General features: G+C 37.1%; 1 protein-coding gene across 5 annotated transcripts; it reads right to left on the minus strand.

The window, feature by feature from the left end:
- Positions 1 to 16421: 16421 nt before the first annotated feature.
- MACIR (macrophage immunometabolism regulator) lies at positions 16422 to 35936 on the minus strand. Of its 5 annotated transcripts, none has more exons than XM_008014080.3 (3): positions 35766 to 35936; positions 28803 to 28892; positions 16422 to 18902 (listed from the first exon to the last, which is right to left on the minus strand). In XM_008014080.3, the coding sequence occupies exon 3, from the start codon at positions 18877 to 18879 to the stop codon at positions 18259 to 18261; it is 621 nt and encodes a 206-aa protein (XP_008012271.3). In that variant the 5' UTR covers positions 18880 to 18902; positions 28803 to 28892; positions 35766 to 35936; the 3' UTR covers positions 16422 to 18258. The 5 variants fall into 5 exon arrangements, with proteins under 5 accessions (XP_008012271.3, XP_008012272.3, XP_008012275.3 ...); XM_008014081.3 differs by lacking the exon at positions 35766 to 35936 and adding an exon at positions 35473 to 35630; XM_008014084.3 differs by lacking the exon at positions 35766 to 35936 and adding an exon at positions 35478 to 35611.
- Between the last annotated feature and the right edge of the window lie 36153 nt (positions 35937 to 72089).

Consider the following 72089-nt stretch of genomic DNA (forward strand, 5'->3'; position numbering starts at 1 on the left):
TAATTTAGCTCATGCCTTATCTTACCAGTGTTGTAACAGGAATTTTTTTATGGCCAATATACAGATGAGAAAATTAAGACTTTGATAGCAGTTCAGGAATTTGGCCCCAAATCTACAGCTAATTAATTAGCAGAAGGATTTCATGGGAAGTCTCTGCTTACACAGTATTTGCTCTTCACTGTTTTCTACTTCTCTAAGAAGTCGGGGGACTAATTCAAGATCGCATTGCCAGGAAGCAGAGTCCAGATTCCGTCGCAACGTTGAGTGCTCACAAGCTCTGGTTACCTTTTCTGCTGTCTCTTCCCTGGTAGTCCCATGCCAGACACAAGTCCCCAGGGTGCAATGCACTTGAAAACTGTTCCCTCAAATTCTTTCTTGAACTCACAACCCCTATCCTTTTTTTGCTCCTTTCTGGAACGCAGCGTACACAGTGTACATATCCCTGGTTCCCCTAGAGTGAAAACAACACCAGGCTAAGGTAATCAGACAACGTTTAATAATCACTGTTTCTCTTGCTCTAATAAGACAAGAATATTAGAGTGTGAATAACACAGCACTTAATTAAAAAAAAAAAAATATATAGAGCATCTGAAAAAGAGTGCAAGTACATTAAATGTAGTTTCTATTCACTTTGCCATTTGTTCCTCATGTGAAAAAAATATATATAGACACTGCTTTCAAATACAGACAAATCCAAAAACAAGTAAATAATAGAAACTGTTTCGGGCTAGGTAGTGCCTACACCAGCACTGCCACTGACGAGTATATTCCACATTCCAGGCAGTGTCCTAAGCACTTTGTATGTGTTTTTTCATTTCATTCTCACAACAACTCAACTTTTCAGATGTGGACACTGAGATGCAAAAATACTAAGGAATATGCCTAAAGTGACACAGTTCATAAGTGACACAGCCAGCATTCAAGCCCAGGCATGTGCTCCCAACAAGGCAGTAACAGCCTCTAGAAATTGGCAAGGGACAGAAAGCATTGTCTAATTTGACCAAGGACATCATGTGTAGGATTTGAAGATTTTGGTTTTTTTTTTCAGTTCTTTCCCTTTCTTCAAAAGCACATGATACTGTACTCTTAGTGTTTAAACTATTCCAGTAGAATCTCTTTAATATGTATTAATTCTTACAAATCAGTAGGGCCTATTGAATACAGTGAACTGTTTGATAGATTATCAAACAGATACTGAAAATCATAGACTCTTTGGACATTAGGGTGCTTGGAATTGCATATTTAACAAAGTAAGTGTTAACAAACCAAGATATGTACTTATATGAGGCACAGGCACACAGTATGTGCTTAATAAATGTCTGTTGAATGAATAAATGCTGGGTCTTTTAAAATTCAATTTATTAATTCAACAAATATTTATTATTCAGTGCCAACTATGTGCCTGACACTGTTCTAGGTCAACACCACCATGAGCAGAACAAACATTCCTGCTCTCATGGAGTTTACATTCTGATAAAAGAAACAGGAAATAAACACAGTAAGCAAGATATTTAATACATTAGATAGTCACAGAAACTAAGAGAGAAAACAAAGAAAGTTTATAGGAAAGTTGGGGGTGGTATGCAGTGTTAGATAAGGTGGTAAAATAGGACATCCTTGACATTCTTTTAAAACGGTGACTTTGGCAAACATGTTTAAACATCACTATTAAACATTCAAAATTTTAGTTCTTCTATGTGTACACAAATATATACTCAGTATTTTTAATACCCAACAATGTGTGATTTTTCTGAACTCTACCAGAATAAATTGTAGAAAATCACAATGCATGATAGAAAAATAGGATACAGCTCACAAATCACTAAAGATAGCTCTTGATCACTATTGTTTTGCTTTTCTGTATCAATATCTGACAAATGGGCTACCATTTCAAAACTGGATATATCTTCAAATGAAATCTAAATAAGTAAGTGAAATTCTATCTGGAGCCTCCTTAAAAATAATATACTCTTGCAGATTACTGTTGTCCTTGCTTGACCCCTATGCAGCCTGAGTAGCATTTGAGGTGGAGACTGCATGACAGGGTCTGTCACTCACACACAACTGTCCTCAGGGTCAGCAAAGCAAATCATGATGCAAAGCACTATGGCCACCAAGAAGATAAATTAGTTTTGATTTTTTTTCTCTCTAAAATGTGAAGACTCACTAATGAAACCATAATAACTTCACCCTATGAAGGCCTTGAAAGTAGATACTATGGAATTGAGGTTAAAATTCAGTTTATCACTAAAGACACAACTATCTATGGCTTATACTATATAAATGATGAGAAAAAAACCCTAATCACCTTCCCAAGGCTCACCAACCCTACCAGTGCTAAGTAGTATGAAATTGCACACTGAGCTCAGCAAAAATGTTTAAAGGTTCTTTTTCTCATTTTTGTTGTTTTATTTCTCCACAAACTTTTATCAAGCTTTCAGTCCATGACTTTGTCTTCATTTGTTCATTGCTTCCTACAACGTGCATCCATTTTAAAAATAAATAAATATTTGGAATCATTTTGCTTATTTAAAATCTGCTAAGCATGGTCCAATGTTTCCCCCCTTTGTGAAGTAATTCACATATTTCAATTATTTATCTGAAAGACACAATAAATTCATTTTTACACACAATATATAGCTGCATTCTGATAACTGACAATGACCAACTTACACATTTAAAGATATATCCCAAACTTACTTATCTGACCATTAAGCCCTCTAAATCCATTTAAATAAAGATAAAAAATTTACTGCTTAGGAAATCTATAAAGTTCTTAATTATAATCAGGCAGAAATGCATTACAAGTGAAACCACTCAAGTATTCGGCCCTCACTCCTTCAGTGCTATCCAAGATGCTTCACGCCAGCCTAATAGCTAAATGTCACAGTTCCACGCCAAATACATCAAGGACTTTCCTGGCCCCAGTGTGGCTTTTTCAGAATGAGCAATATTTCAGCATCATCAGAGTTAACCATCCACTAAATTCAATTTAATAAGGCTGCATCTTCCTCAGTGTTTCACCTTCATGCACAATTTATTATAATTTCATATGAAAAACTACACGCTCAGAGTATGTATTCTCTATCATACTCTTCAAAAGAAAGCCCTTCTCTGGAGTAGTTTTAGACTCTGGATAGTAATTGTAGTTGAGTGTCTTCTCAGAGCATCTGACAGAGTTCACATTGAGGAAGAGACTAAAAACAAAACGTTAGGGTTTACCAGTTGTGAGAAATCTCCAAATTCTCCTTCAGGCCTTCAGCGATGAGATGAGAAGCCTCAAATAAAGACTCCCAGGGCCTTTCTGAATGCAGTCACTGTCCCTGGTTCTCCAGAGCTCCCCACACAAACTGACGGAGCCAGGGAAGACAACCACTTCCTTGTGTAATTTCAAGGTTGGACTGGAAATGCACCTAGCCTGCATGTGTATGTATCTTTTCTTCACTTTTTTTTTTTTTATAACTTTCTTCTGGTTTACAAGAAAAAAAAGAATAGATATTACAGTTGTATCTGCTTTTTTCACATAAAAAGTGAACAAGAAAGAAGTAAACTGTAAGTGGAAACTCTCAGGTAAAACCTAATACAGATATTAGATATAGTAACAAGGATGTTAGGCTGCTCCTCTACATCATTTGCTTGGCCTATGATTAAAATAGTGCATCTCAGGTTATTTTAAAATCAGGATAAAAGCCTGCCTGAGACTTCATAGGCTGGTCTTAGATGGAGATGGTACAGATACAAAACTCCCACGTTTAAAAAACACAAGAGCATTAGGGATGGAGGTGGGGAACTGAATCATCTCCATGCTGGTCTAATTCATTAGGTCCATCACTTGTCACAAACTAAATATGCTGGCTGTGTGCTCATCTTATAAAAAGGCTTATGTGTTTCACTGGAAAAGCAGAAATCAACTACAGGAGTGTTACCTTTCAACAGTAAGTGTGCAAATAGATACATACAGTGGGCCAAGGCAGTGCCCCCATCCAGCCAGGTTCCCAGAAGTGTTGCTGTGATGTTATGGTCCCCTCCCTAGTCTCACACATTGAACAATAACTCGAATACATCACAAGATCACTTGTCAATCCTCCTTGGTTAAATGGGTCTTTATTTTTAGAGAACAATGGGGATTATAGGAAACTGGAGGCCTTCCATCACAAAACTATAAATAGTTGCTGTTAAATGCAGCTCTATGTGTTTGGTTTTCTATTTTAAAATGAAGTGGATATTTGAGAGGGGTTATTCATTTGTTGGACAGTTTATGATGCCCCGGTGATGTCATCTTATCTAGGTGATTAAGGACTTACTTAGTTTTCCAATCAGACAAATCGCTAGCTCTCAACAGGAATTTTAATCAGAAGGATTGCTAGCTGTGCTGAGATTGTCCCCAGTGAACAGAATATGACTGACCTTTCCTCCACAGGAAATTTAAATTTGTATCATTTGGCTGGTTAGGAGTTCTGCCATTTCCCTGTCGATCAAGATTAGAGATGAACTTTCAGGTTCAGTCATACATTAAAAACACAAACACATAAGCTGTGAAAAGCCAGAAGCAGAATGATGTCTTTCCCCTGATGCAAAGGTCACTGCTGTTTTCTCTCATTCATTCCAGCCAACCATAGGTTCCTATGCTTACTGCCCCCATTTACCAAGCTGAAATTGGAAAATAGTCACGCTTTTGGGTCCTCAGCATGGTCACTGCATTAATATTATCTACTATATTTAACTTTTCTCTCTCATTTGTATGTCAAAGGAAAAATGATTTCCCTTGTGACAGAATAGACCTTCAGTGACTTTTTTTTTAAATGTGTAAATGAGGTTATATTTATCAGAATAGTTCTGGTTTAATCTAGAAAGTTCCTGGCTTGTCTCACGAATAAAAAGGAAATAAAAGTCCTCAGTATATATTTCTTAGAGAAACCTGATGTTCGAAAAGTACGCAATTTCAGGGCACAAACTCATACAATTCCAGTATCAGGTATTAATTAAGTAGATTAGGGAATCACACAGAAAACAGATCCCTTAACCCAATACAATCAATTAAAAGAAAAAAAAAACTTAGAAAAGAACAGGAAAGTTAGTTATCATGATCTTTAATTTTAAATTCACAATTGCTCTTATATTTCCAAAACTGGACTAATAAATTGATGTAATTAAGAAACACAGCATCTCTTTAACGACCCACACCACATCCATTTAATGACTTGGGACTAAGAGGGGAGAAGAGGGAAGGTCTTAGCCTAGAATTATACCAAACATGAAGCAGATTTAAAAACTAAAAGACTCAAAATTAAAGCTTTATTATATCTTATTTAAAAGGTAATGCCTGAAACCAAGGTAAGGCTACATTTTCACCTCAACATGTAACTGCTCACTTGCTTTTCAATCTAATTTATTAAGCTAAACTACATCTGATTCCAAAGAGGATATGCACTTAATTATCGCTACATACCAGGAAACATTACAAATACTGTAAAGGTCTAACTGGTTGTAACTAACCTATACGTTTAGACCTGGAAGCAATTTAGAAACGCTTTTTAACATTTATGTATATAAATTATGCAATTTTATTAATTTCACAATCTGAGTAAAGGATGCTTTGTAGTTTAGTCATGGAAGGACAGGGTGTTTTTGTTTGTTTGTTATCAAAGAAATTCAAATTGGTAGGCTAAAGGTTGTTCTACCTTGATAGGCAGGTTTGATTATGCATTATTTTTATAAATTGCCTTAACCATTAAAATGAAGTATAAATATAAAAAAGAGAAAATTTACCTCAAAATTCAGCCAGAGGCCAACACACAATGAATAGGCACTGTTCTTGGAAACCCAATTTAGATTTGACATCAGCCACATCACTTATATTGCACAATATTAAATATAAAAGATATCCTGAAATAACTTGTTCTTTAAAGCAGCAAAGAAATGCCCCAAATTGTTTATAAACTGAGTTTTCATGGTCAATGACATGCCATGGAATTTTTTTAACGATAAAAAAATGAAAATTCAGTTAAAATGCATGATGCAAATATCCTTTATTCCTTGTCAAAGGTGAATGGATGTCTGTTCCTTTATCCTAAGTAAGTTGGGGAAAAAAAAAAAAGTATTCCACCAGACACTGTGCTAAGCAGTTAATGTAAACTTAGCCCACATTCTTAATGATTTAAAAAAACAAAAACAAACAAACAAAAAACTGGGTCTCAAAGACAGTAGCTCAAGGTGATACAGCTAAAAATGTCAGCACCAGGGTTCAAGTCCAGAATTCAAACCCAGGTTTGTTCTGATTTCAAGGCACATGTTCTTTCAGTTGCATATTCTGCTTGGTTTCAGATTGTCCTGGCTCCTTCTAGTCATGGAGCTTCAATGTGATAACCAATCTTTGCAGTGCTGAATAGCAGAAATGCATGCAGAACAAAGATAACTGCTTCCCTAAATTCACATTGCTCTTTCTTGGGTGGTTTTCTTCCATAGCCTTACTCTGGGAATTCTGAGAAGGACTCTCCAGTTTCTCTCGGAGTAATTACAAGACGTGCCCAAGCTAAATGTGCATGCAAAGAGATTTTAAAGTCATTCAGCATAATTGTCCTAATCAACAAAATCCAACTACAACACAATCAAATTTTTGAAAAGAAAAGATTGTGTGGGAGATAAACAAATTAAAGCACAAGGTCAGGCTTTTATAAGGTGCTCCAGATCCTATCACCTTGCTCTAATATCTCGCATATTTCAGCAGTCACTTTTTTGTGTGACTTCACAGAAATAACAAGACATTTAAAAAACCCCGAGATGGTTACAAAAGCACTGTTAACACACACTGTGCATCCACATAGAGCCCACAGTGCGAGAACATTGAGATAAACTTGGAAGTCTGCAATTGAAAAGCTATTTTTAAATCTAAACCAGGTGATAATTTTCGTTAAAAAAAAAAAAAGGAGGAGGTGAGTGTTACTGAACCAACTCATATTTCTTTCTCAGTTTCCATATTGTTCGCACTGCTCCTTTCATTTCTGATGCTACCAGTTTCGTAAGGGTTTGAATAAATCTAGAACAATTATCTCCAAACCCTCATACATAGGTTAATTGTGCTGAGATCTTTTGTCCACATACTTTAAAAATATTAAGTGAAATTATTTATTTGTAAAGATTCTTTATCTCTTTTTAGAACAATAATTTCAGTTTCTTCCTTGAATCATACATTAATAATAGTACATAACTAGTATCAAATTGTCAAACTGATGATAAATCTATCGTGACAACCCAACTCCATAATACCTTTGGTTATATTTACACAAAATAAAAAGCATACAATATTTAACTCAAGGAAAACTCATATGTTTCTGACCATTTACTGTCATCTTTAAGAACCATCTACTACCCAATATGGTTTGGTGCCAAAAGCGTTCTATGCATACCGTAGGTTCTTAATACATCATTTGAATAAAACTAAGTACATTTAATGTAGGAAATGGTCAAAGGAAAAATACATATACTCTATAACAGTATCTGATTTCAAAACAAAGCACTGATGGAATCAGTATGATGCATGGCACCTATTATCAGCAGGCCTTAAGAGGGAAAAAACAAGACTTTCCAGGTATACTAATACAAAGGCTGTGAATGGGCAGTTATTTATTATACAGCCCACATAAAGAAACTTGTTAGTACAAGTTTTTGATGGAGCCACCAACTGCATCCAATTATAAACTGTGATTGTATAGCTAAATTGTATGAATGGAATGCTGCTTTGAAAAGCCTTTAGGTACAAAATGTTTTGTGAAAATTTCTGTAATTCCAAAAAGATCCAGTCACACGCTCGCAAAGCCCTCCTCTGCCCCAATTTTCCATTGCCGCCACCATTTTTATTAAAACTAACAGCAACAGAGGTGTAGTGAATGCAGATTTAAGAGACAGGCTATTTGGCTTTTTTTATTTGCAACCAAATAAATATTGATTTTGTGTGTATTGTGTGTGATTTCTCCATCTTTTAGATACATCATGACACTTTAAAGGGAAGAATTAATCTCATTTTGAGGCTTTGCCACAAAATGAGGAATTCTACAGTTGTGCATAAAAAAGACAAATTTGTTTTTACTTCAGAAGCTATGAAAAAGTAAGCAGCACCAGTCACAAGAGATTTTTGGAAAAAAATATCAAAAGATAGTTAATATATTTCTTTATGAAAAACGAAGACAAGCTGAATTCCCAGCAGTCTTTGTCAAAGTCAGTTTACACAGTGGCTAGACAACAAACAGGGGCATTGTTGACAACTCAGGAAAACTCCAGCAGAAATAATTGAAAAATTCCCCCCTGGGTTCTCTATTTACCCTGGGCAAAAACAAAAAAAATACACACTAGAAACCAGATCAGGCATTCAGATGACAGCAAAACAAGTCTAATGGGGAAATGTAAATACATAGGTTATGATACGTAGACTAAAAGAAAAAAAAAAAAAGAAAAGAAGGAAGTATTTTCTTCTTTATAAGGAGAGTAAGGAAATAATGAAAATGGATCCCTTTTCATATTATGTAAAAGTAATGTGTAATTGTGCCTTGTAGCAAATTGGCTATAGTTAACTATAGCAAAGTTAACTATAGCAAATAATTATTTCTGGGGTACTACCTAGTTTGATAAGAGCCAGATGGTCCTAAAGGTGAGGACCACAATGTATGGGTTACTGGAAAAAAGCTCCCCGGACTACATCTAACCCAGTGCCTTAATGCTGTGATCCAGCAGGCTGGGCCGAGAGGGTTGGGTCAACTTTGTCTCTTACAAGTTGTGGCAGCAGCCATCAGGAAACAGGAGGAGTGTTTAAAAAAAAAAGGGCGAGGGAGAAGGGAAGGAGGAAGCCACTTTCTAGACATACTTTCTTTTGTCATTTATGTTATTTATGCTTTGGTTGCCAAAATTTCTGACAACAAAGTGTATCAGAACACAGAGCCTTTGGTTTTACTGCCCCCTCCTCCTAGTATAGTACGCATAGCACAGTATATAGTACAGTATAGTATGTATAGAAACTATATGAACCTTTTACCTGTCAGTGCAAGAGAATCAGCCTCTGGAGACATATTACGTATGGGTGTCATGGGCCAAAGAATAAGATTAGGAATTCTGCTAATCCTCTAAAAAAAAGTGTTTAAATAATCAAAGAAACGTGGATAAGTAGAAAGTTCTCCTGAGTAAAGAGGTATCACACTCTTAAAAGACATGACTAAAAATCATTGCCAGGAACACAACCTAGCTCCACACAAATAAAGGATTCTGCAAATGGGATATTCAGTAAATGTTTCACTGCATGATTCAAGAAGTCCTCAACCAGAAATATAATGAGTGCTCAGGAAAAGGTTCACAGATGCAAACCTCAGACACCTACTGAGACAGGTGGGTTCTGTTCTAGTATCTTTTATTTCCCAATATACCAAGTCCTCAGATTTGGAACCAAAAAGCAAATCCAAACAATTAAAGAACCACTGCACAGGATAGAAAATTACTAGCAAAGATATGTAGAATAAGAATCAAAATAAAACTGTCCATAAATATCTAAAAATGGTCACTTTAAAAATCTTGCTAAATCTCAAACCTATGTTCAAACATTACATAAGATAAAATTGCAAGAAGGTAAATTGGACTCAATGAGAAGGACTTGCATGTTATAATGGATTATTGCCAAGGCAGGAGATCTCTTGAGCCTAAGAGTTTGAGGTTACAGGGAGCTACGATTGCACCATTGCACTCCAGCCTAGGTGACAGAGTAAGACCCTGTCTCTAATTTAAAAATAAATTATAACTTAAAATGAATTGTCATAAGTGTTATGTTTATGTTATAAACTGCCATTTAGACCAGTGGTTGTGACTCTCTTACGAGATTTTTTTTTTAGTTTAAAACATTGAGTTAATATCTCCAATATTGTTATTTATGTATTTTTATGTATTTATTACTATACTAACGAACTACATAATGCATACATCAAATAAAAATTTTAAAAGAATAATTTTATAAGCACATCTAATATTTTCTTCCCACACCCAATTGGATCATCTCTACAACCCCTGGGATGTCAACAGCACACTCAGAACACACAATTTTAGTTCATTAATTGGTATGAGGGACAACATATATTCACACATCATACACAAATACACATTTCATCTTTAAAATGCTTAAATTTAAAATGCTGTAAATTTATTTTACTACCTAGAATTTTTAAAAAGCAGTTATGAGAATAAAAATATTGCAAATTAAGGGTTTCAGATCCTGTTTTTATTACTACAAACGGTTGCTCTTTATTCAGTAACTATTACGTCACAGATATTTTATATTACATATATTATACCTAATTCTCATAAGAACTGGGAAGTAGAAATCATTTTTCCCATTTTATGAACAAATAAAATTAAGGCTCATGTTGATTAGCCATATCTTGCAAAAAAAAAAAAAAGTGGTGGAGCCAGAGTGGATGAGACTTTATCTTTAAAAGCACAAAATCTAAGCCAGGCATGGTGACATGTGCCAATAGTCCCAGCTATTTGGGAGGCTGAGGTGGGAGGATCTCTTGAGCCCAGGAGTTCAAGGCCAGCCGAGGCAACACAGCGAGATCCTATCTCTAAATAAATAAATAAAACCACAATCAAAATGGTCACAACTATGGGACATTTTATATGAAGATTCTAGCATTTTAATATTTATAAGTACCTTTACTTACAGCTGGCCCCTTAAAGAGAAAAACTGAGCTGCTGGCTTCTAAAAATTACTTTTAGATTAAAAAAATAAAAACAGCCCCCAGGTATATCCACCTGCTGCTTCCTTTCCCCTACCCCCACGGAAAATTATATTTTTACATCTTCCAAAGAGGCCTGCAGAGAATTCTGGAGGTAATGACAGTGGTTAGACACACTCAGCCCAAGGTACGAGAAACCTTAGAGGCTCAAGAGCACTGTTTTGCAGAACAAAATCCTCTAATCTTAAAAGAGAACTTGTGGAGTTTGGGAGCTTGCAGAGCAGAGCATTCTACTCCGCACTGGGAAAGAACAAAGGCGTGGAGTGAAAGAAAACCGGATTCCCTCCCGTCTTTTCACCAGGCTAATGTTGCAGTGGAGCACCTCCGACTTTCTCTCAGGGCCTAGAGTTTCCAGCTATGTCCCCAAATAGGGACCCAAACTGGCTACCTGGTCCAAAAGCTTATTTGTCTTCCAAAGACAGAAAAAAACGATTATCTGTGCAAATTCTGGACCACCAGAGACCCACAAAAGATGAGAGGCTCTTTGAGGCTGGGGAAGTCACTTGAAGGTGAAAAGATTGCTGGATTAAGAGAAATGTTGATTGCAAAATTTTATTTGGCAGTTTGAATACCATGATTGGAAATTTCACCACTGCTAAGTTCTTCAGATAACATGGGTCAAGCTGTATTTTCCTTTTTTGGAGATTTTTAGAAATTTAAGTGACAGACTTCTGTCCAGGTTGTTGGGATAGTAGGCAAAGTAGAATGGAGTTGTATATTCCAATATAGGCATTCTTTTCTGCCTGCTAGGCCCCCACCCCTCCTACCCACCTTGCAAACTCCTCTTCGTTCTCCAGGCTCAAGCATAGTTCCCTGGTGAAGCCTTACCCACACATAAGGTGAAATTGGGAACTGTCTTCTCTCCTCAAAAGTCGTAAAGTTGTAAATCTATGTTTATTGAGATGCACTTATTTAAAAATAATAACTATTTACTCTTGACTATGGGTTTTGGATCTTACTCCCGCACTATTCCCACGACTTATCCCTGAGGCTGGCACATAAAAATATATCACAATAAATATTTGGTGGATGAGTAAATAGAGGTTGAATCCATGGATTTTAAGGAGCATCAGTCCCCACAAACAAACTGCTGTAGTTTAGTCTTGGTGGTTCTTGAAAACAAGGACTTTTTTATACATTTTTATATAAAATTCATCATTGCCCTCTGAACATTCCATTTATAACTGTCTAATATCACTTCATCAAGTTGTCAATAAACAAAGAAACCTTATTTCATTACTGATTGGATTGTATACCTAGCATAACACAAATGAGGTATCTGTTACATTTTTTTCTATGCACAAATTAGGAACCATTGTAATTTGTAGCATTTCCTACAGTCTCTGCCGAAAGTCATGTTTCAATGTTTATTTTCTGGTATCTATCCTAGTCAAAAGTTTCCTTTAAAAAAGTCCAGGGAAGATTTAAAGAAAATCTGAAGAAAAAAAATACAATCCCCATCTCCTTCACTCTGAGAGCCTGTCCCAGAAAACATTTAAGAAATGAATTTCTAGGAAGTGGGGGGAAGGTGACCAGGCAATATTATACCAAGTGCAGTATAATAGGTCATTTTCTCCTAATAAAAAATGTCAATTCATACTAGTTAATGAATGTCTTTTTGAACTGACTAGATTATCTCATATTGCTTACCCCTAAACAGTATTTCAATCCTATAAATATCCTGATCCCTTAAAAATGTTTCCACGTAACTGCATTAAAATCTTAGATGAACATGACACTAAAAATACATGTAAAAATTAAGAAAAGAAAAACAATGCCCAAATTGTATTTTTTAAAATGCCCAACTGAAAATAAAATACATAAATCCACCAGCTAATTCAGATTCTATTTGATCATTTCAAAAGATAATCTACATTAGGAAACTTTTTGAGCAAAATACTTCCCATATAACTTCCTTATACAAATTATATCAAAAATATACATTTTTAAATGTGCTTCTGACCCTAAATAATTAAGTAAACCTCTCTCTGTCACTCTCACCCCACCTTGCCCCAGAAAAAAGGGAAGGCTAACGCAAAGGGAGAAAATATCATTGAAGTATCCATTTATTTATTTATTCTCTCACAGCTCTCACTTCCCCTGCCTGCCAGCTCCAAGGCTTCAGTTCTTTAACACTACCTCTCCACCTTAACTCTTCTCTTCTAGTTCTCTTCAGTTCATCTCAGCAGCCTACTGAGGAGACAGGGAGATAACCCCTGAACATCACTGTCATTCCCTGATGCTTCTCAGATTCAATTATTTTGTTAAGATGCTGACTTTCCTGTATTTGTCATTTCCCCAGGCTTTCCAATGAAGGTACTTTCAAGAAATATATCTTTACATTTCAACTTTTATACCGATCAGCAATGTAAGTGAACACATCCAATCAGCCAGCCAAGCACAGAGAAAAATAAACAAGATTGTTCTTTCTTAGACTTCAGCTCCAAGGGATTTAAGTTCCCCTCTCTTATATTGCTACTTAGTCTACAAAATATGTGCTTGGGATGCCTGTTATGCTATCTTTCGGCTTTCCCAGTAATAAGCATGTCCTTGAAGGTAAAAACTGTCCTAAGCCCTTCTGTCCCCAGAGTTCCAGCGTGTGCTCAGTAGATGCCTTATGGGTCATGGTGTGGGACCATTCTCATCTGTTCTCTGGTTAGAGGACAGGATCCAGAATGGTCTACAGATTGGTCTACTCCAAAAGTTTCAGACTGTTTTTTAAATTTACCTTGTAACCCACTGCAAGGGTGTGGGGATATGCTAGGCAAAACTCTTATGTAATGCTGATCAGTTCAGTAGCAGCTGCCTAAAGTGCTAAGTCAAGAAAGATAATGCATCCACATCTGGACTCTAGGGGGGCTGTGCTCTGATAGATTAGTGATGTCTGCCACATGCATAGGCGAGGAGCACAGTGGTCGACATGCTCAGTATTTGCCATCCCAGCTCCAACCCCTTAGCCAAAATCTGAATTTCTTTAAGTTCAAAAACTTCTTACTGCGTAAGTTCCTTTCCCTAACTGAGGCATTAGGCCAGGGACAAAAGATGATTCAAAGTCTTCCAAATATATATTTCATGTGTAATCCTTTTACATAAAAGTTTGGTGAAGAATAGTTTTCCTGGCCAATCAGGCTAAAGGTCACTATCACAAACCCAGTGTTCCCTCCTCTTTCCACCGGATCACCGTAAGAATCCTTTCTTGAGAACATTCAGAAGGAACTTTGAAAGTGCGGGTGGCTTTTTCACAAAAGCATGAGCATCAAAGCTCTTCTCTCCAGAAGTGACCCCAGCCAGGATCACTTGAGGATTCCACCAACTGCAGCTACTCTCTTCCAATCTAATAGATGCTGAGTTCCCGAGTTCCCTTTTCTCCTGTGCTCTCCCATACATCTGTACATCAAGCACAACCCCACAATCAGGGGTGACAACATTCAGATTTGGTTTCAGACTTTCTCTCTGAAACCATTTAATAAAACGTTGCACAGCAGGGCATGGTGGCTCATGCCTGTAATCCCAACACTTTAGGAGGCTGAGGCAGGCAGATCACTTGAGGTAAGGAGTTTCAGACCAGCTTGGTCAACATGGCAAAACCCCGTTTCTACTGAAAATACAAAAATGAGCCAGGTGTGGTAGTGGGCGCCTGTAATCCCAGCTACTTGGGAGGCTGAGGGAGGAGAATCACTTGAACCCAGGAGGTGGAGGCTGCAGTGAGCCAAGATCGTGCCACCCTGTGCTCCAGCCTGGGCGACAAAGCAAGACTTTGTCTCAAAAAATAAAATCAAAAATAAATAAAAATAAAAATAAAAAATAAAAAATAAAAGGAAGAAGAAGAAGAAAAAGAAAATCTTGCATAATGTCATTTCACAATGGCAAGAATACAAATTCAACATCTCTCCAGGATAAAGAAAGAAGTGTCCTTGGGGGTTCAGCAAACTCGAAATAATAAATCAAGCTCATTCTTTTCATTTGTTTCCAGTCTTCTCAGCCAGAAAAATCCTTAACTTTTTTCCAATGTAAAATATCAAAGAAGTCCATTTCATAATTCTTCTCTAAAGACGTATATTACAAAGTGAAGTGCATTATTAAGTGCTGACAGCCTCCACTTCTAGCTTTATAATCACATTTATTATATTTCCAAGGCAATCTTCCTCATCAATTTCCATTTCTCTAATCAAATACATTGTTTAAAAAGGCAATTTTACTTAATACTTGCTGTCCTCTCTGCATTACAGCAATGTACATCTTTGCTCTCTTTCAACCCCAACTCTTCTAGAGCATTTATGCCATTTCTAAAGTGTGACAGTCTCGCCTCCTCTGTTCTCTGAATGATAACACTTAGACCAGGGTCACTTAAAAGTTCCTTTAAAAAAGTTCAATGATTATAATAGAATAAAAGCTTTTCTGAGACAAAAATATGCCAGAATAAAAAACTGAGTAAAAATAGGTTGCTTAAGATTTGAAGAAATATTTTCTTTAGTGAAATACTTATCTGCCTCTAAAACTTAACTCAGAATCTTCAGAAAGCTTCTTGAACCTCAAATATTGAAATCACTTAAATAAAGTATCCCAGGGAACGAAAAAGACACAGGGATCACAGATGGGCATTACAGGGCGTAAGAAGCAATGGACAGGACATGATGGTTCTGGAACAGTAGCCCAGCTGGGCTGCAGTCCAGATCTGAGGGTTCTGAACTGGTTTTTACATGTTAAGTCCATCCCCATAGAGCCGCTTCTTCCATGACTACTGACTTTGGGAGCCCTGCATCCAGAGGTGTAAAATGCAACCAAATGCAAGTCAGAAGAGCAAAAGAAGCTCACCTTAGATTGAGGCAAGGAATGAAATTTTATTGCAACTTTATGCATCATCTGAGCTTCAAACAAATGGTACTTTTGCAAAAGAAGAAAAAAAGTAAAGTTATGTAGTGCTGCAATGTTTAAGGGCAAGAGCAGTAAGATAATATCATCAGGTATATTCTGGCCAAGTGCGCCCTATTTAGTATGGAATATTAAATTGAATAAAGAATGAGAAAGTTAAAAAATAGAAACCATGTCAAAAGGGATTGTTTTTCAACTAAAAGACATCCAGCCTATCCTTTTTTTTTTTAATTGGTTCCTACCTACCATAGGCTACCATTCCATGAGGTACAAAGTAAGACTGAACTAATAAAGGGGTTCCGCAAACACATTGTGAAAACTACTGACCTAGAGTTTCGAAACTTTCTTTCTAGAAAACCAAATTTAAAATTATATAGCTTTACTAATCAGAAAAGAGTAAGTATGCCATATCTCATACTATTAACCCCTTTATTTTTGCCACAGAGTTTCATCTGTCTTTCAGTAAAAAACAAAACAAAACAAAAAAGCTACACATTTTTATTTAGCTGTTATTAAGAAACTTAGGCACATGGGCAGAACAGGTCTCACAGGTAATCAGTTGTGTTTCCTAATAGGCTGAATACATATCATTGCCATGAATACATCTTTTATCGTAAAATGCCAATGAGCATCATAAGTAAATAGTTCTGTTGTTGTCACTGTTTTGTTTAACAAAAGTAGGGCCTTAAAATAAGATATTTTAAGTGGAATTCAGTGGAATTCTTGAACAGTAAGTAGCCTGTTGATGGTGGACCTAGTTTAAAGCACCACACAACAATGTGTGTTTACATCACCCCTTTATTTCATAGTTAGAAATAATACAGTTCCACAGGGTAAATTGTCAATAAATAATGGTGTTTAATCATTAAACGTAAAAATCCCACTCTTTGGCATCTGACAGGATTCTATTTCTTGTCAAACTAATGACTGTATAGATATAGCTAACCTTAGTGATCATTCCTCAATACAATATGTTACAAAGGTGCAATTTACTTTAAAATATACAACAGCTAAACATTTCCAGCCCAACAAGAAATCTGATCAACTCAGTAAGATATAGGCCAACTTCCCCAAGGCTCTTTCACACAGTTTGCCTTAATGAAAGTGTAATAAACGTTGATTAAGAGTTCCTAGGGTTTTCTAATACTTACTTTGCTCTAAATAGAGTTTGCCATTCATTCTGGCTAAAGAAAAATCACAATTGCACCAGGAATGACCCACTCATTAATTAAAAGGTGTTCTTATTTTATAAGCAAGATTGCTAACACCTAAGAAACTCACAGACCCCAAAATAAAAAGTAAGCAGTTCTATGCTGCCAGAAATCTCAATTCAGTAATAAATTGCACCTTTAAGAGTCAAAAATGGGGGAAAAAAGAAATAGAACGTTTACAAAAGGTAAGTTACATACATTTTTTTTTTCCAAAATATATTCAAGAATAGTTGAGCTGTATTTGTTACTAAAGCCAGGGCATTATTTCTTTAGCAACAAATTAAACCAGTGCAATTGACATAAATTGTTAAGTAATCCAGGATTAACCCATTAAAACTGTAGAAGCACGTTAGGCTCCTACGCTAATCCTAGAAACTGGAATTTCAGTGAGTGCTTGTGTTGCACAGAACTAAAACTGGAATGACCTGATGCCATGCTGAATGGTATCACTTCATACTTAGTTTAATCATTCGATAGTACAAATCATGAGTTCCTCTATTAAAAGTTTTATTCACTTACAGAAAATTCAGATGCAAACAGTATTATGCCTATAATCCACAATTAAAAGAATCCTTTCCAATTTAAAGTTCCAGGTGAATTTTAAGTTAGAAAATAAGCACTAAGGAGAGTTTTTTCAACTTATGAAAACATCACATTGGAAACTTTCTGGAAAAGCTTCCCCCGCCCACCCATTGTAAAATAAATACTTTGTATCCCAAATTTAATTTTATTAAGACACACTTTAATAACGCTATAAAGAAATATTTTACAGCCATAGAGATCAATAACTTTCCATGCGGAAATAAAAAATTCATTGCTCAATAATATTATTGAGGCAAGTGAAGAAAGATTACTCTGTTGTCAATCTGAAATGTTAATTTTTTCAGTGCAAAACCAGTTATAAAATATTTAAACTCAATATTTAAAAATAAAAAGTGGTCCAATTCAGCAATGTTCAAGTTCTAAATTTCATAAAACAAATCATTACATACATTTTATAGTAAAATACAGAGATTCAAGAAGTACTTGAGTACTTAAGATATAAATTTCTAATGAATCATATCAAGTCAGCAACAATCAAGCAGATAACATTCCCAATTTGAGTGTCAGAATCATAAAGATGAAATTACTGTACCAAAGCCTTTTTTTCCTAGCTAAAAAGCTATACAAACTAACAGTCAACATTCTGTTTTCTTTGCAGTTGCGTGCTCTAGAATGATATCCCCCCCAAGTACCTGTGATTTCATTCCTGTATTCAAATTTGATCCAGACAATTTTTATGTTCCAGGAACACTTAGCTGATATAACCATCTATAGTGTGAAGAGTCATGTACAGAGTACAGCAGTGGGTTTTTTCCAGCCAAGCGTAGGCTGACCTAAACTGGTCTAAGCTCTCTGCAAGTCATTCATGTATTATTCCTAGCAAACACACGGTCCCCTCGGAGGGTTAGGTGTTGAAGCTGGTACTGTAGCACTTCCGTGTCAGCTGGCTCCTTGATCATTTTATCTAGATTGAGGTAGTCCAGAGATTTGGAGTGAGCCCTCTTACCTTTAAGAAGACAAAGAGGCAGAGGCCCATGGAGGGCCTTATAAGGTTCATAAGGTAAAGATTTAGTGCACTTGTCTCCTGAGCTGGGCATCCGCCTTCGCCTCCTGCCATTGACAGCTGGAATCTCGTATGGCTGGTAGTACCTACTTCTGGTTTTATACAAACGAGAGGAACGGGCAAGTCCTGCATCTAGCTGTTTGGAGCGTAAGGATGGCATGGCTTCTGCCTTGCTCTCTTCACCTCCTGTGCACTTCTGAGCTAACTTCAGGAGTTCCTCACCAGTCGTGAAGCCAACCAAATAGTTAGAGTCCATGTGTAGGATCTGGTAGCCTGACACGGTCCTCCGCATCGGGGAGCAGGGTGTGCTGGAGCACCGGGGCTTCTCTGCCTCTGCCTTTCCCGGGGAGTTGGTCTCGGCCCCAGGGAAGGGCAGGGTGGTCAGAGTACTTCTAGACTCTCCATTAATATCGACTTCCATTTTAAGCACCAGTCTGCACAATCCTAAAAGTAAACAGACTTAGATTAGAAGAATATAATGCACAGAGACTCGGGCCAGGCCAGGTCCTTTTAGAAGGCTCAGGGAGCATGAAATAAACTTGCCTGAAAGACAGTCAATGTACCACTGACATGTATCTATGTCTACTAAACGTTTCAGAGTGAGCATGAAATGACAACTACCCCTCTGCTTTTAAGAACTGAAAGGCAAGTTAAAGTCTGATGTGCTATGAAAAAGTTCAGAAGGAGAGGCAAACAGAAAACAACAACAATAATACTTCTCTAAATGCAGCACTCCATTCAATCACATAAAGTTTATTCCTTAATGCAATATCAAGTGAGTCAAATACAGATCTCAGCATTAAGAAACGAAAGCAATCATACATAGTTTCATAAGAACACATAAAATATTTCTGGCTTGAAAGTTAAATTTTTCCATTATTTAATTTAAAGTGTTTAGCTCTTGACACCTGCAATTCTTTTCAATTTGTCTTTAAGGAACATATAATAAAGCTGATTGAGCTGACGAATTTCTGCAAGGAATCCAATTTAGACTTCAAACAACTATTCGTAGAGTATGAGGAGTCTTAGGGGAAGGTTCCCCCAAATCTTGTAAATGTTCTTCCTTCCATATCCCCAGTGACTTAAAGAATATCATTTTATAGTTTAAAAGTTAATGCTAAATCCAATATATCACATAATTTTTAATACTGAAAATGTATAAAACAACAGATGTCATTTTAATTTGACTATTTAATCATAAAATATACCACAGGCTTGACATTCTGTTTTGCAATACCCAAGACGTTGTACTTTTCAATAGTTTCATAAATGGCAGAATAATTCACAATGAATATTAATATTATTCCTTAAGATTATTACAATACACAGTTTAGAAAGCTCCATTGACAAGAAATAGCACAAATGATGGCTAGGTTCCTAGAAAGCTACAGATAGATCAAATTTGGGAAACTAAAATACTAAGGGAAATAGTGACCGTTTCATTTCTGAGAAACTATTTGTACTTGCTTTTTAATTGGAAGTAGATAACATGGTTTTAAGTATCTCAGATTGCTAATAAAAATGACATCAACTGATTTTAAGACAAAAAAAATTTACTTAAAAATTTATTAAATAACTCTTATGAATCTTTTTACTAGACAGCCACTTCCTATTGAAGTATTTCTTAAAGATTGGGTAATCATTTAAAACCCAAGCAATTAGAAAGCTTTGTTTTAAAAAGAAACAAAAAACAAAAAACAGCACTTTATTCCTCCACATGCATGTTCTAACTTCTTTTATTAAAAGATTATGAAGTTACCAGATACCACCCTGTGCTCCCTGTGATCCCCACTGAAAACAAACATTTATTACAGTATTTGAGATAAAGCAATGCCAAAGGATCTACATGGTATTACTCACTATTTATTCTCAATTGTAGACTATTTCCCGTGTTTATTTCACCAAAATACTCTAGTCCCTGAACTCTTTTAGATTTAATCAGCTTTATTATATTTTAATGTAAAAATAAAGTATATTATAGTGTATTTATATTATTTATATAAAATAAATTATATTTGAGGAAATTTATTTCTCCATTGATAGGACTGGAATACCAGGTGACTACCAGCTACTCTGATATGCACATAAGACTTCTCAGCTAATAAACTTTAGAGAGCCATACGAAGCCTCAACAAATATTTACGCTAAACAAACAAATATTAACTTGGAGCCAAATGACAAATTTATCCTTCCTTTCTCACTAATTTTGTAACCCAGAAAGAATACAAGAGGACATAGCCAAGGCCTCCAACCTACGTAACCTGACTGGCAGCTGTTTCTCTGATACTTCATCCTGAAAAGGAGAGGAGGGTCAGTGAGGCAAAAAAATAACCAGGGCCATGGAGAATAGGGCACACACACACACACACACACACACACACACACAAAGACTGGGCACCACACCCAAGGAGAGTCACCAAGGCAGTGACACTCAAGCTGTCCGTCTGCTCTGAGACTCTGGTCTAGGTCTCTTTCAAATCTGGCACTCCGTGACAACTCATGGAGTTCCACCAGGCAGCTTACTGCATTCTCATTTGGTATATTATAAATGTCTTTAAATCTATGACTTCAGACCCCACACATTCCAAACTGGGTAAAAATTCATGCAGAAGCGAGGCTAAAATTCATCTTTTTTGCCTACGAGGGAAAAAAACTTGCTAAGCAAGTTAATAGCGCACAAAGGTGCAGTAAAGAGGAGTGGACACAGGTTTCTGAGGGCAACACAATCATCAAAGGTTTGTCGCCATACTAAGCCAATCCTGCTGCATCAAGGTAAACTGTCAGAAATCCTGAGAATCCTTGGGGGTTGAAGATAAAGCCTAGAAGGACACAACGGTTTAGAGAAATAGGCAGAAATAATATATTAGCTAGAAAATACTTGGAAGTACCTGGAAAATTAGAAATGTGAAGACATGTGTAAAGGTCAAAATCTGATTTGATATGAAATAGACACTACTGTTAGATGAGTAACTCATCAGTTAAGTTCCCAACAGCCAAATACACCATAAAAAAAAAAAAAATTGCTTGAGAAGAGAACTATACAAATAGGATCTTCACATATCAACCTGGTAGACAACGATTTAACCTAGGTTGTTAAGTAGTAGATGTGGTTTAAGAGCTCTGGAAATTTCAACCAGGCAGTCTGGCATATGAAATCTACCACATTTTACTGAGGTAGACAAAACATTCACTATGGAAAACACAATCTAACCAGAAAGTTGAAGGAGTAAGCATTTCTAATATCCTCCAACATAAATACTCAACAGAGCAACTAAAGTCAATGCAAAACAGGTCAGTATTCCAGGGAAGATTCCTGCGGGAGAGTCTCAAGGCGCCAGAACATGAAAAGGCTGACTTTAAATATAATTATATAGCTGCTATCTGCTGAACTTCTGATGAGCAATTCTCAGAGCTGGAAAACTGTACTTTTTGGCTATCAAACATCAGTATTTTTGCTCCAAACTACAAATAGTGTCTTCTCAAAACTAACAGTTCATTGGGTGGTTCATTGGTCTCCGCAATATACCGCCATATGTACAAGAACAACTTCAGGTCTCGATATTCACGTAGGAACACGAACACTGGAAACAAGACCCTCACAAACGGCTTCTGTTTTTCTAAAGGATTCTTTTTACTTATCTATTGCCCTTCTAAAAGCATCTACTACGCGGCACCAAGAAAGCTAGGCAGAGGCTGGGTTTCAGAAAAGCCAGCCCTCATTGTCAAATATTTCATTTGTAGTTAGGCTGAATGCTGAATAAGCAGCATACCTCCCATTCTTCCGTGTGACAGAAAACAAAACTTATGCTACCACATTCCTGAGAATTTCTTGACTAGATTTAAATACTGAAGCAAGATCCTGAGATCAGTTACAGAATCAACTTGCTCAGGTCATTTTTACAACGGGGGCAGAAGCACTTTAGACACTGTCCCATCTGCAGAGGAAGAAGTCTAGGTACCTCCTAACTCCAGAATTCTGGGGGGGGGGGGGGGGGGGGGGGGCGGGGGAAGACACTAAAGACAGATATACAGATATACAGATGTCCAACATTTTCCACAGCAAAATTTCTTATTGAAAGACATTCATCAGGAAACTCAGCTACGGTGACTATAACTGGAGGTGGCCTGTGTTTAGCAGTATATTCTTCAGGTTTTACCATGAAAACAACTGCTTACAGGCTTGTGTTTTTTAATAAGCCTATTCATGACTCAGCATTTTGTTTCATATTGTCAAATAAACCTTGTATCCAAAAAGCTTGCTGCCAAGATAAACAATCACAAAGCACTCTCATAAATACTACTACAGGTACCACGCAACAGGTGCCACACTTCCCACTACATCAATAAGAATAGCCTGTGAGTCAAGAAATCAGGTCTAATGCCACCTGCTTCATTCCAGAGCACTAAAACCCAGAGATCAAGGATACCTTTCTTGCTCCCATTAATGCCTTTTATATATAGTTTAAAGCAAAAATGGACTGTAAGTAGAAAACAGAAAAAAGTATTAATGTTGTAATTACAGAAGCAGCAAAATGTCTGTGCAGAGAAGAAGCTAAAACAGAAAATGAAACAAGAATAGAAAAGTCAACTTGTAATTGAACAATGCTTTTAAAATTGAGCTTCTTAAAAAGTATCAGGAACAATACAACTTTTCAAATGACACCTAAGGTCTTCAATATCAAATTCCCTCACAATCCAACCAGTAACAATGGTACCAATGTATTTATAAAACATGAACGATTTGGCAATGTTTATAGATGCCTCTATATTGCTGAAATTTATGTGGATCCAACTAGATGACAAAGGTAACACTAATTCTTAAAAAATGTACACAGTACACATTTTTTAAAGCATTGGGTACAGAATGAAATTGTAAATTTTGGCTAAAACTAAAGCAGATAGGTCCAAATTACAACACATGTATAGGAGAACCTGGTGCACCAGGATAAGCACGTTCAAAAGCCTGTGACCCTTATAGAATCTGCATAGGTCTGAATACTCTCGGAGAGGCCAAATCTAAATTTGGGGCATAAATACCAATACTTTGAAAATATAACCTAAATGCCCTTGTCTCCTTAGACCAGCTTTGAAAACAGGTGATACGTCTGACAAATGCTATAGAAAGAATTCCTTTTGAGAAACACTGTATCCTAACACCTGTATTTCATCTAAGAAACTCAAAAAATTAATTGCTTCATTAGCTTTCCTATATATAGAGTTCATTTATACATCAGTAGCATGCCTGCTAAAAAAATTCCAACTCCTCGAACCTTTAACTGAGATGTCAAAGGCATGAAATTCTCTTGTTAGACTCATTCCACCAAGTTTAATATTGCTCGTTTTTGCCATCTTCTCTTAAAACATCTTTATTTTTCTCTATTACAGACTGAATTAGTTTATCAAACATATTTTTTATGACAGGAGGGATGTGGTAAAGGTAGGGTACAATGTAATTCTCATGGAGAGAAAGAAAAGCAAAGGTTCCAAAAAGCTGAGAATGTGACTTAACACCAAGATACATCCAGATATTGCCCACAGTCAGCTCCTATGCTACAGGGTGTCTGAGTCAGTGACACACTCCAAGAAACAAAAATTATTTCACTAGGCTCAAAGCCTAGGGCACCATCCTAGTTGCTAATTTCTTTAACCATACAGAGGTATCTCAAAGAAGTCTTAGAGTCAACAAATATTTTTTATAACCACCATTCCCTTCCAGATACTTTCTACCTTTTTCTTACCCCACTAACCTGCTCAAAGGATTGTTTTCTCTTGTTATTGTTTTTGAAATCAGTAAAAGCAATACATGCAAACTGAAAGCTATCCAGTCCAAATAATTCATAATGATGTACTATAAATGGCAAAATCATTCTTCATCCCCTACCAATGCCGGACACATCTTGAGGAAATCTCTATTAATATTTTGGTATATCCTTCCTTTTCCTGAGTATTTACAAATGTGAGAGTGAGTGATTACTTCCTTCTACAATGAAAACATGCAAGAGTACACACAGACACACATGAATATTTCTGCAGAAAATTCCAGAAGTAAAAATGCTGAGTCAAAGAACATGTACTTTGTAGGTTTTTATAGCAATTACCACAAAACTTTATTAATAATGCTTCTGGTTTTTATATGGATAATGTATTACTTTATATAACTAAAAATTAATGTAAACACTTTTAAAGAGTGTAATCTATACACTCATCAGAAGAGTGCCTGTTTCTCCTCTTATTGCTTAGAAATAGGAATTATCAAAAGAAGAAAGGAAGATGATGTGCTTCCTTTTGTTTGATGTGTTTGATTTTTTCAAAGAGAAAAAGATAAATGAAAGGGACATGACCACCATTCTTTGACCTCAAATCTCCTGATATTATTCTCACTTAAAAAACACTTAGACACTCCTTAAAGAAATTTACAAACTAAATGCAAATTTTCCTTCAAAAAAGGAAGATAACATTTCATTTATATATATTAGAAAAATACATACAGTGTACATTTCAAAAGCATTAGATACAGCATTCAATACCCCAATACCAGTATTCTGGCTGAGACTAAAGCAAACAGGTCCAAACCATAACACACGTGAGTGGAACCCCGTGCACCAGGAAGAACAGTCAAGAGAGTAGACCTGTATGAAATCTGCACAGCTTTGAACACTCTTCAAGAGGCCAAGCTTCCTATCTATTTGGCACAAAGAGCAACATTTTGAAAATACGATCTAGATGCCTTAGCTCCTTAGACCAGCTCTGAAAATAGCTAATAAGTTTCAAAACTGCTATACAAAGAATTCTTTTTGAAATTGCATTCTGAGAATTTTTTAAAATAAGATTATAAAAAAAAATTCACTCCCAGTTATCAAAACACTGCTCCATATGCTTTCACTGTTTTTTTTTAGCAACATACAGCAATACCATATAAGAGAAAACAGATATCAACATAACCATTTTAAATATACAGAATAAAAATGTCATCATGTTAAGAAAATCCTTTTCAAGAGGTACTTGAATCAAACCATTCGAATAGAGCCATTTTGGGGGAAATAGGGTCTCCTAAGCAGGGCTAATACCAGTCCAGTGATATCTATGATATCTAGAGTCACCTATTTTTGTGTTTGTTGTTTGTCTGTTTGTTTAGACACAGCGTCTTGCTCTGTCACCCATGCTGGAGTGCAGTAGCGCAATGATAGTTCACTGCAGCCTCAAAATCCTGGGCTCAAGCGATCCTCCCACCTCAGCCTCCCAAGTAGCTGGGACATAGGTGTGCATCACCACATCTGGTTAATTCTTTCTTTTATACTTTTAGAGATGAGGTCTCACTATGTTACCCAGGCTGGTCTCAAGCAATCCTCCCTCCTTAGCATCCCAAGTAGCTAGAATTACAGGTGCGAGCCACCGCCCCTGGCTAGAGTGATGCAGTTTTAATGCCAGAATCATCCTGGACATAACCTACCTGGAACCTCTACCTCCAAATATAGAGAAGACACTGAAATCACGAAGACAGGGTCCTGCCCAGAGCTATACAGGTAGTTAATGCCTATAATTACAACTCAGGCTCCCTGGCTCCAAGTCCATGCTGTGCTTCAAGCATGTGGTTCCCAAACTTGTCTACACACCAGAATCATGCAAGGAGCTTCAAAAACTGCTGATGTCTGTGTTCCACCCCAGATTTGTTGATTTAATTGATCTGGGCTGTAGCCTGGGTTCTGCAATTTGTAAGAGATTCCCAGGTGATTCTAATATGCATCTAGGTTTGGGAACTTGTCAGATAGAACTTATCAGATAGAAGAGTTTCACTCTTGTAAGTCCCTGCTTTGTTTTTAATCAGTAATTACTGTATAGTCATGTTGGTGAACATAATTTTTGGCTGCTTATAATTGCTAACAGCCTACCCCTAGGTCTTCTAATTTACTGTTCCTAATCCACTGTGGGCTGGAAATGTCTGTTAACCAAACGTGTTAAAACTGCGTATAAGATAAAAATAAATCTGTGCTGAATGAGAATCGGGCTCCTGCATCTGCACACACTTTGGCGTAGTGATTTTAGCTGCTTGGAAGCCTTTGTCAGGTGCAGCTACTTTAGAGACCAGTTTAGCACTTGCTTATAAAGTTGAATAAATTCTCATTAAACAACCCAGCCACCGTACTCATAGATACTTAACCTAAGAGAAATGAAAATACATGTCCATACAAACACCTGAATGTGAATATTTATGACAGCTTCATTCACAGACACTGAAACGAGAAAAAAATACAAATAGCTATCAACAGGGAAAGAGATGAACAAACTGCAGTCCATCCCTACAATGGATACCACTCAGCAATGAAGTGGAACAATCTGGGAAAACACTAAGTGAAAGAAGCAGATACTACACCTATATACTACATGTTTCCACTTACGTGGCATTCTGGAAAAGGCAGAACTATTGGCTAGAATCAATCATTAATTGCCAAGGGCTAGGGTGGGGAGAAGGGATAACTACAAAGGGGAGAAAGGGAATTTTAGCAGGTGATGAAAATATTCTACTGGTTGACTGTAGTGGTCATTACATAACTGGATACATTTGTTAAAATGCATCAAACTGTACACTTTAAAAGGATGGATTGTACTAAGTAATAATTCAATAAACCTGACATTAAAAAATAAATGAACTCTGTCACATATTTCCAAGTTTCAGATGGTCCTCTAAATTTTAATTTTTTTTGTACCATATAATTTCGGAATGAAAAGGAATCTTAATAGTTGTCCACGTATGTTTGAACACCTGCAGTGACAGGTAACTCACTACCTCCCAAGATGATTCATTTCACCTTGTGCAGCTCTGCTAGAATGTCAATTTATTTACACATATATCTGTATGTACATGCATATATACGGTCAACCCTATGTCTCCACAGGTTCTGCATCCATGGATTCAACCAACCACAGAGAGAAAATAATTGAAAAAGCAAAAAATTACATCTACACTGAATACGTACAGAATTTTTTCTTGTCATTATTCCCTAAACAATTTAGTGCAGCTACTATTTATGTAACATTTACATTGTAATAGGTATAATAAGTAATCTCTAGATTAAAGTATACAAGAGGATGTGCATAGGTTATAGGCAAATACTATGCCATTTTTGTATCAGGGACTTACATATCATCAGATTTTGGTATCTGGGGGAAGTCCTGGAACCAATCTCCCATGAATGCCAAGAAACAACTATACAAATATAGGTATATACAGAGATAGATGGATAGACATAGATACACACACATATATTGCTGTAGCTTCTACACACTTGCTCTAGTTTTGTGATTTATTTCTATTAGCTGAGTCAGTGACCAGGCCACATTATTTTTTATTCAATATCCTCTCAAAGTACTTTGTACTGTTTTTCAAACTTCTTACACTTTTCCTCAAAACTGAAAATTTTAGAAATGTTTCCATTTTTCCAACATTCTAAAGTGCATTTTCATAAAAGTAATAGGTTTTATCTACTTAATGAGGTTAAAGTATGTGTTTTTCCCTACCATTCCTTTGAATCATTCTGCTGCTGACTAGAAATTTAGAAATCACTTATTAGGAAACTCTGCCTTTTCCAAGGATTATGACCTCTCTACGTAATTCAAAGCAAGGATGTACAAAGATAATGGCCAAGTAGAATGACGCACCAAAGCATGGAGTCACCCTAATACAGTCTTGAGAATGCTAAAGAGCTACCATAGATCATTAGGAATTTCTTTTTTCCCTTCAAAGACTTCGAGCCACATGGACAACTATGTCAGCAAAGACACACAGATGACACACTGAAAAAAGACAACTAACGGAAGAAAACAGCATTGCATATTTTTAACGGTTTAAATCCAGGGTGTGATAAAAAGAATGTCACATTTTCACTGAACTGCTATATGACTAAGTGAAAATAATGCTCCTTTCAGACACCTGTTAGCTCATTCTTTACGTATGATAATATATAACCAGAATTTTTTGCAAATTATTTCAGCAATGTTTGGAGATTAATGTTTTTACTAAAATTTGCCCCAAATTGGAGCAACTATCTGTAACTACCACACTTTAAATTTTATTTCATAAGATCTTTATATTAAAGAAATTTAAAGGAAGGAAAACTTAGTCAAACATTTCAAATAAAATAATATTTGCATATTGCAACAATTTCATTTCTCACCATTAAAAATGTGTAATTGGAGTATACATATTTGCAATAATACACCAACATTACACATTCACTTGATTGACATTTCACACTCACTTGTTTATTTATGTCGTCTTTAAAAACCACACTATGGTATTGTGTTCATACAACTGTTAACAAACAGAAAAAGCAAAATATAACTTACCAGACTAAATCCCAGAAGATGTCACTGTACAATTTCCAATGAGTCCCAAGGGAACACAGACATAATAATTTTTCTGTTCTACTCCAGGTACTAAACATGAAATACAAAAATAAACCTTTAATTTAACAAGTAACACAACTTGTAACATGATATCAATTCTAACTGCAAAAGAGAATGAAACAAGCAGGAGGTAGTAACATCAAGTATAGGTGATATAGGATCCAATAATTAATTAATTCAATTAATGTTGAGTTTGTTCACCTAAATGCATCCTCAAACATTTTATCATGTGTATTTCTCTGTGCTCTGTTGCTTAAATTCTACCTAGAGACTAGGAGTAGCTAACTGGGCTAAATAAAGAGACAAGAAAAATTAAGGTAATAAGTATTAGTTTCACCATCCTAGTCCTATTCATGTGTTCAACTGATTCACAGTACTCTATGCAAAAAAAATAATGCTCAGGCTAGGATCAAAAGTACAGGCCATAGTTCCTAACTCTGGCTTTGCTAAGAACTCTGCCTCTTGACCCTGCATAAATATCAATCTCTAAAATGAAGACCATAATAACCCCCCCTCCTCCCTAATACAGTTGTTTGATGGATCAAATGAAATGAGGTAGGTGAATGTTTTACATGCTGCAAAGCTCTTTACAATGTGTGATGCTATTGTTATGCAATTAATTTTTGGTATCGACTCATTTTAGCCATAAAGCAGCAACAATGTAAATCTTTCATAAGACTGACGTGAGGCAAATGATTAGAAGTCTCTTGGATAACACAACAAAAAAAGACAAGTGTCTGAAAAAGCACTTTTTTATAGTTAGCACCTTACTTAAGGTTTCTAGCATCTCCTCTGTGCCTTCCCTCTCTTACCTGGGAAGTTAATGTGTAAGATCATCTATCTTTATCTCCTACCTCCCTAGTTAATAGGGTTAATTTGCTGAGACGAGGAATACCCTCCAAAGTCCTTTTCCACCTGTAAAAGTTTCTTTGGTTGTTGGTTTTCGGTTGTGTTCAACAACAGAAGCAGTTGGAGGGGTGTCAAATGAGGCTAGTAGATTCATTTTACCTATGCAGGTGCACAGAGCCCGAGAAGTGGCAACATTTACAATACCTTATCAAACGAAAGACCAATTGCAAGAAAAAAGGCAAGGAGTTTGTAACTTTATTACTTTCCTTACCAGTACAGGAGAGTTTCATCCAAAGGAAATAGATAATTACTAAATTTAATATGTGCTTCTTTAGCATGAGAAAATGGAAGGAGCTAATGCACCAAGAACTGTCATTCCAAGAAACTAGCATGTTTATCAGCCTTTGTAGCTTCTTCAGATGTAGATAACAGAAACACTCCCTTTCATGTCTTTTGCCACCAACTATTCTTAAATCAGGTAACCAAAAAATCTTAAAAATTAAGCCTTGATTCTACCCCACCAATGAAGCCTCTGGTTTTAACACACAGTAAATTGTAACAAAAATTGTTATCTATAGACAAAATATTTAATATAATTATCCCAAAGAATTTCCCCAATGTAATAACATTCATCTTCATTTCTTATTTAATGGACTTTTAATGGGAAAGAGGAATTTTGAAAACTAACATTTCTTTAGCATCTTCCATATGTCAAAAGCTATATACAATTTATATCATTTAATCTTAACTACTCCATGAAGAAAATATTATTATTCCATTTTTAAAGTAGTCTTTCGTAGTATCCTTATTTTAAAGTACTCTTTCAGGTGATACTACATGAGAGTCAGAGCAGGAATTGGAACCCCAATTGGCCTCTGTTCAATGATAAGACCATAAGCATAGCCTTTTACATAATAATCATGATCCTGCAAAATGTACATCAATTAATTTCTATAAATGAAATTCTATTTTAAGTGTAGGGGGAGGCACTTTATCTAAAAGTTTTATTGCCTCATTTGTGAAATGGCTGGGGGAACTACTTAGCTGCAAGGTTACTTCCAACTTGAAAAATATTAGGATTTGGTGGCACATCATGGAGAGTCTCATACAAAAGCCTTCTGAATCATGGACTCTTTCTCCTATGAGCTTATATTTTCTAAAATCATAAATTATAAGACAGAAAAAATGTATCAACCAATACCGTCTGGTTATATGGTTGGATATCAAATACAGTTACATATTTCTGCTTTATTTCTCAAGACTACATCTATCACAAAGTGGGATAGATTTCATTTATACTTTTAGAAATGTCAATTGAAAAACAAGCAGGAGGAACATTAGAAAGATCTGAATGTCTTAATCCTAAAGAATAGTTTTGATAGTCTTAAATCTTATTCAAACTTTCATATAATTTGCCTTGTGTATTTGGTGACATATTCTTCTTTTCAAGCTTGTAAATGTATTAGAAAAATATTTACACTTTCAAAGAGTTTTTCAACACCAACAGAAAGAAATCAACTAAAACTTTAGTCTGGATTGGAAAGTAGAGGAGCCTTAAAGATATTATCCAACTCTTGCACTGGAGCTGATGTGTAAATCTAGGAAATGGTCGGTAATTTCATAGTAAACAAAGAGTAGTAACTGATTATTCCTATTATGCCAGTGCCAAGCCAAAAATAGAATATAAACACAATGTCCAAGGGAACAACACAAGCAAAACCCAAGTGCAGAAGCTCCACTACATTCTCACTTTTTCTAATTTTGACTCTGCTTACTGCTTTGTAGGAGGAGGAGGAAGAGGAGAAGGAAGAGGAAGAGGAGGAGGAAGAGGAGGAGGAAGAGGAGGAGGAGGAGGAAGAGGAGGAGGAAGAGGAGGAGGAGGAGGAGAAGAGGGAAAAACAAATAAAAAGAACAAGACCAGAAACTAACTAGTATAAAAATATATCTTTTCTTTAAGACACAACCCATAATCTACTACAAAATTACAGTAAGGGTTCTATCCCCATCTCCCACTTAAAACAATTAAAAGATTGTAATATAAAAATCCCCAAAACATGTACCTTCCAAATAACACACATTTTTAGAATACTTTAAAAATCTCTAATTCTCTACTGCTTGCAACTGATTCTGGCCAATGTTCTGAACACTGAAGGTTTGGAAAGATATCAACAGATTTCCTCTCAAAAACAGTCAACAAGAGGAAAAGGAATCCATGTGAAATTCTTAGAAGACAGACTAAATGCTGCATAAAAACAAAGACTGAAGTAAATAGAGCAAAGGCTACAGGATATAATAAATGTTTCCAGTTATAAGCAGCTGAAACAGAATGCAGTGGGACATTATCCCATAAGCAATAAAAATAGGAAAAACTAAGCATTGGCCAAGAGCTGCCCACAGACTTCTGGATAAGAAAGTCATGGGTGACTAAGCAAAAGACACCCAACATTTGACTGCAAGTGGAGCTTCTACAAATAGAAAAGTTTGCAAACGTTAAATAGCAAATGTATCGAATTTCTCAGGTGATAGTTATTACCACAGGTAAATAAGAATGCCTTTCAAAAGTAGAGTGACTATGTATCTCAATTCATAGTCAATACCCTGGTATAATTATTTAAAGCAACCCCCTTTAACTCTCAAAATTGTCTCAGTTTGGCTGTTTTAATTGTTATCCTACTCAAAAGTAACATATACCAATGGAAAGGCAATGACTTTTAAAAAGAGAAACACCCTTCTGCTTGAACAGTGAATTCCCATACAGATCTGAGTTCTTCTTTGGGTGTACCCACTTAGGTATTCACTTACGCAGTCATTCAACAATGTTTCTTGAGTCTTATTATATATCCTCACACCGCACAGGCACTAGTGTACATATAGAGAGCCTGAGACTGGGCCAGAGGGGAGGACAGACATGGAAATAAATCCATCTAATAACAGTAAACCTGAATGGCACTAGGAACCCAGAAAAGGGATACAAATATACAAAGCTCCATTTGGAAATGTTTAGGTCCACACAAAATCCATACATACACAAAAAAGTTGTAAATCCCAAGCTTCAGCACAGATCACTAACAAAACAGCAATAAGAAAAAATTTAATAATATTGGTCACAAATCATAAGATTATAAATATGAGGACCAGCACATAGCCCTTTCAAATATTGGTAAATAAATCTCATTCATCATTAAAGTTTATATTATGAAAAGACAAATTTTAAGCAAAGAAATTGGTACAGTAGAAGTTGTGAGTTCTAATTTTAGCTACCAAAACATTTATTTTCATTTTTTTCATAGCCCTAACCTGAAGCCCATCAAAACATTTAGAAAGAAAGAAAGAAAAGAAAAGAAAAGAGAAAAGAAAAGAGCCAGACTACCTGTCTCTTTCTATTTTCAGCCTGGCTATTTAAGAAGAGACCAATAATTGGAAAAAAATAGCAATTTTTAAAAATTCCTTTCAAAATAGTAAAAATATTTTGTGACCACTAGTCTCAAAGACCACTAAAAACAAATAAAAGATGAAACAAAACATCTCTGGAGGAATATTAACTGAACACTAAGCAGAAATAAAAGGGTTTAACTGTCAAAGTACAACACAACAATGAAAACAAAATGTTTAGCTGTACCTAGATGCTCATCTTAGAGGGTTCTTTCAAATACTCTTACTTTACCATTTGCAACTTGCAAAAACTAAGTCATCAATACTTTTTAAGAGTTAACTAGGGTGTGACTTTTCTGAAACCATCCTTGACCTTACAAACAAACCATTAACCTTGCCAACTTCGTAAGATAACTCATAATTCGTTCAGTAAGACAAAAACGTGTTTCTCTTTCTAGTATCAGTTCTTTTAATAGCAATCCACCCCCTTAAAGTGTAGCACTCATTATCTTTCCATTTCTGCTAGTAAAAATTAAACCTAGGTTACTAATATCACGTGGTGTCATCCTTCTACTTTTAGAAAAATATTCAGTTTCACTGCAAATATGACCGACAGTAAGTGGAACTAAAGGTCAACATGCAGCCTTTACAAGAAATGTGCCTCTTAAGAAGCATCATCAAAATGGGACAGGTGTACACGGTGGAATTGGCTAACCTTTGGGAAAGCTTAAAACCAGGTACTCATTTTGATAGGCTGCTGACAAAATCAAAGTTCTCTCTGGAGGAAAGGAGCTGATCCCTCACCTCACCTCACCCCCAGCTACAAAAAAGCAAAGAAATTTTAAATCCTGCACATAAAGCTTTATTACTCTCAACATATTAAATACTTTTGAGTTAATTTTATAATAGCTGTCTAAAATACACAGAAATATACAAAGAAAATAAGCAAATTCATTGTTACATAATATCAATAATTATATCTTATACACTGAAATACTTACTAACACTTTAATTTGCAATTAAATAAACTAAAATGTTAGCAAAAGCTATTCATTCAATACATCAACTGTTACCAAATTAACAGGTCTCTGTATTCATTAACTCTTATATTTTATCCTGTTCATTTTGCTTTTAAGTTTATAATGCATTCAGTTACATAATTAAAATACTGAGGATTCTGTGACACATTCATTAAACATAATAATGTAATCATAAATCGCGGCCAGAAGCTTCTGCATTAATAACCAATACTATATTTTGAGATGACTGGGAAAATAAACTCTGCAAAAGGGTCATTTCTATCTCCCTAGTGTCAATCCTGCATTACAGGATTTGAGAAAATAAAACAACTAACAACCCTAACTTGTAGGTTGGCTCTTTGGGAAAAAAAAAAAAAAAGAAAACGAAGAGTTTAGTAACATCAGAAATGTGCAAGAATTGTTCTTTCAGCTAGGAGCGGCAAGCACACTGTAAAATGCCTCCATTCTTCCTGCTCAAATAAAAAGTTCCCAGCTTCAGCTTTACCTGTGCACCACAGACAGACACACACACACACACGCGCGCGGAAATCTTGGTTCCACCCAAATCACTAACCCACCGGGTTGAAAATTGAGGTGGGAGGAGAAGCAGGGAGTCCCTAAGGGTGTGGAACACTTGCAAGGGGAAAAGGACGGGGCCATCATTCCCTTCGCGTTCCCATCTCCTTTCTGGCTGAGACCTGCAGATTCCACCACTAGAAAGAGTTTGGCAGCTTCACAAAGGGGCCGTTGCTGGAGGTCTGACTGCCACCCGCCTCGAAACCCCTCTCCTCCGCTTCCCACCTGCCCCAAAGTCCACCCGCGACAGGTGGGGCGAGGGCGGCAATGCCCGACCACATCTGCCGCTTACGCTTCTGGCTCGGACCGGGCCCCAATCGACACGCTCGCACGCGGCCACAGCCGGCCAGTCCACCCCCACTGCACCAGCGGACACTCGGAGGGCGAGGAGGGTTGGCGAGATCAGGCCGCCGGGGCTCGCCCTGAGGTGCTATCTGACCCGGGCAGTCGCACCCTGAGCGCTGCCGGGCATGCAGCCAAAGGTGCACCAGGCAGAGGAAAGCTACTTCTCAATGGGGCCTGAGGCCCGCTGCCCCGCGGTGCGGGAACGGCGGCCAAGGGAGGGAGCGAGTATGCGCGCCAACGCGCCCCGACTTCCGCACCGCGGCACCGCGGGAAAGGCGCTCCGGGTCGCCGAGTCCCCGCACCTCCCCAGCGAGCGCACGACGCGCGCACACGGGGGCGCACGCCCCCGCACACTCACACGCGCTGCACACTCACAGCGTCTCCGGCCCCACCCCTGTGCCAGGGAACCGCAAGCTCCCCGCACCCCGCGCGGGCCCCACCCAGTTTACCAGACCCCAGTCCCCTTCGGGTGCCTGGGAACCGGTCCACCGAGGCCATGGGACGCTGGGGCCGCCCCGCCGCCCATCGCAGAAGCTGGTCCGGCCGGGTTTCCCCAGCACCGCGGGCATCGTGCACCCGGCCCAGACACGAGGCGGAGAGGAAGGGGCGGCGCCGCGATTGGGGCTGGCACTGGGGATCGGAGACTGGGGCAAACCCGCTACTCCCCCAATCACCCCATAACCACCACCTTTTCTGCGGCACAAAAGGTTACAGACGGAACCGCCGTTCCCGTGCAACCTACCGATGGCCCAGGGCTCCGCTGCCTCCGCCGTGCCCGGGGCCGCGGAGCAGGAGACAGGGGTGGGAGAGGCGCAGGACTGCGGCGCCGAGATCCTGGCAGAGGCCGCCAGCCGAGCCAGCCGGGTACCCTCTCCTCTCCCACCGCGCTCGGCGCCAGCTACCGCCCCGCGTAGTCCCCGCCCCCTCCTCCTCCTCCGCCTCCTCCTTCGCCTCCTCCTCCTCCTCCTCCTCCGCCTCCACCTCCGCCCGCCTTCCCGCCTCCTCCCTCTGGCTGCAGAGGCGCAGCCCGTCAGCGCTGAGCCCGCCTCCTGCGCCCAGCTCTAAGACACCCGGAGGAAGGGCGGGCCGGCGGGCTGGAGAAAGGCGCTAGGAGGCCAGAACAAGTTGGCGGGGGTGGGCGGGGTTGTTAACTGGTGGTGGGGAGGAGGAGTCCTAACACCCGCTCTCTAGTCTAAACCCCGCACTCCCAACTAAAGAGCTCCAACTTGCGGGCCTGGGAACACTACGGCTTCCTCAATTAAGTGGTGTGCTGATATTTGTCGCTTGTGAGTCTCTGCTTAAAGGGCTCAGCCCTGAGCAGAAGTACAGAAAACTAGAAGGCCATGAAATTAAAAATTATAGGGTCAGTCTACAAAAACTCCTAAAATCCAGTGAAGGTGGCGCGGGGGGTGAAGGTGGGGAACTTCAAATTCAGATTCTGATTGGATTAACTTTTTTAATTTGCGCAAATGTTGATCTTGTCTATTACGGTAATACATTTTTTTCTTTGATGAAGATTTTCTTCCCTCAATTCATGTACATCTCTGCCAAACTGGTTAAGCTCAGCAATAAGAATATTTACTGGCATGCATGTTCAAATTTACATCTCTCAATAACTATTCTATGAGGAAGTAACCAATTATGATCCACATTTTAAAGATGCAGAAAGTTTAGGTCATATGCCTACTAAGTGGCTAAGGCTGAATATATACGCAGTCAGTGAACCCCGAAATTATTTATAAGTGTTTATAAGTTTCGGTGCCATTGTCAAATCAAGAGAGTTTGTTATTTTTTAAGACAAAATGCTTTATATGAACATAAAAGACATAAATCTGGAGTAGATTAATACAAGTTAAAACAAGTCTTGACTCACACTTGTTCCAGAATCTACATATGTTCCTGATAATATAAAGGCAAAAAATATATAAACATCTCTAGTTCAACAGAACGACTCCTGGAGGCTGCTCAGCTATAAGACATTTTATGCTACTGCTTATGTGCCCTAAAGTAAGTACAGGAAGGTAGAGGGAAGTGTAAGTTTTAAGGAATGTTCCCTAAACAATTTTAGAAAACATCAGGTCCTTTTTTTTCTGCAACAGAGATTTGTATGTAATTTCAAAAATATAGAAGCTAGCACAACATAATATAAATAAATAAATGAAGAAACTTTTTGCATCAGTACATTAGGAGAACACACTGAAAATTATTTCTGATTATAATCTGACACAATAGTGTATTGTCCTGATGATCATTCTCATAAAACCACCTCCAAAACATTGTATATTTTATATTGAGACTTAATTTCATTTCTTCTTCTCTGAAATCTTATAACATTTTCAGAAGAATGTCTTGTACTTGCCCTTTGCTCTGAGAGTTTGGCAGTGTTCTTTGGCCAAAAGCAATAAAGTTCCCCTCTTAGTTTATTAGGCTCAAGGCTAGCTCTCTTGAGGTCATTGTCTCCAAATTGCCTCCCTCCCTGGGTGGTGCTCTATGCTCCCATCCTAACCCTGACTCTTCACCCAATCAGAACTTCAGTCAGTTCTTGAGTGTCACAAAGAACACCTAATAAACCAATTCACCAGGCAGTAATGGTTTATGTGTGGCCCCATCAAGGATATGTTTATGCCACCTAGAGATGCTGACTGGGTACTGTCTTCACTCGGATTGGATGCGGGCTGCAAGGGCCGTGGCTGAGGGGCATATAAGGGGTGCAAGTTAAGGCAGAATCCCTTCCCCGAGCTTTTTAGTGTTTTATGAAGATCTCTTTAATCTATAAAGACAAATGGCATACATATAAAGGGTTAGGCCCAAATGTAGAATAGATTGTAAGCCCTGAAAGGCCTTCTGAATCTGGGGACTCAGAAACTCCATCTCACACACTCTTTGTGTAAGTTATGTCTTTGCCTCAAGGCATCCTTTCCAGAAAATCACTTTAAAATGACTTTAAAATGTCAGTTGTCTGGGAAATATTATACTACGTTGATGTAAATGATGTCAGCTAGCAAACAACCAGCTTGAGAGCACAGAATAGGTGAATTTGATAGCAACATAATGATGTAAAACGGAATCTACAAAGCCAGGTGTGCAAGAAATACCACATTGCCTTCTTTTCTGTAAACTGATTTGTTTCAGGCAGGGTCTAACCAGCAAAACAGAAACCATTTTGAATATCTACAGAAGTAATTGAATGCAAGAAATTGGTAACATAGGTGATAGAAAAGTCAGAAGGTAATCAGGAGATGGCACAGTAGTCTAGAAATTAGCAACTGCAGCCTCTAGCTGGAGAAATAAGAGAAGAGGCAGGGTTATTGGAGTCCAGGGCCCAGGCAGCACGGCCAGCCTGGTGAGAGCTATGGCCGTGGAGGAGAAACAACCACTGCCAAAGAAGCAATCTATGGAGGGAAAAGGGGGAAATGTACTATACATTCTCCTCTCCTGCCCTCCAATCTCCTTCCAGTGCCTTGCATTGGCAAAGTCTGACACACCTGCCATGGGAGCCAGGGAAAAAATCTACAGGGATCAGCCCTTTAAGACACCAAGGAGACTAGGAGAAGAACGTAGAATGTGAATCTGCACATGATTTTATTTCTCTTTAAAGGCCTTACTCTTTTGTAAAGTTCTTCCCTCACTCCCGTGAGCAGGGTCAAAGTTCCAAGAGCATATGCCAGACCAGGCCATGAGGGGGTGATGATGGCAGGGAGTGGAGGGGAGGTCCTTTGGTTTGCAGTCACCTGTCCACAGAGCTTTCCTTTGTTCCTTCCTGGAACTGCCACCTATGGCTCCATGATACAGTGCACAACCTGTCTGTAGATGGGACGGCCCTGCCCTGTACACTGGTTCCCTGCCTTTGGCTCCAGCACCACAGCTGAGGCCAGAGGAATTTCCTAGATCTGGGACCATCCTGCTAAGCCTCACACATCCTCAGTCATTTATGTTTAGGGTATTATGGTGGTCCAAGTTCAGGGCTCAAATCCCACTGCCTTGGGATATACTGACTTCTATCTTCTTCTTTCCAGATACAAGGGAATCTCTTCTTAAGGAAAATCCTTCCTCTTTATTTTTTTTTCCACAGACACTCTGCCATTGCCAGCAAACTCTATTCTGTCTCTGGGGCTTAGGCTGTTTTCAGTAAAAGCCAGAACGAAAAAATGTTCTGCAGGCAACTCCTCTTTACCCTACCACATCTCTCGCCATGGCAACAAGGGGGTAAATACAAGTTGGAAAAAAATCATAAATTAGTGTCTCAAAATATTATCCAGCCATAGAAGTAAGAGACAGTTAGTACTGTGGACCAAGCTGAGGAGGAGAAAGGTGGAAGGAGCTTACTTTGGAATAGGTTGATTTGGTGGCTCTGTGGCACATCCTCATGGAGGTGTCAAGCCGAAGGCCAGATGTGTGGAGTGGGTGCTCAGGAGGGAAATGCAGGCTGCCCTTCAGCCCTTGCCAGGCCACTTCTAATTCCACACTCGCATTCTGCTTATTCATTACTTAAGCCTGTACATAATTGTTTCCAGTGGAGCATTCTTCTCCACCCCTCCCCCTCAGTCTAACTAATTCTTTGCCATTCCTCGGATTTCAGTGTAGATGTCACCACCTCTAAGAAGAGTTTAATGATTCCTATTGATGTTTCTCCTTTCCCTAGCCTAATACCACACAGTGCTGAAATATACTATCTCCCCCTCTAGACTATACATTCCCTGAGGTCATGGACTATGTCTAATCCCCAAAGAAAGCCCAGAGACTGACATAAAACAGGTGCTCAGTAAATATTTAGCCTATTTTTACTGTGAGGAGTGGGAGAAGAACCTGTAGGTGAGGTCTGCCGAAGGCAGCTTGTATCTTGTATCTGGCTCAGAAGTACTGATTGCTAAATTTTTAAGAACTTTGCAAACTGGTTGTTAAATCATCAGTAGCCTGAAATCAGCTATTGTGGGATTATTTACACCATAGAAATTGACAAAATCTATAAACAGGGCTTCCCGTTCCTCTCTAATCTCCCCCCGACCCCCGAAAGCCAGTTTACCAGCATACCATTTGGTAATCTTCAAGGGGCCCCTCCTGTGTGCGGAGGAGGAAAGCAGGTCAGATAATTAAAATCTGTGCTTTTAGAAATATTCTTTCATAGAAAGAAAATGTAATTAAATTCCATAATTTGCATAGAAAAACCTATTTAACTCAATTGTCTCAATAAAAAATAAGATAGAAAATAGAGAAAGGAAACGGAAAAATATAAAAGCATTATAAACAACACAGAGAAATCACTTCTCAGTTCCAGCTTGCTGTGGGACCTCCAGTTGGTCACTAAATTATAAGTTTCTCAAGAAACTTGAGTTGTGTTTATACGTGTATCACTTAGAGTACCTAGACTGGCACAGAACAGGTATTCATAAACTACCACTTGAATTTGGGCAAATTAAGCTTTACTTCTGTTGACCTCAGCCCCTTCATTCATAAATTAAGAGGTGAGAGAAATGATTTTCAAGAGGGCCCAAGTAGCACCCCCTTTCCTGCCCCATTCCAAACAAATTGAGAAATAAAAGGCATAAAGGTGGCGCCAATTGTTTCTGTAACATTGGAGGATATAGTTTAATGTACAATTACAGTGGTTCTATTTTTTAAATCCCATAATTAGACTGATATACCTACCCAATAAGAGGCAACATTGGGCCAGGCAGGCCTCCCCACATCAAAGCCTGCCAAGGTAAGACTTAGGTTTTAAGGAAGAGAGAACATCTGCTCCCATGCAGTCACTTTACTGCCAAGAAGGTAATGAAAACAGCTAGGTTGAGCATGCCCAGTGTAATTCTCCAATGAGATACTCTCTTCCTGTCTTGGGAAGGATAGAGTGGAAAGGAGGTAGACCAGGAATGTAATTAACAGTGATACTTTCTCCATTAAGACTGAAACATCAGGAGTGAGGAAGAAGTCCTCCCCTAACAATAGACAGCATTAGACAGTCTTCAAGGTCCCTTACAATTCTTACTTTTTAAGATATACTGTGCACCACATCTGTGTTAGAGTCTGGGAACCCATAGACTCAGAAGATACAATCCTGTCCTCAAGGACTTTAAGATTAAGTGAATAGGCAGACAAGTAATTATGCAATTACAATGTGGTGTCATAATATGTCATGATTCTCTGAAGACAATTCTATGGGAAATTGAAGTCTAAGATGTCAAACAATTGATGTATAAACTTAATCAAGGTATACCAAGACTTCTGGCTGCTTCTCAGAAAGCTGCTAAATATCAGCAAGGACATGGCTAGAGATCTTGCTTCTTGCTTTTTTTAATGTTTTTATGAAAGAACAGAGAGAGATTTATTCAGCAGGCAGTGTTTCCAATGAGATAAGAAAATTGCATTTGCATATCAGCCTTGGTCTACGATGTCTTTCTTGGGAAAAGTTAAAAAAAAAAAGTCAGTACCCCCCACCCTCAAATTTACCTTCTTCAGTGCATACACACACAAACACACACACACCATCCTATACAGACATTAGTCAACTCAGGTCTACAGAAGCTGGGCAGGCACCAAAGACTGGGCACCAACCCTTGTCCATGAGCCAAAACAACTCAGCATTCTAGAAACATTTAGAGAATCAAATAATTTTTCCTTCAGGCAGATCTAGAACAGTTAAGATAACATCAGGATTTTCCTTGACATAGCATGAGATGGGAATAGAGACCAGGCTCTATCTGTAGGAGTCCTATAACTTCCGTTTTATTGCCATAAAATAGAAACAGAATGTGGTCATTTCAGTGGATCTCAAAAAAGCCCCCTGTTTTGCTAACTTGTTATACTACATATAACTGTGGGTAATATTCTGTAAATTTTTATTGAAATCACTGCAACAAAATAATAAATGCAAGATTATTCATTACATTGTTATAAGAGAAACAACTTAAAAGTTCATTAATTGGAAACTGATTAAAGAAATAATGATACAACTAGTTAATAAAATATGCAAATATTTTTAAATGAATAGGCTTTTTATAAACTAATACAAAGAGATCTCTAAAATATAATAGTAAATAAAAGTAAGATGTAGAGCAAAGTGTTTTATATGCTATAATTGTACAAAAAATGTGATGAAAAGAGTTCAAGATGTCAAAATTAAATGGGGAGACTTCTCCTCCTGGAAATGAGTAGATATACTTTTCCCTATTGCTCCTGCAAAATACAACCAAAAGTTGAGAAAATTGAGTTTATAATTTTGAAACTTCCAGAAAAGCAATTTCTGGACCTAGATGGTTTCATTGAAGAATTCTACCATACATTTAAAAAAGAATTAACACCAATTCTGCACCATCTCTTCCAGAAAATAGAAGATGCATGGACACATGCCAGGTCATTTTGAAGCTAGTATTATTCTGATACCAAAACCAGAAAAAGAGAAAAATCTAAAGAACAATATTTCTTATGAGTGTAGAGGCAAAACACCTCACAAAATATTAGCAAACAGAATTCAGCAATAAATAAGAAAGAAATATGCATTGTGACCAGGTGAAGTTTATTTCAGGAATGCAAGGGTCAATATTCAAAAACCATTCATTGTTATCCACCATAGTTGCAGACTAAAGAAGAAAAACTACATGATCTTATAAATTACAGAAAAGCATTTAACAGAATTCAACACCCATTCATGATTTTTAAAAAACTCATAGAAAAATGAGAATAAAGAGGAAGTTCCTCAATTTCATAAAGAGTATCAACAAAAATCTTCAGCAGACATTATATTTAATGGTGGAAGAGTAAGTGTTTTCCCCCTAAGGTTCTGGGTAAAAACAAAGTTGTTTGTTCTCACCACTGTTATTCAGCAGTGTTGGAAGTTCTAGCCAGTACAGTAAACAATAAAGCAAGAAAATGAAATACAAGGCATACAGATTGGAATGGAAGAATAAAACTGCCCCTACTTGCAGATGATACAATTGCCTGTAAGAAAATCCAAGGCATCTAAAAAAAAAACTATAAAAATACCTAAAACTAAAGTGAGTTCTGCAAAGTTACAAGAGACAAGGTAAACATACAACAATCTATGATAAAAATTATTATCATTTATAATCACTCAAAAAAAAGATAAATAGGCTGGGCACTGTGGCTCATGCCTGTAATCCCAACACTTTGGGAGACCAAGGTGGGAGGATTGTCTGAGCTCAAAAGTTTGAGAGCAACTAAAAATCAAGAAAAAAAAAATAAAAATAAAAAAATTAGCTGAGCATGGTGGTGTGCACCTATAGTCCCAGTTACTTAGGATGCTGAGGCAGGAAGATTCCTTGAGGCAGGGAATTGAAGGCTGCAATGAGCTATGATCGCACCAGTGCACTGTAGGCTGGGCAACAGAGTGAGACTTTGTCTCAAAACAAACAAACAAACAAACAAACAAACATTTAGTTGTAAATCTAATCAAAGATGTACAAGATTTGTGTGCTGAAAACTACAAAACATGCATTAATGAAATAAAAGAAGATCTAAATCTAAATAAATTGAGAGATATGTCATATTCATGGGTTGGAGACTCATTTAGTAAAAACATCAGTTCCATAATTTATATAGAAAGGCACAATTCCTGTAATGGCTAAAATAATCTTGGCAAAGGAAAATAAAGTGAGAGGAGTCAGTCTACCCTATTTCAAGACTTATATGCCTTCATAACTAGGTTTTAATAGAGGAATAGACATATAGATCAAGGAAAGAGAACAGAGAACACAGACTCATGCAAATATGACAAACTGCTTTTTGACACAGATGCAAAGGCAATTCAATGAAGGAAAGATAGACTTTGCAACAAATAGTGCTGGAACAACTAGAAATCTATAGGCAAAACAAAAAAAAAAAAAGGAATTGAACTTTAACCTAAGTCTTTACACCTTATAACAAAAATTAACTCAAAATGAACCAAGAACTTAAACATAAAATATAAAACCATACAACTTTTAGGGAAAAAATAGAAAACCTTGGGATCTCGGGGTAGACAAACAGTTCTTAAACATAACACAAAAAGCATGATTCATAAAAGGAAAAATTGGTAAACTGGACTTCATAAAATATAAAAATCATTTGCTTTATTAAAGACCCTGTTAAGAGAATAAAAAGACAAGCTAAGCTAAGGGGCAAGGCATGGTATCTCACGCCTTTAATCCAAGTGCTTTGGGAGGTTGAGGCAGGAAGTTCACATGAGACCAGGAGTTCAAAACCAGCCTGGGCAGCATTGCAAGACTCCATTCTACAAAAAAGAAAAAAAAAAAGAAAAATTAACTGGACATGGTGGGATATGCCTGTAGTCCTCGCTACTGATGAGGCAGACGTGGGAGGATTGTTTGACTCCAGGAGTTCAAGGCTGAAGTCAGCTATAATTTTGCCACTGCATTCCAGCTGGGAAACAGAGTGAGAAGTGGTCTGTTAAACAACAACAACAACAACAACAACAACAACAAAACAAAAACAAAAACAAAAAAACAGGTAAAAACCCCGACAATCTGACTGAGAGAAAACATTTGCAGAACACATATTAAACAAAGTAGTAGTATCTAGAATTTATAATTAATGCCTTCAAATTCTAGTTAAAAAAGCAAATAGTACAATTTAAAAAGGAGGCAAAGATACAAGGAGATTTCATCAAAGAAGATAGATCAACAGAAAATAAGCATATGGAAAAGATGTTCAAGAGCATCAGTCATTAAGGAAATGCAGAATAAAACCACAATGAAATATCACTATACAACTATCATAATGGCTAAAATAATAAAAATAATGACAACACCAAATGCTGATGAGGATGTGGAGAAACTGAATCACTCATACAATTACTAGTAAGAGTATAAAATTGTTTACCACTCTGGAAGATACTTTAGACAGACAATCTGGAAAAAAATTAACATGCAACCACATACAACCCAGATTACACTTTTGATCACTTCTCCTAGGGAAAGAAAAACTTAAATTCACCCAACAACCTGTACACAAATGCTTAGAACATTTAGCTTTATTCACAACATACAAAAATTGGAAAAAAACAGAAGTCCTTCAACAAGTGAATGGCTAAACTGTGGTGCAGACATACCATGGAATACTGCTCAGCAATTTAAGAAAACAAACTATACATGTAACAACCTGGATGAATCTCCAGTGAATTACAGTGAGAGAAAAAACCCAGTCTCGCAAGGCTACAAACTATTTGATTTCATTATAACATTATAACATTACTCCATTATAACATTACAGCATCACTGAAATGACAAAATTATAGAAATGCAGAACAGATTAGTGTTTGCCAGGGCTGAAGAAGGGAGTAGGGGTGGAAAGGAAGTGGATGTGGCTATAATAGGGCAACATGTGGGATTCTTGTGATTCCATAAATATTCTGTGCCTTGGCTATATCAATGTTAATATCCTGGTTGTGATATTGTACTGCGGTTTTGATATTGTACCATAATATTAATACAGTATCATATACTACTATACTGTAACTTATCATTGGGGAAAGCTGGGTAAAGGGTATATAGAATCCCTCTATTATTTCCTGTAACTGTATGTGAATGTACAATTATCTCAAAATAAAATGTTTTTTAAAACTGAAGAAGGATAAACGCAACACATGTGCATATTGAGAACATATCTCTCGAAGTATAACCAAAAAGTGGACAATATAATTTTTTGTTATTTTTTTTTAATTGAACTGGAAGTGACAGAGGCTGTTGGAAAGGATTTGGGGGTTTAACACATCTCCACAAAATCTAGGAAGGAGGTGAGGCGCTACAGTAGGAAATAGGCACAGATGGCCATTGACTTTTAAAAAATATTTTTCTTCCATCTTTTGTTTTAGATTCAGAAGGTACATGTGCAGATTTGCTATATGGGTAAATTGTGTTTTGCTGGGGTTTGGTGTACAAATGATTCTGTCACCCGGGTAGTGAGCATTATACCTAATAGGTAGGTTTTCAATCCTCACCTTTCTCCTACCCTTCACCTTCAAATAGCCCCCAGATCTATTGTCCCACTCTTTGTGTCCATGTGTACTCAATGTTTACTCACTTCTAAGTAAAAACAAGTGGTATTTGATTTTCCGTTTCTGTATTAATTCACTTAGGATGATGGCTTCCAACTGCATCCATGTTGCTACAAAGGACATGATTTCATTCTTTTTTATGGCTGTGTAGTATTCCATGGTGTATATGTACGATGTTTTCTTTATCCAGTCTACCATTAATGGGCATCTAGATTGATTCCATGTCTTTGCTATCGCAAAAACTCCTATAATGAGCATACATATGCATGTGACTTTATGGAAGAATTATTTACGTTCCTTTGGATGTGTACCCAGTAATGGGATTGCTGGGCCAAATGGTAGTTCTGTTTTAAGTTCTCTGAAATATCTCCAAACTGTTTCTGCAGTGGCTAAACTAATTTACATTCCCACCAGCAGTGTGTAAGCATTCTCTTTTCTTCCCAACCTTGCCAGCATCTGTTATTTTTCAGCTTTTAACAATAGCCATTCTGACTGGTGTGAGATGGTATAGAAGAATCAATATTATTACAATGGCCATACTGCCCAAAGCAATTTACAAATTCAATACTGTTCCTATCAAACTACCAATGCTATTTTTCTCAGAATTAGAGAAGACTATTCTAAAATTTATGTGGAAGCAAAATGAGCCCAAATAGCCAAAGCAATCCCAAGCAAAAAGAACAAAGCCAGAGGCATCACACAACCCAACTTCAAACTATACTGTAAGGCTACAGTAACCAAAACAGCATGACAGTGGTACAAAAACAAACACATAGACCAATGGAACAGGTTAGAGATCCCAGAAATAAAGCCACACACCTACAATCACCTGATCATCAACAAAATCTACAATAAGAAGCAATGGGGGAAAGGACTTCTTATTCAGTAAACAGTGCTGGGATAACTGGCTAGCCATATGCAGAAGATTGACACTGGACTTCTTTCCTTTCACCATATACAAAAACCCATGCAAGATGGATTAAATACTTAAACCTAAAACCTAAAACTACAAAAACCCTAGAAGAAAAACTAGGAAATATCATTCTGGACATAGGCCTTGGTAAAGATTTCATGATGAAGACTCCAAAAGCAATTTGCAACAAAAACAAAAATTGACAAGGGGGACACACCTAAACTAAAGAGCTTCTGCACAGCCAAAGAAACTATCAACAGAGTAAACAGAAAACTTATAGAACGGGAGAAAATATTTGCAAACTATGCATCCAACAAATACATAATATCCAGAATCTAAAAGGAGACCTACTAAATTAACAAGCAAAAAACAACCCCATTAAAAAGTGGGTAAAGGACATGAACAGACACTTTTCAAAAGAAGACATACACATGGCCAACAAGCACATGAACAAATGCTCAACATCACTCATCATTAGAGAAATGCAAATCAAAACCGCAATGAGAAGGGGAAAATATTAGTTCTCTTTAGAGAGAAACAGCTGATGGCTCGGGGACAGGTTTGGGAGGTAAACTTTTTATTATACATTCTTTTGAATGTTTTGAATTTTGATTATGCAAAATAAATGCCCATTTTAAAACATTAAAATTTTAAATGTCAATGAAAAATTCTCAACCAAAGCTTGAGACTTTCCAATTGTTAATAGTCTTGATTAATCTGTTAACTTTCTAGTCAGAAATTATATGAAGTTTTTCACCTTTCTAAAAATTAAGCTACTACAGAATCGCAACTTGTTATTCTTCAAAAGCACTTAGACAAAACCTTTATCTTTTTATATTATGAAGACTCATCTCTATACTCATTCTTTTCCTGAAAAAAAGGTACTTAACAGGAAAAAAAGCTTTGTTCCTGTTGCTGTAAAATATTTGCATATTTGTGTGTCAGTTGGAGCAGCCTTGACATCCTACGGTGTCATTCAATTACTTTACAAGATACAATGTGATAAAAATCTCCAGTGATAGCATGGACTTTGAAAGCATACAATCTAGGATTTCTAGCCATGTGTCATTGTTCAAATTATGTAACCTATCTAACACTGTTTCCTCATCTATAAAATTAATATTCATTTCTCCAGATTGCTTTCAGTATTAATATAACCTATATACCTGAAATGTGGGAGAGGCTTAAGGAGAGCTAAAATGTTAGAAAGCAAAAGCCTTAGTTCTAAAAAACAGAGACCCACCAAGACAACTAATAGTGGGAATGCTTTATGGACACGTCCATCAGAAAACAAGGGCACCTGTGAAGTGAGCTAGGGGGAACAAACACGGCTCTATACAGCAATGTAAAGTGTGTCCCATCTTTCCATATTATATTGCGGTTAAGAAACTGTTTCTGTTCTTTAACATGAATTTAGACTAGAGAAACAAGCATATTTAGGGTACGATTTTAAAGGGTTTTCCCCTCTCTGTTGTAATGAATTTTCTTTAATAATTCCAAATTCTTCAGGGAAAACTTTCACCCATACAGCAATGTTGACTGCTGGTGCTCTGAGAAAATTACGGCACATAGTAATAAAAGATATATAGAATTTCTACATCAGCAACATGAAGTCCAGCCCAGCACACCAGTATGGAGGACCGATGGGAGTTCCAGAAGGTAGAAGCCCATACCGGAACTGGAGGCAGTGGAGGGGATGCCATGTGGAAAATTCATTGCCAAACTGAGGCCTCAGAAATGGATGTGAAATAAACCTTCTCCTTCACAAATCTTGTAGAGAGAAAGAGACTATGACGTTGGAGGAGGTTGCCACACAGATTATACTCAGTAGACACAAAGCATCTCAAGTTACTACAGGAAAATCACCTTTAATGAAAGCAATCACAGTTTCCACATTCACCTCTCCCCTTCGTTTCTAGGGTGCTTTTATTAGTTGCAAGTAAACTTTCAAAGTCAGAGAATTATCAGCCGTGTAGCCACCTAACCAAATAAGACAAAAAATAAATGTGAACTCATTTTAACAAGTGAGTGCCTATTAAATCAGTAGATCAACACTGGCAAAATACTGTATCTACAGTGCTCCCACTTTAATTGAGGATGGCACCAACAACCCCAGTTCCTCAAGACATCAAGTGAGTGTACATCAAACCAAACTTATGAATGTGTAAGTGACATTTCCTTAATATTTCATATTTCCATATTGCTTCAACATCCACATGTTAGATGTGTTTCTGAAATAATGTTGGTAAAGAAGAATTATTTAAAATAAATATTTTACCATAAGTTTCCAGTTACTATTTAAAACTCCCCACAATAACATATAATAACTTGAATATTCACATCTCAAAGTATTCCGCCTTTGTCAATGCATAATTTACATGCTCTAAAGTTCAAACTGTAATTTAGTTGAAAGGACAAACCCGGAACTTTCACAGATGCATTTAAATAACAGTACACATAATGTACGCTACAAGGTGATTATCATATCTTAGACTTCTTCTAGTTCTGAGAGACTTTTATATTTAAGCGATCATCCTACCTAAGCTTTCAACAGAATTCATGCCTGGAAGACTCACAGGGACATAATGGTATGGATCCTGATGTTTGGTAATCTCAATCTCGCTCCAGTTACTTATGAATAAGATAGTCTTATTACTTTCTTCTGTTACACGTGTCAAAGGCTTTGAAATGTTAAGAGGTATGTAATTTAAAAATATAAACTAGTGTTCAAAATCACCTTGCAGTTTCTTTTCTCTCTCATCCTAGGCTATAATTTGTGATTGTCTAAATAAAAGGATTCATCCATGCATTCCCCAGAAAAATTTACTACCCAAGTTCACACAAGACAAATTTGGAGTAGAAAATCCATTTAATTACTTCTCTTGGGAAATATTTCTTCCTGGCAGAGAAGCTAATATGATATTAGAAGGCTGCTTATTCGGAATTTGTGGAAGAGCTACACATACCACTTTGGGTTTAAGCAAATCATCAGGGTCTCTTTGTTGGCCCACTGGAGCCCTTTCTCCTGGGAAATGCTGAAGACAAGAGTCCTAAACTGGTCCCAAGCCCAGGTTTTCTCTCCTCCAAGTTACCCTTTCTATTCTTTGAACATCTAAATATTTACTCAAAAAAGACTCCTTACTGTCTTACAGAGAGAGACTCTGTGTTAACCTCTTTTAACATCTGACAGCTTCTAGCCTTTTAAGGAAGTGATACCTCCACCTACCACAATTTAGCAAGTTTAATCTATTATACAAGTTATCATGTTAACTACCATTAGCAAACAGTAGGACAACTGTGACTTCCTTACAAGGCATGGTGATTTTTGTACTATCACCTTACTGATTATTTTAAGCCCATCTTTAATCATCCACAACATCCACGAGTTATAAACCTGCTTTTTGGTTCATGTGTTCTTCAGTAACAAGAAGTAAAAAAGTGTCTTTAGAGACACTCTACATATTTTTAAACCCTTTTGTCATCACCAGGAAAACGAAAACCTTTGTTTCTCAGTGGTAAATCATCATAGACAGAAAGAGCCGGTTCTTGAAATCACACTGTGTGTGCTTTAGGTTGGTCCTTAACTCAAACCTGGTGTGTATTTGTGCGCGTGCACGTGTGTGTTTGTGTGTGTGTGTTTTGGCGGAGGGTGGGTGAGAGAGAAAGAGAGGGAGAGACAGACAGAGAAAGAGAGAACAAAACAGAAAGACAGACATAGAGAAACAGACAGAGAGACAAAGAGAGAAGAGATAGTGTTACATTCCTTGAGTGTAAGCATCTTTTCTTCCTTTAACCTAGCATACCTTTATCATAGCTCTTTAGTCACAGTTTTTATTTTTGCCTTTCCATTGCTGCAAATCCTGGACTGGCAACTTTCTTTGTTCCCACATCCTGGTCATACACAGTCAATAGCTTTGTGGTCAGATTCTTCGCTCCCTGAAATCTCCTAACCCTCAAGATATTCGGCACAGGCCTGATAAAAAGCGTTGAATCATTGCTCAGCAATGCTCCAGGTCTTGTGAAAGGCATAGGTCTGGGACCATAGCTTTTTTTTTCCCTTTCTTTCATCCGCAATATTATATTCTGCTAGTACATAGTAAGTGCTCAATAACTGTTGAGGGAAGGAAAGAAGGAGGGAAAGAAGGAAAGTGAGCACATTTGGCAAGTGATTTGACAAAAAACAAACAAAAGACCTGGGTGCTTACATTGTAAGAAAGTTGATAGAAAGGAAATTCTGATACTTAGGCAATCAGATCCAAAACTTTGCTGTTTTGTGTATTTGTGTGTGTGTGTGTGTGTGTGTGTGTGTGTGTGTGGTGTGTGAGAGAGACAGGGAAATACTAACACCATTTTGGGGGTGGTGATAATGATGGTGATGATGATGATGAAAATTATAATTCTTTCTTAACTGAATTTTAATAGGAGTACCAAAAAATGAGAAAAGAACAAAAATTGTGGCTGACTGTAATATACTACTTACCATCAGCTACATGAACTGCTTGCTATCTGAGCCAGGTTACTTTGCAATATAATATGACGATAAACACATTTACGTCTTCCATATCCCTCCTAAATGCGTTTCACAAGCTTCAATTTCCAGCCTTATGCTATTTTTTAAATATATACTGTTTTTCTTGGAGATTTAAGAATCAACCATTATAGTGCCTCTCACAGTTCCTTAAGTATACAAGTTTAGTAAATATTGAATGTTTGATGAACTAATTAAATATAAGCTCAAGGCTAAATGGTGATTTTGGAAATTACATATTTAGTATGTATATTTAGTATAATCTTTCACATCTACATAGTAGAAACCTTCATTATTCTATCTCCTCTTTTTCATACTTCTTTCCTCCCCATTTTTTAAACCTTACATATTAACTTTACTATTAAAAAAATTAACTGTAATCCCAGCACTTTGGGAGGCTAAGGCAGGTGGATCACTTGAAGTCAGGAGTTCAAAACCAAGCTGGGCAACATGGTGAAACCCCATCTCTACTAAAAATACAAAAAAATTAGCTGGGCATGGTGGGGCATGCCTGTAATCCCAGCTACTCAGGAGGCTGAGGCAGGAGAATCGCTTGAACCCTGGAAGCAGAGTTGCAGTGAAGCGAGGTTGCGCCATTGCACTCCAGCCTGGGCAACAAGAGTGAAACTCTGTTTCCAAAAAAATAAATAAATAAATAAAGTCTGCAATGAGCTCAGTCCTCTGATAAACCAGAGTTTGTGAATAATAACAGTATGATACTTAATTATGAAAAAGTAGACAAGAGATAGGATTATTTTTTATTTCCTGATATTAAATTATTAAATACTTGCCTTAGTCCATTTTGTGTTGCTATAACAGAATGCCTGAGACTCAACAGTTTATAAGAAAATAGTTTTAGTTAACTCATGGCTCTGTAGGCTGGGAAGTTCAAGAACATGGCCATGGTTCCTGGTGAGGACTTTTGTGCTGCCTCATAACATGATGGAGAGGAAGCAAATATGTAAAAAGAGAATACTCGAGGGATGCCTTGGCTTATAACAAAACATTCTCTTAGGAACATTTCTGTGAGAACTAATCCAGTCTTGTCAGAGGGAGAACTCACTCACTACCAGGAAAACAGATACCAGGCCATTCATGGGGGATCTGCCTCCATGACCCAAACGTTTTCCATTAGGCTCCATCTCCCAGCACCACAATATTGGGAATCAAATTTCAACATTAGTTTTGACGGGGACAAACAACCCATTTCCAAACTGTATCAATGACTAACTTTATTTTTAGTTGTTTCTAATTAGTGTTACACAAATAATGCTAACTTCAATGACAAGATAATTTTGGAAATAGAATTTATTTTATTTAGCATTTTCAACTAGAGACTATACAAAGAGTGGTGATTTTCATAAATAGCAGCAACTTTCAGGTTATGGGATCAAAACCAAACTTTTTAAATATTGGAAGTTATTTTCATTAAAAGGCTTTTACATGAATATGTAAATAATTTGAGAAACAAGATTGTGCATGGATTCATCTTTTAAAAATATTTATTGAACAATAACTTTCATGTACCTTGTTAATAAATTAACTTTGAAATCTCTACCTTTTAGGTATCATGAATAGATTCTTCAAAATAAATCTAATCTACTTAGATGGATATAAAATCCCTGTAATACCACTGTATGAATGTATATATACATATATGCAGTGGTCTCTAACATTTTTGGCACCAGGGACTGGTTTTGTGGAAGACAATTTTTCCACAGATGATGCGTGGTGGGGGGATGGTTTCGGGATGAAACTGTTCCACCTCAGACCATCAGGCATTAGTCAAATTCTCCTAAAGAGTGTGCAACCTAGATCCTTCGTTTGTGCGGTTGACAATAGGGTTCTTGCTCCTATGAGAATCTAATGCTTCTGCTGATCTGACAGGAGGGGCAGCTCAGGTGGTAATGCTTGCTTGCTGGTTGCTTATCTCCTGCTGTGTAGCCCAGTTCCTAACAGGAATACATATATGCAGGGGTTGGGGACCAGTGCATATATGTATATTGAGTATATATAGAGGGAGAGAGAGAGAGCGCGACAGAGAGAGAGAGAGGTGTGATTGTGGCTACTGTTCTTACTGTTTTTGTCATTGGGTTCCATGTGTAAGCAAGCCTTTTGACCAGGTATTTTTTTGTTTAGTCCAAACATGTACCAAAGAGAACCTATGATTTTTATATGTGATCAGAGATAAAATGTTTACTATATGCCAAATATTTTTATTGACAGAAATTTTACATAAACTGGATTTATTTTCAACTAATATTTATTGAGTACCTAAGTATTGTTCTAAATATGTTTATGTATGTCTTATACATATTTTATAAAGAACTAAAAACAGTGCCTGATATTTTAAAAAAACACTTTGTGTCAGCTATTATTGTTTATTGATTTACTAAGGTACAACTAAATATAATAAACTGTACTTATTTAAAAGTCCAACTTAATAAGTATTAACATATGTACATGCTTTTTAAGCTGTCGCAACAATAAAAATAATGAAGATATCTCTCAATCCCAAGAGTTGCTTCCTGTGTTTTTATTCTCGCAGCTCCCCACAATTCTTTGAACCACCAACAGCCTTTCCCCCACCCATCCAGGCAACCAGTGATCTGCTTTCTGTCATTAGATTTGTTTTCATATTCTAAAATGTTATATAAATTAAATGATATAGTATGCATTCTTTTTTGCTTGGCTTCTTACACTCACAATTATATGGAGACTAATTCATGTTATTGCATGTAGATACAGTTTCTTCTATTTTAATGCTAAAGAGTATTCCATGGTATATCCATGTCACAATTCACCTGCTTACAGACATTACAAGTAAGGCTGCTATGAACACTCCTGTCCAAGTGTTTGTGTGTATATGCTTTTATTTATCTTGGGTGTTACCTAGGAGTAGAATGACTGTGTCAAATAACAGGTATATGTTTAATTTTTAAAGAAGCTGTCAAACTCTTTTCCAAAGTGATTGTACCATTTTACATTCCCACCAGCAGTATATAAGGGTTATCGTTTTTTTACTTCCTTGCCAACACTTAGTATCATCAACATTTTTAATTTTAGTAACTCTAGCAAGGATAGTGGTATTATATTGTGGTTTTAATTTACATTTCCCTAATGACTAACGATGTTATGCACTTTTCATATGTTTATTTGCAATCCATACATCTCTTCAGTAAAGTATATATTGCAAACTTCTGCTTATTTTCAATAGTATTTGGGTGTTTTTAAAAACTATACTCTGGGTATGAGTCCTTTATCAAATATATGATGTATAATCCTTCTCCTAGATCATAGATTGTCTTCATTTTATTAATAATTTCTTTGGAAAAGCAAAAATTCTTAATCTCGATGAAATCCAGTTTAAATTTCAGAATCATCTTATTTCTATAACATAGCTTGGTCTTATTTTGATTGGGATTGCGTCAGTTATAAAACATTTTGGGTATAATTAACATATTAATGATAGAGTCTTCCAAACCATGAGCATGGCATATCTCCCATTTATTTAGATCTTCTTTAATATTTCCTAGTGCTATTTGATTGCTTTCATGGTATAGGTCTTGAGCATTTGCTGTTGGATTTATCCTTAAGTAATTCATATTTTTTGTCTTGTGAGTTGTATATTTCAATTACAATTTCTAATTTTTTCTTGATAATTTATACAAATATAACTGCTTTCTAAAATATTGACCTGGTATCCTGCCACCTTAGCAAAGTCACTTTGTGTTCTAGAAGAATTTTGTTGAGTACTTATAATTTTTTCCTTAAAAAACCCATTTTTTATGCAAATAATAAGTTTTATTTGTCCTTCCTGACACAGATTTTTAAAAAATTTCTTTTTCTTGCCTTATTGCACTGGCTAGACTCTGTAGTAAAATGTTGAATAGAAATGATGCTAGTGAACATCTTTGGTTTGTTCCTAATTTTAGGGGAAAAATATTGTCTTTCACCAATAAATATAATGTTAACTAGAGGGTTTGGCATTTTTTATTAGATTGACGAGGTTCTTTTCTAATCCCAGTTTTTGAGAGATTTTATCACAAAGAGATGTTGAATTTTGTCTAATGCTTCTTCTGCATCTATTGAGATGATCATAATTTTTCTCCTTTAGTCTATTAATACAGCAATTCACAATGTTTGATTTTCAAATGTGATTCCAATCTTACATCCTGAGATAAACTCCATTTGCTCATAATATAGTGTCTCTTTTTTTAAGTATTATTGACTTCGATTTGCTAAAATTTTGTTTTAATTTTTTGTATTTGTGTTCATAAAGGATGTTGTTCTCTGATTTTCTTGTGTTGTATCAGAATGGTTCTAGCCTAATAGAAAGAGCTGAAAAGTATACCCTTCTCTTTGGCTTTCCAGATAAGTTTGTATTGGTATTCTTTCTTTCTTAATCTTAGATAAAATTTACCAGTGAAAATTTTGTAGGAATATTTCAAGCTAAAATTTCAATTTTTAAAATAAATATAGTACTATTCAGGTGATCTATTTCTTCATGAGTGGTAAACTTTGGTAGTTTGTATCTTTCAAGGAATTTGTTCATTTCTTCCAAGTTGTCAAATGTACTGACATTAAATTGTTCATAATAATTATCCTTCATTATTCTTTGAATATCTATAGGATATCTAAGGATGTACCTTTCTCCTTTCTGATATTTTTAATTTCTATTTTCATTCTTTTTATACCTAATTAGTATACATAAAAGTGTATCAATATTGTTGATCTTCTCAAATAACCAGATTTTGGTTTCATTGATTTTCTCAATTGTTTTTCTGTTTTCTACTTCATTGATTTCAGCTCTGATCATTGCTATTTTCTTTTCTCTGCTTATTTTAGGTTTAACTTGCTCTTCTTTTTCCTAGTTACTTAAAGTGGAAGTTGGGATTACTGTTTTGAGGCTTTTATTCTTTTTTAATACAGGCCTTTTCTTCTAAGCACTGCTTTAGCTGCATCTTACAGATTTTGAAATGTTGTATTTTCATATTTATTCCACTCAAAATACTTGCTAATTTTTCTTTTGATTTCTTTTTTAACTTGTGGGTTTTTTAAAGTGTGTTATTTTAATGTGCAAATATTGAAAAATTGACTAGAAACATTTTTGTTATTAATTTCTAACTTAATTCCACTGTGTTCAGAGAATATCCTTTGTATTATTTGAATAATTTAAAATTCATTGAGACCAGCTTTATGGCCCATAATATAGTCTATCTTAGTAAATGTTGCCTGTGCAAATTAGTGGACTCTGCTCTTGTTGGGTGGAGTGGTCTATAAACATTAGTCAGGTCAAGCTGGTTGATGATAGTGTTTTTCAAGTCTTCTATGTCCTCACTGCTTACTGATTTTTTTGTCTTTTTTTCCTATCAATTTTTCTGTTTCATGTTTCCATATGGTTAAATTGAAGTGATATACAATTGACCAAGTGATGTTCTGTCTTCCTCAAGGTATCACATCTGGAGACACATCTGTCCCTCACTGATGATCATAATTTTGATCATTAGGTCAAAATGTTGCCCAATGTACCCATTCTAGAATTACTGCTTTTTATTAATCTGCCTTGCAATTAATAAGCAATTTATGGGGAAGCACATTAAGATCATGAGAATATCCTACTCCTCATCAACACTTCCTCCTGGATATACCACCTGCTGATGATTCTCATCATCTTTAAATAGCTCAGGGGGAAAAAAGTATATATTTGCCTACTCTTAACATTATGTGTTTGTGTGTGTGTGTGTGTGTATGTGTGTGTGAGAGAGAGAGAGAGAGAGAGACAGAAAGAGAAAGAGAGCACTCAAATGGAATAAAATGTTAAGAGTAGGCGAATTTGAGTAAAGGTTAAGGAGTGTTTATTCTTTATACTATTTTTATTTTTGCAATATATTAAACATTTAAAGTTATTTCTGTATAAATTATCACAAAATGTATTGCAAATGTTAATTCACCTTTAAATAATATACATATGCTTTAAATATATCTTTAAAATATGTATAATAGATATTATATAATAAATATATTATACAAAATAAATACTATATAATTTAATGTATTTTAAAATATATAATATATAAATATATAATTTAACATGTATAATATGTATTACATATTAAATATATATGAATTTATATTATATAATTAATATACATATATTTATATATTCTTTTAATTTATTAAAAATAAATATATTAAGATACATATAGATATTTAAATATATAAGTATGTATTATATATTTATATTTTTCAGTATGTATTTTTACATATTTATAGAAGGACTTTTTATATATGGATGTTTTATATATGTATCTTTAAAGATATATCTTTATAATCTTACAAATAAATATATCTTTAAAAATATATGTTTATATATTCTTCATACAGATATACATAGTTAAATAATAGTTTAAACCCCAAATAATATTACCAGAGATTAAGGAGTGTAGGAGGACAAATATGAATAAATAAAAAGTTCTCATCTGTTAAGGTAGACTGAGTCAAAATAAGTCAGTTTCAACCTTGACTTCCATAATTAGAAACCTGTTTGTTCAAGAGTAAGTACAAACAAGAACTGAAAATCATACAAACCAATGCAGGAGATAAAAGCAAAAGTAGCCTATTTTTTATATTGAAAGAGTAAAAACTGGTACTGAAACATAATAAAAACCTAGGACAAGGTGGCAGACATTAGAACAAACATTATAGTTATACAAAGATTTAAAAAGACATAGGGATTTTAATAAAATGTTCATAATATAACATTAAGTAAAATGTGTAAGATGTGAAGTATATTCAAAATGACCTCAATTATGTTAAACACACACACATATATTCAACATAGAAAAAGAGACTATAAGTAAATAATCAGTGTAATTGTTTCTGGCTGGTAGGATTTTACATAATTTTTACTTAGTTATAATTTTATGTTTTTGAAAATTATCTGTAGTGTGCACAAATAACTTTTATACCAAAATATGAGTTATATTTTTAAAAATAAAAATATAGCCTTTTCCATTCCTTTCTATTTCTAGAGCTAAATCTGATTAAATGGTGCATGAAATGACATCAGGACCTTCTGCCTAACATTTTTCATGAAATATGTAAGTCTGTCCCTCAGGCAACATTGCAGAGGTAACATGTTTTATCACTTAAGTTGTTTTACCTGGAACACTATCCTCCACATCGATTTTAGTTTCATCTTGGGTATATAAAAGGTTATATCAAGAAGCTACTGGTATAAACATTAATGTCAGTGACTTTTGATTAAGGTGAAGAATTGTCTCCCATTTCAGAGGACACAGAAGGGGGGAGTTTTTTCTTTATATTTGCAGTTGAAGTTTGCACTACTCAATGATATGGGATCACCCTCAGCAGTGTCTTGTGTTCCACTTAATGGATATGAAAAGGCAGCGTATAGCGTGGGAGCTGGAGTCAGGTGACCTGGGCTGGCGTCCTGGCCTATGAGTTAGTAAATGTATTCACGCCTCAGTTATCTTATCTGTGAAATGGGGATAACAATAATAGTACCTACCCTATAGGGTTATTTTGAGGATTGAACAAATTGATATTTGTAATGTGCTCTGAACAGTGCCTGCCACACAGTGAATGATGTAAACATCTTAATAAATAAAATTCACATTACTAAATTACAGACTAAGGTACTTCTTCAGTCTTTTGTCCCCTATGGTAACAAAAAATAGTTCTGAGTCTTGCCTTACTCAAAATTGTGAAACATTGCATTTATCCACTGGGGTCCTACTCCCTTTTGGCTTTCCCATCTTGTGGGTACAGTGATTTTCAGTCCCTTCTTGATTCTTCATCACTTCCTCAGAAGTTACCTCTCCTCATGAATGCCACTCTCTTGCAGCTCTGCTGTCTACTTTAGAGGACCGTGGCTGGTGATAATGTCCACGCTAACTTACTTACTGTTGCTCCATTGCACAGGGCCTTTCTGGAGACAAGACCTTCATCCGTCTTTTCCAGAATTTTGCTAAACAGAACACTAGTCAGAGGGATATTGGACAAGTGTGCTGAAAGAAAAAGTATTCTGATCTCCTATAGAGTTAGTAAATATGCTGGGTTTAGCAAAATTAACCTTTGCAATTTCAAAGACTTTATAATATGCTAATATATATATCCAAGTGGGGAGGACAAAGTGTACAGCATTTTCCAAGGCTAATTTGACTTTTATTTTCTCTGTATATTACTATTAATGCCTGGAAGAATTGGCATAACATCACATTGAAAAATGCTGCCTTTACTGAAAGGAGTGGATTTCTACAGTGAAAACACCCTATGCCTATGGTCTTGTGGAAAAGAAATATTTCTGAAGGCATGATTCATATTACCCCATTTTGTTTTCATGGCCAGAGCTGGTTTACCACCATAATCCCAGAAGTAATCCAATCTCTCTCATGCTGCCACAGACATGCATGTACTCATTCTACAAATACCTATTGAGGGCTTGCTAGTATCAGGAGCTGTTCTTAACAAGCACCCCTGTCTTTTTTCCTTAATTGAAACAACATATTCTTACCTGACAGATTCCCCTGCTCACAGAACTGTGTGCTAAGGATTGGAAAAACTGAACCAGACATTCAAGAAAAAGATTTTCCTCTCCCTTTGGGCCCTAGAGGGCTGAGCCAGGCCCAAGGTGTGGATGGGAGAGTACATGAGTTCTGTTTGGTCCACTCTTCCCAGTACACTATTTTGGCATGCTTAGCCACCTTCATTCAATCCTCAGTAGGAGGGCTGTATGACTCAGAGCCAAGCAAGTTACAAGGGCTGATTAAAAGGAAAATTATGAAAACAGAAAATACTTACCATATTAAGTACATTATACATGTTAAATCTGTTTTCACTCTACTTGAAGACGACTAAATATTTTCCTGTCTCTGGACCAGACCCAAGCTAGTTACAAGGGTTGATTAGAAGAACAATGATGAAAACAGAAAATATTTACCATGTTAAGTACTTTATTCATGTTAAATGTATTTTCACTCTACTCGGAGAAGGCTAGGTATTTTCCCATCTCTGGATGAGAACTTAGGCAGGTCCCATAATAGTTTTTATAACTTCGGTAATAACTTAAATTGTCTAATCCCCTCTAGATACAAGAATATTCTTGTTTTAGTAATTAAAATGTTCGGTGCAGTGTAACAGTTAACGTTCCAAACTCACTTCAGAGTGAGCGTTCCTTCTGTACCCCAGCATGGCCTGCTTTGGACTGAAAGTTTGTAGTGAAAAAGTTGGGACTGGTCAGGCAGATTTCTTCCCTCTTGCTCTCTGTAAGTCTTACTTCAGAGTTGGAGTTGGGATAAGGGTGGGAGGAGAAGTAAAGAACAGGAAAGTTCTACTTGTCAGGCACAGATCTATACCCTGGGACCACCCTGGGGTGATGTCTCTGTGCTTATTGTTTCTCTGGTGGACTCCTCAAAGACACTGCTGCTGGGGCCCTTGGACTGTGAGGCTGGCAATGCCTCGCCCCAACCAGAAACCACTGCTCTTTCTGCATGCCGTGTGCATCTATCTGATGGCCCGTCCCCTTTATGGGTATCACATTGTCCTTTCAGATAGTGATTCTTAACACCCTTGGAGTTTATTTCTGGTCTGTGAGAAACACTTGTGCTTTTTTGCCAGTTAGCCATACAAGTGTACCTTACTTCCAGCACAGCTCTTTTCTCCTGACCCCGTGCCCTCAGGCTTAAGCAACCATAACCTCTCACAGTTTTTGTGTGCTTCATTGCCAGGGGGCTCATGTCAACAACTCCCAATGACTCTCTTGAAGATCTCTTTCTTATTTAGTTGAGAAAAAATATTACCCACCCTGCACTATGGTGATTATGCACAGTTCTCCAACAACTTTCTCTAAGTAAGTTGTCTTTTAAAAAATTCCATTCATTCACCTGTCCATATTCTTTTATATGCTTGAGGTATGTATTGAGCTAAAGTTTGCAGTTGTTGACCATCCCCTTTGCAAGTACTGCATCAATGGTCTATCTAACACATTGCTGCAAAATGTAGAGATACTCTGAATCTGTCATTTCATTCTGGGCCTTTGCAGATTCAGTGAAAACTGAGGTAGAGATTTTCACTTTAACATTTGGTACACAATCTCTCTGCTTTTAAATGATAGAGGTTCTTTGGTTAATCACTAGTCAGTAGAATATAGGCTTCATGAAGGCAAGGATTTCTGTCCTTTTTCTAAGATGCTATCTCCCCAGCTCCTTGAACAAATGTGACGTATGGAAGGAATTCAACAAAATTTTGTTAAATTCATGTAGTATTTTACATATAAGAAAATTTAAGCTTATAGAAGATAAACTTTTCAAAGATTATTCAGACAGTAAACTATAGAGCCAGGATTTGAATAGTGAGAGAAAGTAACTAATAACGACAGTAAGTAATAAGTCAGATGTTTTATTTTACTTTTTATTTTGTGTATATTTACGTGAGCTGGTATTTGCATGGAGATTTTAAATTCATCTTATTTTCACAGAAATATTCTGGAATTTGGTTGTCCTATATTTCAGACAGTCATGGTAGCTCATCTACTGGACTACATAGCTATCTAACCTTGGATGGCCACACTGTCATCTGGTATTAGATAGATGAATTGCAAGTTCATTGTCACTGTATTACAGGCTGTTAAGGAAATAATCATAATTTTCTAAACTTTACATTCATCAACTCGTTTAATCCTCATAACAACCCTATAAAACAGATTATGTGCCCACTTTATGGATGAATTTTACAGTGTCAGAACCACGACGTGATTCCAGGCTATCTAGCTCCTAAACTTACTTTTAACTCTTATATTCTACTATTTCTCCAATGTAGGAGCATTCAAGATTTTTAGAGTCAGGAATCCACTTCTGAGTTAGCCAAATAAATTTTTATTAGATAACAATGGTATGCAAGAGATTTGACTAAAACATGAATCAAGTACAAGTAGACAGAAAAGTTATTCATGGTTATTTTCCTTTGTTCTTAATTCTTAATAATGCTCTACTTATTGGACACAGATTCAGGGAAAGTAGACTTTAAAAGCACAGAATGAAATATTGAATTTTATATTAGTTTTCTAGAGCTGCCAGAACAAAATACCAGACTGGGTGGCTTGAACTCAGAAATTTATTTTATCAGAGTTCTGGAAGCTAGAGGTCCAACGTCAAGGTGTTAGCAGGTTTGGTTTCTTCTCAGGCTTTTTTCTTTGTCTTGTAGATGGCTGCCTTCCCACTGTACCCTTATATGGTCATCACCTCTTGGTTTTTGTGTGGTTTGTATCCTAATCTCTTCTTAGAAGGACATCAGTCGTATGGATGAGGGTCTACCCATATGAACTTGTATTACTTTAATTATCTATTTAAAGGCCCTGTCTCTAAGTACAGTCTCATTCTGAGGTACTAGGAGTTAGGAATTCAACATGTGAATATGTGGGGAACACAATTCAGCCCATAACAAATTTTATTCTAAGGGACTATCGTCAACCAGATCACTCTATTTCAATAATGTCTAAGGACCTCTGCTTTCTTACTCTTTGCTATGGTTTCAATGCTTTTGTTCCCTCTAAAACTCATTTGTTGAAAACTTAATTTCCAATGCAATAGTGTTGGAAGGTGAGACCTTATGGGAAGTGTTTAGGTCATGGGATCTCCACCCTAATGAATGAATTAATACCACTATAAAAAGGGCTTCTTTGAATCGGTTCTCTTTCTCTTGCTTTTTTGCTAAAAAAGAAGTTCCTCCTTTCTGGAGGATGCAACATTCAATGCACTATATTGGAAGCAGAAAGACCAAGTCTTAACCTCCTAACACCTACATCTGAACTTCCCAACCTCTAGAACTGTGAGATAATAAATTTCTGTTCATAATAAAGTACCTAATATCAGTTATTGTGTTATAGTGGCACAAAACAGATTAAGATGCTCTTCGACAACCTGCTTATCTGATTTTATGGAGTTATAAACAGGTCCATTAGCCATCTAGCTAATGCTGGAAGGAGGGTAGTATGATTTGGCTCCTTGTCCCCACCCACATCTCACCTAGAATTGTAATCCCCAGAATCCCCACATGTCAAGGGCAGGACCAGGTGGAGGTAATTGGATCATGGGGGTGGTTTTCCCATGCTGTTCTTGTGACAGTGAGTGAGGTTTTACAAGATCTGATGGATTTATAAGCATCTGGCATTTCACCTGCACGCGCTCACTCCAGTCTGCCACCCTGTGAAGAAGGTGCCTGCCTCTCCTTTACCTTCTGCCATGATTGTCAGTTTTCCGAGGCCTCCCCAGCAATGCGGAACTGTGAGTCAATTAAACCTCTTCCCTTTATAAATTACCCAGTCTCGGGTATTTCTTCATAGCAGTGTGAGAACGGACTAATACAGAGGTGAAACTCAAAACTATTATACTATTTACTCACATAATTGTCTTCTTCATTTCTTAGTATTTTACTACTAATCCAAGTGAGAAAAAAATCAGGTATTTCACCAACTATAATGAAGCCTACTTTTTAATATTTATCATCTCTAACTCAACAAGCAATATGCAAGAATTCACATGTGATATATTGTAAAATAATGAGCCAACTGGAAACATCTACTTTTTAATGTTTAATTTCCATTTCTTTTTGGTTTCAAATTTTTATTTGTGATTATTGGGGTACATGTGCAGGTTTGTTACAAGGGTATATAGCATGATGCTGAGGTTTGGGATTTTATTGATCCCATCACCCAGATAGTGAACATAGTATCCAGTAGAAAAATTTTCAGCCCTTACCCACCTCACTACCTCCCCTCTTTTGGGAGTCCCAGTGTCTATTCTTCCCATGTTTAGGTTTGTATGTACTCGATGTTTAGCTCCCACTTATGAGAACATGCAAGTTTGGGTTTTCTATTTCTGTTAATTTGCTTAGGAAAATAGCCTCCAGCTGCATCTGTGTTGCTGCAAAGAATATTATTTCATTCTTTTTAGGGCTGTGTGGTATTCCATGGTGTACATGTACTACATTTTCTTTTTTTTTTTTTTTTTTTTTTTTTTGAGACGGAGTCTCGCTCTGTCGCCCAGGCTGGAGTGCAGTGGCCGGATCTCAGCTCACTGCAAGCTCCGCCTCCCGGGTTCACGCCATTCTCCTGCCTCAGCCTCCCGAGTAGCTGGGACTACAGGCGCCCGCCACCTCGCCCGGCTAGTTTTTTGTATTTTTTAGTAGAGACGGGGTTTCACCGTGTTAGCCAGGATGGTCTCGATCTCCTGACCTCGTGATCCACCCGTCTCGGCCTCCCACAGTGCTGGGATTACAGGTTTGAGCCACCGCGCCCGGCCTACATTTTCTTTAAGCTACTGTTGATGGCACCGACATGTTGATTCCATGTTTTTGCTATTGTGAATAGTGTTGTGATAAACACATGAATGCAGATGGGTTTTTTTGTAGAACAATTTATTTTCCTTTGGGTATTAAACTTGTTAATGGGATTGCTGGGTTTAATGGTGGTTCTATTTTTAGTTCTGTGAGAAAACTCCAAATTGCTCTCTTTGGGGGCTGAACTAATTTACATTCTAACCAACAGTATGTAAGTGTTCCCTCTTCTCCACAGTCTTGTCAACATCTGTTATTTTTGACTTTTTAATAATTGTCTTTTGAGAAGTGTCTGTTCATGTACCTTGCTTATATTTAAATGGGGTTTATTTGTTTTTCACTGGCTTATTTAAGTTCTTTATAGATTCCAAATATTAGACCTTTGACAGATGCATCATTTACAAATCTTTTCTCCCATTCCATTTATATTTATATATAAACAGGGCAAACAAGTCTTAAATATTCTCCCATTCCATAGGTTGTTTGTGTGTGTGTGTGTATATATATGTTTTAAATATATATATTTATAAGTGTATATATATATCTATATACAAACAGAACAAACAGGTCTTACATTTAAATCTTTAATTCATATTGAGTTAGTTTTTATACATGGTAAAAGGTAAGGGTCCAGTTTCATTCTTCTGCATGTGGCTAGCCAGCCAGCCCAGCAAAATTTATTGAGTAGGGAGTCTTTTCCCTTATTGCTTATTTTTTTCAACTTTATCGAAGATCAGTTGGTTGTAGGTGTGTGGCTTTATTTCTGGAGTTTCTATACTGTTCCATTTGTCTGTGTGTCTATTTTTATACTGGTACCATGCTGTTTTGGTTGATGTAGCCTTATAGTATAGTTTGAAGTTGAGTAATGTGATGCCTCTAGCTTTATTGTTTTTGCCTACGTTTGGTTTGGTTATTTGGGCCCTTTTTTGGTTCCATATAAATTTAAGAATAGTTTTTTCTAATTCTGCAAATAATGACATTGGTAATTTGAGAGGAATAGCATTGAATCTATAGATTGCTTTGAGCAGTATGGACATTTTATTGGTATTGATTCTTCCAATCCATGAGCATGGAATGTTTTTCCATCTCTTTGTGTCATCTGTGATTTCTTTCAGCAGTGTTTTGTAGTTTTCCTTGTAAAGATATTTCATCTCCTTTGTTAGATGTAATCATGGGTATTTATTCTTTTGTGGCTATTGTAAATGAGGTTCTGGTCTTGATTTGCCTATCAGCATGAATGTATAGAAACAAATACAGTGCATAGAAATGCTACTGATTTTTGTATGTCAATTTTGTGTCCCGAAACTTTACTGAAGTCATATATCAGATCTAGGGGCCTTTTGGCAGAGTCTTTAGGGTTTTCTAGGTATGGAACCATATTGTCAGTTAACATCAATAATTTAACTTCCTCTTTTCCTATTTGGATGACTTTTTCTCTTGCCTGATTTCTTTGACTAGGTCTTCCAGTAATACGTTGAATAGGAGTGGTGAGAGTGAACATCCTTGTGTTGTTTTAGTTCTTAGAGGAGATGCTTCTAGCTTTTGCCTGTGCAGTATGATGTTGGCTGTGTGTTTGTCACAGATGGCTCTTGTTATTTTGAGGTATGTTCCTTCAGTGCCTAGCATTTTGAGGGTTTTAATAGTGAAGGAATGTTACATTTTATTGAATGCTTTTCTGTATCTGTTGAGGTGATCATATAGTTTTTGTTTTAATATTCTGTTTTTGTGTTGAATCACACTTACTGGTTTGTGTATATTGGACCAATCCTGCATCCCAGGAATAAAGTCTACTTGTGGTGAATTAACTTTTTGATATGCTGCTGGATGCAGTTTGCTCATATTTTATTAAGGATTTTTGCATCTAAGTTCATGAGACATATTGGTATGTAGTTTTTGTTTCGCATTTTGTCTTTGCCAGATTTTGGTATGAGGATGATACTGGTTTCATAGAATGAGTCAGGGAGGAATCCCTCCTCCCCAATTTTTCAGAATAGTTTTAGTATGATTGGTACTAGCTCTTTTTTATATATGTGGTAAAAATTGATTATGAATCTATCTGGGATTCCAGAACTTTTTGGTTAGTGTATTTTTATCACTGATTCAATTTTGGAACTCATTATTGATTTGTCTAGGGTTTCAGTTTCAACCTGATTCAATCTTGGATGTGTGTTTCCAAGAATTTATCCATTTCCTTTAGATTTTCTAGTTTGTGCTCATAGATGTGTCCCTAATAGTCTCTGAGGATCTTTTATATTTCTGTAGGCTCAGTTGTCATGTCACCTTTGTTATTTCCGACAGTGCTTATTTGGATCTCTCTGTTTTTCTTCGTTAATCTAACTAGGAGTCTATCAATCTTATTTATCCTTTCAGAGTACAAACTATTCATTTTGTTGATCCTTTGTATGTTTCTTTGAAGGACTCAATTTCATTTAGTTCTGCTCTGATTTTAGTTATTTCTACTATTGGCTTTGGGATTCGTTTCTACTTGATTTTCCAGTTCCTATAGGTACAATGTGAGATTGTTAATTTGAGATCTTTCTTTCTCCTTGATGTAGGTTTTAATGCTATACACTTTCCTCTTAACACTGCTTTTGCTATATCTCAGGTTTTGGTATGTTGTATGTCTATTTTCATTTGTTTCAAAAAATGTTTATTTCTGCCTTATTTTCATATTTACCCAAAAGTCATTCAGGAGCAACTTGTTTAGTTTCCATGTTTTGAGAGTTTCTTTTGGTGTTGATTTTCATTTTTACTATGCTGTAGTCTGAAATGCTTAGTATGATTTCAATCATTTTTGAATTTACTAAGATTTGCTTTGTGACAAAGTATGTGGTCCATCTTAGAGCATTTTCTATGTGCACATGAGGAAAAAGTATATTCTGTGGTTTATGGGTGGAGTATTCTGTTGATGTCGATTAGGTTCAATTAGTCAACTGCTGAATTTAAGTTCAGAATTTGTTAGTTTTCTGCCTTGATGATCTGTCTAACGCTGTCAGTGCAGTGTTGAAGTCCCCCACTATTATTATGTGGCCGTTTAAATCTTTTCCTAGGTCTAGAAATAATAGTTTTAGAAATCTGAGTGCTCCAATCTTGGGTGTGTGTAGGATAAATCTTCTTGTTGAATTGAACCCTTCTTCATTATGTAATGCCCTAGTCCTTTTTCTACTGTTGTTGGTTTAAAAAGTCTGTTTAATCTGATACAAGAATAGTGACCCCTGATCTTTTTTTCCATCTGATGACAGATCTTTCGCCACCCCTTTACTGTGAGTCTATGTGCGTTCGTACATGTACTATGGTGATATGGGTCTTTTGAAAACAGCAGAATGATGGGTCTGGTTTTTGTTTGTTTGTTTGTTTTTGGTTTGTTTTTCAAAATAGAGACAGGGTCTTGCTATGTTGCCCATGCTGATTTCAATCTCCTGAGCTCAGTCAATCCTCCTGCCTTGGCCTCCCAAAGTCCTGGGATTATAGGCATGAGCCACTGTGTTTGGCTGGGTCTTGTTTTTTAATCCAGTTTGCCACTCTTTTCAGTTTCTTTTCAGTGGCTCATTTAGGCTGTTTACATTCAAGGTTAATACCAATATGTGGGGATTTGTTCCTGTCATCGTATTGTTAGCTACTTGCTTTGTAGTATCAATTGTGTAGTTGCTTTATAGGATCCATGGGCTGTTTATGCATGCTTTTGTGGTAGTGTATTGTTCTTTTGTTTTCATGTTTAGTACTCCCTTAAGCATCTCTTGTAGGGCTGGTCTGGTGGTGAATTCCCTTAGCAATTGCTTGTCTGGAAAATAGTTTATTTCTCCTTCACTTATGAAGTTTAGTTTGGTGGGATATGAAATTCTTGCCTGGCATTTCTTTTCTTTAAGAATGCTAAAAATGGGCCCTCAATCTTTTCAGCCTTGTAAGGTTTCTGCTGAGAAGTCCCCTGTTAGTCTGATGGGTTTCCTATCATAGCCTGATATAGTGCTTTTCTCTATCTGCTTTTAAGACTTTTTCTTTTGCATTGACCTTGGATAATCTGATGACTATGTACCTTGGAGACGGTCATTTTATATAGTAGTTCATGGAGTTCTCTGGATTTCCTGTATCTGCATCTTGACTTGTCTAGCAAGACTGGGGACATTTTCATGAATTATGTCCTCAAATATGTTTTCTAGATTGCTTACTTTCTCTTCTTCGCTCACAGGAATCCCAAAAAGTCATAGATTTTACCACTTTACATAATCCCATATTTCTTGAAGGCTTTGTTTTAAATTCTGTTATTTTTGTCTGAGTTGATTTGAAGGAGCAGTCTTTGAGCTCTTAAATTCTTCTGCTTGGTCTAGCCTGTTGTTAAGGCTTCAAACTGTATTTTGAAAAATCTTGTAGTAAATTTTTCAATTACAGAAGTTCTGTTTGGTTGTTTTGTAATACAACTGTGTTATCTTCCAAATCCTGCATCTTTTTTCTATTTTCCTTGTGTTGAATTTCAACTTTCTCTTGTATCTCTTTTAGTTTTTTTGTCATCAATATTCTGAATTATTTTTCTGTCACTGCAGACATTTAATGTTAGGACCCATTGCTAGGGAGCTAGTGTGATCTTTGAAGGTGATGAAACACTCTGGTTTTTTGTACTTCTGGAGTTCTTATGCTGGTTCCTTTTCATCTGAGGGAGCTGACACTTCTTTTTTTGAATTGTCTATAATTTAGATGGAGCTTTTTGATATTTTATTCCTTTTTTGCCTTGAGGTTATGACTGTAGTGGATGTTGTGTATGATCTGTTAAAACTTCAGACAAATTAAATTTAGCAGAGTTTAACTGAGCAAGAAAAAACAAAGAAAGAAAGAAAAACTGATTCACGAATTCGGCAGCCTCCAGAAAGACAGCAGATTCAATGAGACTCCAGGGATGCCTTATGGGCAGAACAAATTTATAGACAAGGAAAGGAAAGTGACATATAGAAATTGGACATGAGTTACAGAAATAACTGGATTGATTGGCATTTGCCTTAATTGAACAGTTTAAACACTTGGCGGTGTATGAGTGGTTGAAGTATGGCTGCTGGGATTAGCCAAGACTCAGCTATTGTTACAGGTGCATACTGCTAAGTTAGGTTGTCAATCTTGTCTACTTATTAAGTTAGATTACAGTTCATCCACAAGGACTAAACTGTAGAAGTATGGAGTCCTTCTCCGGCCGTATTAACTTGTTTCAACAGATGATTAGCTTTGTTTCTGGATGCTGTTATGGGACCAGGGCTCTGTAGAGTTCTTTGGTTGCAGATAGCTTTACATGGTGGGTTTCTCAGACTTGCTTGGTGTAGCAATGTATTCTTATTTGGTGGTGTAATTTAGGCTGCAGTCCAGTAGATGGTGCTTAAGAGTAAGAGACGAGCTGGCAGGAGGCTCCTACTCTGCTTATGCTAGCCTTCAGCAGGGGTGGAGGCAACAGAAAAGCACAAATGCCCTCCCCACCTCTTCCCCATTCCACTAGTCTTCAGCAGGAGTGGAGCCCCTGGAAAAGCCTGAGAGGCACCTCTTTCACCCTACACTCCCTGGGCCCCAGCAGGAAGAGGCCCTGCTATGTCCACGAAAGTACACTGGGGAGGCTGTCTGGGGGTGAGAGATGACCCCCATCTCCAAGTCTGTTCCCAGGCTTTGGTGTTGTGCTCTTTAGTGGCTGTCACAGCACTTATAATTCCTTTGACCCCAAGGGGACTTTGGCAGACCGCACTCCCCCTTTCCTTAGTGGCAGTTCATATGGAGGGTTAGATCTCTAGGTGAGTGGGGTCCACCTCCCTTCTACTCCTTGCACCTGGTGAAGCACTCTCCCTCAGTTGACCAAGGAAGCAGTCTGAGGCACCCATCAATGACCCACACAGACCTGCTCCAGGTTGCAAAGCTGTCTCTGGCTGCAAGTCATGCTGCTCAGGAGAAACGCAGTAGGCTTCTGCAATTCTCCTCCCACTCCAGTCTTGGGATGAGAGAGAGCCCAGTTTTAGCACCTACTGCTAGGGCACTCTCCAAACTCACTGCTCATTTCTGGCTATGGGGACATTTCCAAAGCAAATGCTCCAATCTCTGGCACAAGACTAAAAGGCCTGCCGTGGCTACCATTGCCAGGTTACCAAACAATGACTGACTTTGTATGAGCCCAGATTTAAAAAGGTGTCCTAGGCCGGAGGCGATGGCTCACGCCTGTAATCCCAGCACTTTGGGAGGCCAAGGCAGGCGGATCACCTAAGGTTAGGAGTTTGAGACTAGCCTGGCCAGCATGGTGAAACCCCGTCTCTACTAAAAATACAATAACTAGCTGGGCGTGATGGCGGGCGCCTGTAATCCCAGCTACTGGGTAGGCTGAGGCAAGAGGATCGCTTGAACCAGGGAGGCGGAGGTTGCAGTGAGCTGAGATCGCGCCATTGCACTCCAGCGTGGACAACAAGAGCAAAACTCCGTCTTAAACAAAACAAAACAAAAAAATGTCCTCCTCTCAGTCCCAGGTCTGGAAAAATGCCTGCAGCTTTTCCCAGTGTCTTTCCCTCTCAATATCTCAGCCTCTCCCCGAGCTAGCTCCCGGGCTTGGCAAACAGGGTGCTGTCACTTGCCTGCGCTGCACAGATTACTAGCGGAAAGGTGAAACGCAGGGGGAGATTGGCTGTTCCTCTCACATACTAGGGCTTCACACATTATCAGCAGAACGCTGTCGTGGGGACTGCTTACCCACCTTCTCCACAGGGTCTGGGGTATCCTTTGCTATTCCAGTGAACTGCCGCTTTCCTTCCTCAATCAAAGCTTACAGAATTGATCTTTATGCACTATTTTGCTAATTCCAAGAGGAGGAAGCACTCTGAAAGCCTCCAATCTGCCATCTGGGGCGCTCATGCTCCACTAGCCATGTTGGGTACCTCCTCCACGCAGGCCACAGACCGGTGGCTTCCTCCTGGCGCGTAGGCCCCCCACCCCTGTGACTTGGACCCACTCCAGGGGCATCTCCAGCTCAGGGATTGCAGGGCTTAGAGGGGGCTGCACGCAGTCTGTGCAGGAGTCTGAAGGTCAGCGGAGGCAAAGGAGGAAAGTGTGTTACAGACTGGGAGGGGCAGGGGAGAGCCATTTGCCTTATTATGTTACAGTTATTTCTCCTAAAATTAATATTTCTGTATTTGAAAGTTTTCAAATAGAACAACTCCCCTTTACAACATCAGGAAACATGATTACTACAGATCATTAATGTAATGTCAAAGCATATTTGAAAAAAATGAGTAGGGCAAACATTCTTAGTGAGATC

This window comes from Chlorocebus sabaeus, chromosome 23, assembly GCF_047675955.1.
Source record: "Chlorocebus sabaeus isolate Y175 chromosome 23, mChlSab1.0.hap1, whole genome shotgun sequence".
NCBI classification, from domain to species: domain Eukaryota; kingdom Metazoa; phylum Chordata; class Mammalia; order Primates; family Cercopithecidae; genus Chlorocebus; species Chlorocebus sabaeus.

Coding starts and splice junctions, on each gene's coding strand:
- MACIR (XM_008014080.3), bottom strand. CDS start 18,879: ATGGAAGTCGATATTAATGGAGAGTCTAGAAGTACTCTGACCACCCTG.